Raw genomic sequence first — 72,089 nt, 5'->3', positions numbered from 1 at the left:
TTTCTTTAGTCTACAGAACCTTTATTTCACTACATAGAACCTTTTGCGTAACTAAGACATTTTGTTTTTTTGTTGCTGTAGAAGAACCATTTTTAGTTACCCAAAGAACCTTTCAATAAATGGTCCTCAAAAGAACCCCTTTTTTCTTAGTGTTATGAAGAACCTTTTCTTAGTCTAAAGAACCTTTATTTCGTTACATAGAATTTTTTTTGCACTGAAAACGTTCCATGGATGCTTTTTTATTAGTGCCATCAAGAACCTTTTTTTTTAGTCTAAAGAACCTTTATTTCACTACATAGAACCTTTTGCATAACTAAGACTTTTTGTTTGTTTGTTTGTTTTTTGCATTGATGCTGTAGAAGAACCATTTTTGGTTCCCCCAGAGAACCTTTTATTAAACGGTCCTCACAAGAACCCCTTTTTTCCTAGTGTCATGAAGAACCTTTTCTTTAGTCTACAGAACCTTTATTTCACTACATAGAACCTTTTGCATAACGAAAACGTTCCATGGATGTGAAGGTTCTTCATAGACCCGAACCCTGACAAAAAACCTTTTCTTTTTAAAAGTGTGTAGAAAAGTGGAAGCAATTTTTTTCTTTCTCTAAGGGTGCAGATATGAATATAACAAGTGTACAGATGATATAAAAGTTCCAAGAACCCTTTTAGCCAGCTGAGAACCTTTAGCTATCCAAAGAACCCATAAAGAACCACTGGAGTGTTGTGTTTATATATGTATATATTATATATAATGAAAGTACTTTGTAGAATTGCTAAAAAAAAAAAAAAAAAGCTATTTAAGAAAAATAGCAAAAATATTGAATATTAGAATTGTATTATCAAATTATTTTTTATTATTATTTATTTATTTTATTTATTTTTTTTATTTTTTTTATTTTTTTAATGGAAGGAGTCTCTAGTCTCAGTAGTAAAGCTGGAACTGATCATGAGAGAGAGACGGAAGGAGAAACTGGTGAAGGATTAAAGCGTCTTGTCTTCATGGACATTTTGTAACATGAACTGGATAAAATTCATGCTTGTGTTGTTTATAATAAAAATTAAAAATAAAGAAAAATAAAGTTAGTGTTGGAGGTCGGTGTAGTCATAGAGCAATAAAGCAGTTTTGAATATGAAATATAGGAAAAGAATCAACTTTAGGGTGGAATTAAAGCTGATATCACACACACACACACACACACACACGTTTTATGTTTTATTCTTTATTTATTCGTGTCCGTTCTTCAGTCTCTGGGTGGCAGAAAAATGACTTTATCCAAACTTCAGGTCGAGTCTGAGTGTGTGTGTGTGTGTGTGTGTGTGTGCACCCACTCCAGCTTGACAGCCTATTCATCATCACGCTTTAAGTGTCAGCGTTAAATTATCCCGGCTATTATGACAGGCGCATTATTCATCGGGATAAGAGCGGCCAAACAGGCATCTCCGACGTCTTATCGATCCTTTGTTCCCTCCATTACCAAAAAGAGGGGCTATCTGCATGACACCCAACACACCGTGCATGTTGATCACGCCCCTGTCTGTCTGAGAGAGAGAGAGAGAGAGAGAGAGAGAGAGAGAGAACAAGAGCGAGAGAGAGTGAGAGAGAGAGTGAAGGAGTGATTGAGAGAGAGAGGGATGGAGGGAGAGAGAGAGAAAAAGAGAGAGAGAGACAGAGAGAGAGTGAGAGAGAGAGTGAAGGAGTGATTGAGAGAGAGAGGGATGGAGGGAGAGAGAGAGAAAAAGAGAGAGAGAGACAGAGAGAGAGTGAGAGAGAGAGTGAAGGAGTGATTGAGAGAGAGAGGGACGGAGGGAGACAGAGAGAGAGTGAAGGAGTGTGAAAGAGAAAGTGGGAGAGACAGCAAGTGAGAGACAGAGAGCAAGAGAGAGAGAGAGAGCAAGAAAGAGTGAGAGAGAGACAGAGAGCAAGAGAGAGAGATAGAATGTGTGGAGAGTGAGAGAGAGAGAGAAAGAGTGAGAACGCGTGAGCAAGAGAACAAGGGACAGGGGGGTGACAGAAAGAGAGAGAGAGAGAGAGAGAGAGAGAGAGAGAGAAGGAGAGAGAGAAGGAAAGTGAGAAAGCGTGAACAAGAGAGAGAGAGAGAGAGAGAGAGAGAGAGAGCAAGAAAGAGTGAGAGAGACAGAGAGCAAGAGAGATAGAATATGTGGCAAGTGAGAGAGAGAAAGAGAAAGAAAGTGTGAGAATGCACGAGCAAGAGAGAGAGGGACAGGGGGGTGACAGAAAGAGAGGGAGAGAGAGAGAGAGAGAGAGAGGTGGAGAGAGAGAAGGAGAGTGAGAATGCATGAGCAAGAGAGAGAGGGACAGGGGGGTGACAGAAAGAGAGGGAGAGAGAGAGAGCGAGAGAGGGAGAGGGAGAAAGCGTGAACAAGAGAGAGAGAGAGAGAGAGAGTGTGTGGCGAAAGAGAGAGAGAGAGAAGGAGAGTGAGAAAGCGTGAACAAGAGGGAGAGAGAGAGAGAGAGTGTGGCGAAAGAGAGAGAGAGAGAGAGAGAGAGAGAGAGAGATAAAGTAGCAGACTGTACTGACTTTCCTCAGAAAGCAGAACACTTGATCACATTACTACGTCCAGCAGCCAGGGCCTTTCAGTGTGATGAATATATATATAAAGATGTTATCAGATGGCGCTGCTCCTCGATAAGGGGACGTTGAGGTCCTCAGGGGTTCTGGGGTTTGATTCAGTTGTTATTTCAGTGAATATCCAGATAGCTGGAATAAATGCTTTGTATTATAATCCGAATCAACTTGTTTTTGTTGCAGCCTCGTTGTTTTTTTCCCCTCAACCCGAAGGATGAAGGACGAGAGACGTGATAAACCGACGTGAACGGAAAAGCCGAAATCCTTCACGTTTCACATTCCGGGTCTCGTCCATGCGTCAAACGTGCCAGAAGACATTACTGGAACGCCGCCTGAAGATGCCACACCACCGTTAGTGTCCCTCTCTCTTTTTCATTTGAAACGCATCAAATCCTCTCTAATTCCACATCTCCAGGCTTTAAATTGCCCTGCGCTCTGAAACGGAACCGAAGCCGAGAACTTATTCTTCTCTCTTTTATTCAATTTTAATTTAAACTTTGGACTGTTTCACTCTTTGCCACACAAAAAGAAAAAAAAATTTCTCTCCTTCTCAGTGTTCACGAACCCTATATCTAGAACCCTATATCTAGAACCCTACTGTATATCTAGAACCTTAAGAGTGTTTAACTCATTTTTGTTTTTAGAAAGAGTTCCATGTTTACAGAACCCTTTAAAAGTAGAACAGAAATAAAGTGTTTTTCAGTCACACAAACAGAACCAAGAAATCAAGCTAGCATGTGCTACATGTTTGCATTCAGGACAAATCTAGAACCTCTAACATTTCAAATACACAGTGTGAGTGTAACACATGATCATACACATCTGCAAGGATTTAAAGGTTCTCTGTAGAACCCTGATAACCGAGAGTTTCTCTATAGAACCACATTTTTTAGGGCGTTGGGAACTCGTAAAGCCTTTATTTATTTTTTTGCTGATTTATTTTTTTTTATTTTTTTGGTGTAACACAACACTATAAAACCCTCTTTCAAAAAAAAAAAAAACGGTTCTATCTAGAACCCTGAAGTTTCTATATACAATCTTACAGCAGAAGGTTTCCCTGTTAGAATGGATTATCTATAACTAGTTTGGAAAGCTTAGAACCCTATATCTAGAATCTTTATCTAGAGTATCTTTAACTGGTTTTAGAAAGCGTTCCATGTTAGAAGAACCCTTTAAAAGTGGAACAGTAAAAAGAAAATTGTTTTACACTTGCAGAGAAAATCACAATCAGAACCAAGAAATCAAGCTAGCACATGCTACATGTTTGCATTCAGGACAAATCTAGAACCTTTAACATTTCAAATACACTGTTTACCGTCCATTTAAAGGTTCTGTGCAGAACCCGATAACCGAGAGTTTCTCTATATAAATGCATTTTTTAGGATGTTAGGAAATCGTAAATCCTATACATTGCTCTTTAGAAAGAAAAATGGGTTCTATCTTGCACCCTGAAGGTTCTCTATACAATCTTACAGCAGAAGGTTTTCCTGTTATTATTATAGGATTAAGCTTAGAACCCTTAAAACCATCCAAAGTTTCCTTATAGAACATATTTTCTAGGAGTGTATGTTACTCCTTTGGGTTCAAACAGGTTCTTTGACCCATGATGAGTATTATCATATTATCATAAACTAGAACTCTCTTTAAAAAATTGTTAAAAAAAGGAGGTGAAATCTAGCACCCTAAAAAAATTTCCACTATGGAAATGTTCCATGTAGAACCCGATAACAGAAGCTTTTCCAAAAGTAGCACTATTTTTACCCCAAATCCTCAACAAACATATACAAAGAACCACAGTGTGCATGAGCAAATATACGGTATTTGTGGAACCTTTATTTTTAGAATGAAATTCCCTGATAGAAAGAATACAGAGAACCCTTTTATCAAACTAAGAAGCTGTAAAGAACCATTGGAGGTTTTTTTACTTTTATTTTTTATGAGTGTTCTGAATGTAAATCTATCGTGTGCTTTAGATCCGATAGAAAAGCAGGTTGAATGTAGAAACATTTGGTTGCTGTTTTATGTGTTTATCTAGAACCCTTTTAAGAAACTGAGAACCTGAGAACTAAACAAAGACCTCAATAGAGAAGCGAAGCGAGAAGAGTGTAGGCTTGATTATAGCTAATTAATTTATTTTAAATAGCAAATTTCTCCAGTAGAACCCTTTGGTAGCATGATTAAGAGATTGTTTCTTCGTCTCTGGAACAGACCATTTCATGACAAACCCTTTGAGGAACCCTATAAGGAACCCTTAACTACACAGAACATAAGAAATATAGTACAAAAAGTTCCGGATTAATATTAGACTTATGTTTCAATTTATTTGTATTTATCCCTAATTAGCAAGCCTGAGGTGACTGTGGTGAGGAAAAAACTCCCAGAGGAAGAAACCTTGAGAGGAACCAGACTCAAAAGGGAACCTTGTCCTCATTTAGCTGACACCAGAGAGTGTGAATTATCATAATTTCTCTTCTCTTTTTAACGACAAACCCTGTAAGGAACCCTTAACTACTCCGAAGAAGAACCCAAAATATCTATGAGTGTTACACAAGTCTGTGCTAAACATCTTAATTAAAAAAGGGGACTATTAAGGGTTTGTAATTTCCAGGAGAACCTTAGAAAAGAGGGATCAGGGTGAATTACACCGAGATTGTATTTTGTCTCAAGCAAACCTTAGAAGGTGAAAGAAAAGCGAGATTAGAGAAGGGGCTGGAAATCATCTGGAGCTGGAGTCTATCTCGCTGGAGGACACCGGAGCCCACGGAGCGAGGGCTAATATCAGTGTCATCTAAGTGTTCAGCACACAGGCAGTGTGTAACAGTACACCGGGTCGATGTATGGATCCGGGAGCGTGAGGCCGTGCGAGGGTGTGATCCCTCATGAGACTCTAGCAAAGCTCAGGCTTCTTCTGTGAGTTCTCAGCGACCCACGAGAGAGACTCTGCAATCAAACACAATCCAAAGCAATCGTGAGCATGGCTCCGCGTTCCGTTTCAAAATACCGCTGACGGGGCTCCAGAAAGTTCCAGAAGGAACCTTTCAGTGAATTTCATCTAGTTCAGGTCATTAAGCATATGAAGGTGTGATCTTTATAGTCTAATCTCTAAAAAACGTACTCCGGAAAAATCCTGGAAAGTATCACGTTGACATTCATTTAATTACTTCCTGTTCTCGCTTACATTACAGCAGCTATAAAACACTCCTCTTTTGAAGGTTCCTCTGTTACTCAGGTTCCACCTTTGGTGCTACACTGACACTGGAGACTCCTTCCAACCTTAAATCAATTTAAATAAACATCTCGAGGCAGAAAACTTCACTGTATAATGCAGTGGAAAAGATTTCGCTGTTGAATTTTGGCCTGCATTTCGTTCAGATAGGTCACCTGCCCGGATAGCTAGCAATTTAGCAATTAACACTGCTTAAAGTTTAGGAATTAACACCACATTTATGAAATTATTAATCCCATAACACGAGAAAATATAGATTTAGGTGTAAATATAATGAAATACGTGTTTGTTTAAACTCTTTTCTCTTTGCGCGAGAGAGTAACGTATTACTAATTTACCGTCAAAACGTCGCACTGGTCAGAACAAAAATGTTTGAAAAATAGTGCAGATATCTAATTAGAAAACGACAGCTAGCTAAATTTTCTGCTTACTTAAAGTGACCAAGATTATTAGCAAGCATGATATATGAGCTAGTTCATTTATTACTACCTGGCTAGGAAGCTAATATATATTTAGAAACTCATATATGTTATTTCTGACTAGATACTGAAGACCTTTTTTACACATTAGCTTGATGGTTAGCTTAAACTAACGTACTTAACAAGAGCAAGATATCGTTAGCGTTCGAGTCGCCTGTGTGTGTTTGCATTAGCAAACATTGTCGCTTAAGCTGAATGTTGTACATGATCTCAGGTGCATGTGCTACATGCATGTGCTAAAAATACAGATCCAGAGAATATATATATATATATATATATATATATATATATACACTCTGTAGTAGTATTATCACAAAGGTTGTAGCAATTTGTTACTCTTCACCTCTGGCAAACAGGGATAACAATTTCTAACATGCCTCACTTACTTTTTCTGTCCCACAGCAACAAAAACGAATAAACAAATGACCTGAATCCTGTGGTGAGTTTATCTTGTGTGTCTTTATACCTTCTCTCTTCTTATCGCAGCCATACAAATCTCCCCGGCGCGGCCACCATCATTTTTCACCCGCGTAGCTATCAAGTGCCTTTGCTCCCTGCATATTGAAGTACCTTCTGGATCAATACGGTGGCTATGCCTATGGAAGGCAAAATAAACCATAACTCAGTAAACGGGCCCGAACCTGCCGTCTTCCGTTATACGGCGTGACATTATAACTATAACACTCATACTCTCCACATATCATTTTGAAACGTTCTTTAGGGCTTCGCTAGGAATTCAGTCCACACCAGAGAGGCATTCGTTCACCGTCTCTCGCTCTCGCCATACGTCCTTCTCGGTTTTTCAAACATAAACCCAAACAGCTTTAAGTCAAACATTTCACTTTTCTTCATGTCAGGTCTCCTAATAGATTTGGCTCAGCTCAAGGTGCCTTTAAAGTACACAGCGAGCACTCTAAGCTGCTTCACTAAGTTTCAAACAACGTGATCCGACACCTCGGAGAGGTGGGGGGAAAAAAAATCAATTTCAACCAATCAGCAGGAAAAGATGAATTATATTCCCCCCATAAGGAGCAAGGGACGAAATAATAGAATCCCCCCCTCTTCCCTTCCCGTTCGCACACACACAAGTCCCACAATCAAAAGGTTGAGGAAAGGATAACAAACAAGTGGTCAAGATTTGCTGCCTTTCACCATCCCTCTTAAGTGGTAATAGGATAACCCCGGACACGTCGTAGGCCCTATCAGGCCAGCCCTCACACTCGACCCCTGGGTGAGACAGGAAAGGGCCGCTTTGTTTGCCTCAATCGGGCTCGGCGTGCCTCTCCGTAATGAAGTGACCCGGAGTAATGGAAAGCCCTCGGCCCCCGCTCGGATGATTTTCACCCGGATAAGAGCAGTGGATCCTGATTCGGAGTCACAGTTCATTTCATTTTTCGCCTCTGATGAGATCTCGCGCACCATCTGATAAAATTGAACAGCCATTACCGGCGCAGGCTCTTGGCTCCTAACCGAAATCCTATACGCTCCACTTCGTCAGCAGTTTTTGAATTCCTCGTCACTAGGGGTCGAGCGGGATGATAGGAATAATCTGCCGCGACCGAGATTGACAGTCCATTTCAGAAATCAATATTTACAATTTACTCCTTTCAAAGTTCATTCTGGAGAGAAGATTCCATATTATCCCTCCCCAAATAAGCTGATCATATCGGGCCCCGGCCGCCGGAATGAGTTTTCCCAAAACGTGAATTTTTTGGTAAAAAAATCAATGTCGGCATTGTGCGCTTTAATCTGGCTCCTCTGATGACAGTAAATCTTTATCTTTTTATGGGCTAACAGCAGAGGGGGCCGCTGACACCATTTCCTCCCAGAACAAAAGCCCTCGGCCCGCTTTTTCGGACGCGGTGAGATACATGGAGGCCTAATGCGGCTGGACACGACTCCGACGGGTCATTAATCAGATACTGTGACAGCCACCTCTTTCCTCGGGGGTCCTCAGAAGCAGAGAGAGAGAGAGTGAGAGAGAGAGGATGAGGAGGATGAGGAGGATGTCTGGAGGTGTGTGAAGCCAAGAGCATTTTGAAAGGGAGGCTTGCTCGGGACTCCACCTCTCCTGACGCGCCATTAGAAGGCCCTCTCATTTTGTTTTAATTCCGGCTGATTGGCAACATCTAAAACTCATCTGTACAAATTGGCCCCGCTGGTTAAGTGGTACCCGGTTCTCTAGAGAGCGGTATCGTTTGTGTCCTCTCTGATTCCACTCTGTCATTCATGTTCGTTTGGACATAACACGAGCTGATTGTTCTCTAATTTGAATCGCTCTTGTTTAGCGATAGTACCTCACTCCCTGCTAAAGGGAGGCGTCTGATCCTGATTAATGCCTATTTAAAGCCATTACAGGAGAAGAGCAGTGTTCCCAATTTCCACCAATCAGCGCATTAAATCATGCAAAGGCAACTCGATTTAGATTAGAACATCTTCAAACTTCAGCAGAGTTTCTCCATCTTCTTTCATTTTACATCTCATGCCATCTATCTATCTATCTATCTATCTATCTATCTATCTATCTATCTATCTATCTTATTAGTCTTGATCACTTGTAAACATTAGCATCAATATGAAAAGATGAATTTTATTTAGTATTTTATTATATTTGACACATCATAAAGTACATTCGTAATTCTATCAGAAGTCTTCTGTCTTCTAAACGTAAATTTATACCTTTATCGCTGAATGTTACAAAGCCCTGATGATTGACCCACCTAAGAACGGCTTATGGTTCACTTTGCAGGCAACAAGTCACCTACAGCTACTTTAAAATCTTTACCTTTGACACAGATACAGAATATTTATGAGCTGGTGTTGATTTGTCATACCTTGTTAGATTTTCCTAACCATAGCACAAAATTTGCTATATCTATCTATCCATCCTACCTCATCCTACTGCGGGTTTCTGCTTCACATCTTTGACTACGTGAAATAATGGGGTGTAACTTCGCCAAACCTTCTAGGCAATGATAGCATGACAGTGTGGAATTCCTTGTCAGATTGTCCTACTAGCATAAAATAAACTTTTAGGATGATTTACGCTCTTTAATCTGTAGTTCCTGGACAGTTCCTGGATTACAAACTCACCCTAAAAACAGATTTGAAATAGGATTAGTCAGTTATAACCAATGCAGAACTATCTACAAATATTGATGTTAATACAAAATTATTTCAAAAGGTTCTCATTACTGCTAGCTGTCTTGGTATTATGAAAACCCACAATAAAAACTAACAGAAATAGGTATAAAATTACCTTATATGAAGAAATCCAAAATTATAGGCGTGGTGTTTGCCGTGACGAAAATGCCGCAAAACTGATGTGCGCATGCGCGGTAGGACAATCTGATAGGATAGGATAGGATAAAATGTCAGGACACCGGACCTTACAGCGAAGCAAAAGTTAAGCAGAATGTCATATGATTTCAGAGGGAACATGAAGAAGTAACGTTAGCTAGATTTTGTGTGCGATGTGTGAAATTTAATAATTAGCAATTAGCTTTTCTTCATCTTTAGCTTCATCCTCACCTTCAACTGTCGTGTTCTTCTGTGAGGTTAAGTTTATGTTACGAGACAAAAATAACAAAATGGACTTCAAACGTGAAGCTAGACGTTGATGTATTTTATCTCTTGAGCCTAAACTCATGACCCCTAACGAGTACATTTCAGCAAACGGGACCCGGCAACACCTTTGTTTTCCAGCGGAAATCTATTCAGAATTCTGTGAAAATTTCAATATTTCTCTTTAAAGATCTGCTTCACATCTGACGGAGATGATCCGAACGTGGATTAGCGCCGATCACAGCGCCGAAAAGCCCTTCCAGACCCAGTCTGATATCATTAGATAAGAAATAAGAAATTTGAGCCACTGCTCGAACATAAGCTTTAATCTGATTTGGAAGAAGTGTCTCTGGTTGGCGGGTGGAAACGAACGTTATCCAATTTCCAGTGTTCCCTGGAATTGAGGTGATGTTCCAAATCACCTTATAGGAACCAATAATTCAGTTTCGATTGATCAGCGTTTGAGGAAGAGGCTCACAGTTCGGGTCTGTCACATGCCTGAGGTTCAGTATGTAATGGTACAATAAGCGATGAGGTGATGAAGAAGCACTAGGGAGACAAAAAGAGTTAAACGATATGAATGCGGAAATTAAAGCGGTTTTATTTCAAAGTTCTTCCATTGTCGTAGAGGGTTTCAGAGTCTTCTCTGCGGTTCCTCTACTAGCCCCGGCGGAGAAAATAAAATACTGCACTTCTCCTTATTGACTGGGCGAAATGAAATAATCTATGATGCATGAACAAGCCCTAAATGAAATAATAATATCCTTAGCGGTGAAAAACGGATTGCTGGTACAGTAATTGAGCAGATTTATTTTACCTCCACTGAACGAGAGAGAGAGAGAGAGAGAGAGAGAGAGAGAGAGCAGCCTGCTGAAAACAGCCCCAGCTATTTTATTTAATCTCATATTGGTGGAATTATTGGCTGGTAATCCATTGTTAAACATCATTTAGAGTGATGGATGGGAAGCGTCAGGCTTTTCCCCACATAATCAATTCATATCTCATTAGCTCGTATTATTTATGATTCTCATAATGGTCCCTGCAGGGCTCGACGAGGGCGAGGAGGGAGGGAGGAGAGCGAGCGGAGGTCTCAGCTGCCGCTGAAATGAAATGAGACATACTGTAGCTTATGAGTTCATAACTGCCTATATAAAACCGCTTTCCCCAGCACTATTGATTTGTTTCAGCCCATTTCAGAGATGAATAGAGAGGCACGAGCCGTAATTGGACGAGCCGGTCTTCGCTCACACACGGAAGGGTAATGACCGTGTGTGTACGAGGGGAGCAGGATGGGGGGGGGGGAGGGGGTTGAAATACGATAAAGCAATATGGAGGAAAAAACATTCGATTACTCTGCAGAACAAGGGATCTGAGAATATGTAAAACTAGAGCTGGAGAAGATAAGGCTGGCTTTTAACACGCTAGCGTGCCGAAGAGTGGATGCATGGATTGGTCTGAAGCGCCGACAGGAAAGCGAAGAGGAAATGAGTTTAAAAGCAGACATCAATCATCATCTTCAGGCATTATTTTGCAGGTCTTAATGTCTTCTCTGGACCAGAAATATCTTTGTGACAGATATCACGGTTTTGAACGTAAAAAGACAATAGCCTGGGAATTGGGAGTGTTGCAGGATCAATAGACATGATGAGACACAGAGAGAGAGAGAGAGAGAGAGAGAGAGAGAGAGAGAGAGAAAGAAAGAAGATGGCTATACTATAAAGAGAAGAAGATCTATACTCACACAGCAGAATAAAAGCATCGTGATATTACATAAGAACTTTTCAGCTAATTCCTGTGTTTCTATTGGCTGACAGACTGAGACAGATTCTGCTTATTCAATCATCTTCATAATGTGAGATCTTTCCAAAGCTGTAGAAAGTTTGTAAAGACAGGAGGGGGAGGTTTACCGGGGTTAGCGTTTACAGATCTCTTTACACTCGTACATTTCTTTATTGGTACGAAAGTTGCCTGACAGAGACTCGCTTCCTGTGTAATTTTGTCAGCTGATTAGGTTTTACACGTCTCTGTGTGAATACCATGGCTACATAAACATTTCAATATCCAAACAGTCTAGAGTCCTGATACATGATTGTATATTTAGTATAGAATTTGTGTTATGTGTTGCATCATGGACCTGATGACAGGCTATTTCTGTTCAGTGTATTTGAGATATTGGGTAGGAATGACAGTCGACTTGTAAATATGAAGATAGAATAGGGGGAAAAAACAGTAAAAAGGGGGTAAAAATATAAGCAGATGTCTAGGGGTCTGACCTTCTTAAAAAAAAAAAAAAAAAAAAAAAAAAGGGAAAAATGGTAAAAATTTATTGTTCTGAATTTCTTTGAAAACATTTAAATAAAAAAAAATAAATAAATAAATAAAAAGGGAGTAAAAAAATAAATAGATGTTTAGGAGTCTGACTTTCTGAAAAAAATAATAAAAATAAAAAACAGTAAAAATGGAGTAAATAAATAAGTACATGTATATGGGTCTGAATTTCTTTGAAAACATTTAAATAAAAATTAAAAACAATAAAAAGGGAGTAAAAAATATAAGTAGATGTTTAGGAGTCTGAGTTTCTTAAAAAATAATAAAAATAAAATAAAACAGTAAAAATGGAGTAAAAAAAAAAATAAGTACATGTTTATGGCTCTGAATTTCTTTGAAAACGTTTAAATAAAAAAAAATTAAAAACACAATAAAAAGGGAGTAAAAAAAAAATAAGTAGATGTTTAGGAGTCTGAGTTTCTTAAAAAAAAAAAAAACACACACACACACATTTTAAATTATTTGGGATTTATGCATTTATTTCCATTCATATCTATTGTAAGATGTTAAACAGATAGAACACATTTATAAGCAAATAATAAGAAATGTATAAATTAAAACTTCGTAATAACGTAAAGATCCGAGTTTAAGATCTATCTAAACACGATCTAATTGATATTTACGTATAAGCCCACATCGACTGCAGTCAAGTAATAAATAAGTCAGTTATTGTAAGTGATGAATAAGATATAAATAAGTATGTAAATAGATAGAAATATGTAGATATAAATAGGTTATTGCACAATAAATTATTGCTCAAACATTTTGACATTTGGAGGGATTTGCATATAATGAGAGGGTGTAAAGATAAATAAAAAGATGAACCTGTGTTAATATTTAATAGACAAATGAAGAAAACCGTCGCTGAGAATTCCCGCTGATGTGTGACATTGTTAGTATTATTTAATTTTAAAGAATTTATTCCCCCAAAAAATTGAAACATCTTTACATTTCAATCTAAACTTACAAATAAACTTTCACCTAAATGCACAGTTACATTTCTGTAATTTTCAGTCACTGATCCATCAAGAATTAAGATTAAGATTTACATTATTTTTTTCTTTTTTTTTCAGTCTCAAGTTCAGTCTTCAGAATTTGCCAAACATGACACACAGCTGAACACACACAGTAAAAAAAAAAATCAGTAGAAATAGAAGGGAAAAAAAAATTAAGAAATAATTTTATTAATGCAAAAGTGTAATTTTTTTTGGGGGGGGGGATGTTGCAGAGGAATAAGAGCTGTAATGTTATTCTAATTTATTATTTTGTTATTATCTTATTAGTGATCTGTTCAAGTTTTGTTGAGAATTTTAATACTTTTATATTTTATATTACGTCTAATCTTTTAATGTTCCTCTTAATTTTGGAAACATGATCGATGAGTAAAAACAATTTGTAACAGTAGATAGATAGATAGATAGATAGATAGATAGATAGATAGATAGATAGATAGATAGATAGATAGATAGATAGATAGATAGATAGATAGTCTGTTACATGTTTTCCATACACCATTGTGATGCGAATGCTGTATAAACAGAATATTCAGAGAAATTTTAATTCTGTATGTTTAATATTTCACAAAATAATTAAAAAATATTGGTAAACTTGCATTATTTAGCATATCATATACAGGAAAAAATTCCCAGAAAACGTTCAGTAGTTATTAAAGCGAAGCATGTAACAGATCTATTGTATCTGAGATAACTCCTTGATGAGCCTAGCTTGATGAGGAGCTGCTCACTGAAGCTTGTTGTACTTGTATAACGGATATTTATTACACAGAAGGAACCAGAGAGGAACCTTGCCAGGTCTGAGAGAAGACACAGCTTTAACTTGGTAAAAAATGCCACCTGCTGGACACACGGTACACTGGAACTCAACCCTCATTCCATATTATTCCGAGTTAGCCGTGATGTCTGTGACAGAATCTCTCTTCGGTTCTTGTTTCCAGTCCGTTCTTCAGATTAGAGCCAACGACTAACCCTATCTGGAATGAATTTTCCCTCAGGGTCTGTAATGATTTGTGGATTGTTATATTTTCATAAAGTATTTCTACAGGTCCATAAGATCCGGGCTTCATCCAATCACAGCCCAGAATTTTGATCTTTGTCGGGTTTATACACGAGTCTACGTCTATAATAACACACCCTTCGTTCCTTTGAAGAAATGTACGCTGTCTGTGTAGTCGAATTTTTTTTCAAAAGGATGTTAACTACCCCACATTAGCTAACTAACACCAGACTAGCTAACTGCAGCCAGGTCGGTTAGTAAGCTAGCTAACTATCAAATGATATAAATCACTAACCAGTGTTGCTAGCTAGCTAATATTACGCTCAGACCGGCGTAACAGATCCTTTAGCGTCTGGATTTCTGTTTGCCTTTTGTTTAAATGCAAATCATTCGATATATTAATACCGGTGCTGGTTTCTGTCTCACAGGATATAAGGTTGTAAATGAACCCAGTGTATATAAGCAAGGGTTTTTATGCAACATAAAGCGATTAAATGTACATTATTGCACACAGTCACGTTATAGTTATATACAGCACGTCACACGCAGTGGAATGAAAACCCGGCCTGCTCCTCCCTCCTAGACCGTGCGTATAAATAATTTTAAGCAGATTTTAACTTTAAGGAGTTAAATAAAGTATGAATAGTAATAATAAGGAGTAAGAAAAGGTAATAGAACGTTCTGAGTATAGAAACGGTTCAGAATGTGTAGAATGGAGGTCATGAAATGGCGATGTGTCTGAGGATGTCATGTCAGGTGATATTTTTATAATTTTTTGTAAATGTATCATTTTTGTCAAATGTATAAAATAATGCAGATACTTCTAGGTGAGAATCTTTAATAAGAATAAATCTCACAACCCTGGAAACCTCTTCCTGTTCTGATGAAACTCTGCGTAAAGAGAAAGAGTTCTTCGTCTCAGACGTGCTTCCATTAGGCTAATGAGGCTAATGCGAGTGTGTCCGTGGTGTAAGGTGATCGCTGTGAGACGGAGAGAGAGAGAGAGAGAGAGAGAGAGAGCGCATCACAGACATATTCAAGAGAAACAACGTTCCTTTAATTACACTTCCTGTCTGTCTCATCCAGACAGGAAGCTGAGAGCGTGCTAGAACAACACGCAGAAACGTGAGGAATGATTTTAATTGGTTGATTTGATGCACTGTTCAGTCCGGTGGCTTTACTCTCTTCTTAGGTTTGTAGGATTTTGTGTCTATGGCTTCCTTTTCCTATTCCTTTTTAATAAAAGACACCTGCCTCTTTATCGCTGCTTATCGAGACAGGCTGAGACGCTCCGGTTGCTCATCTGTTCCACGTCATCTGCTTATCCGTCCTCCACCACCGTGTCATCCAACCTCCGATGTTAGACCTGACAAAGATCAATAAATAAATTAAATAAATACATGAATAAATAAAACAAAAATTTGGTATCAGCTGTAGATGACTCTCAAAATGACAGACATAAAATAACTATACTGTAAATTTGGTTTACAAAAAAAAAAAAAAAAAAACACAAATAAATAAATAAAAATTTGGTACCAGCTGTTGGTGACTCTCAAAATGACAGACATAAAATAACTATACTGTAAATTTGGTTTACAAAAAAAAAAAAAAAAAAACACAAATAAATAAATAAAAATTTGGTACCAGCTGTTGGTGACTCTCAAAATGACAGACATAAAATAACTATACTGTAAATTTGGTTTACAAAACAAAAAAATGAACAAACAAACAAACAAACAAACAAATAAATAAATAAAAATTTGGTACCAGCTGTTAGTGACCCTCAAAAATACAGACATAAAATAATGCCGCTATACATTTGATTTATAGACAAATAAATAAATAAACAAAAATAAATAAAAATTTGGTACCAGCTGTTGGTGACCCTCAAAATTACAGACATAAAATAATGCCACTATACATTTGATTTACAGACAAATAAACAAATGAATGAATGAATGAATAAATAAATAAATAAATAAATAAATAAATAAAATTTTGGTACCAGCTGTTAGTGACCCTCAAAATTACAGACATAAAATAATGCCACTATACATTTGATTTATAGACAAATAAATGAATGAATGAATGAATAAATTAATAAATAAATAAATAAATAAATAAATAAATAATAACTTCCACATGGTTTAAAAACAAGGCTGTTATCAGAAATGAGATCTAATCTTTTTGGAGTTTTACAGTTTTACCACTGGACCCCATGATGATGATGATGATGATGATGATGGAACATTTTAAGACATCCTCCATCCACAGTGCTGGATCCAGCCACTGCCAAAGGAGGTGTGTTTGTCTAAGTGTGTGTGTGTTTCTTCTCCTGCAAGGTCACAAGTGCGCCCCAGACTCTTCAGGGAATTTGAGCTCCAAGGCTCAATAGTGTGTGTAAAGATTTGCACTGTTTAAGACACACACACTTTTTTCTTTCGGCACTGATCCGGAGCACAAACGGAAAAATGAGAGAATTCCAAACAAAAAAAATGGGATAAAAATATTTGCTGGTTAAAAACAGAACAGTGATTTGTCTCCTAAAAACGGCTGAGCAAATGTAGCCATAGCAACAAATCTGCTAGCGTAGCTGTGACTTGAGGCTAGCTTATCGTTGCCTTGTGTAAGTCTGTTAGTCAGATAGAGATAACTGTTATATCATGTAAGCCACTAACAAGGGTTGCTAATAAGCTAGCTAACGTTAGGCTAGCTAACTGTTATAGATCATTCTGTTAGTAAGCTAGCTAACATGAGGCTAACTGTTATATTGTGTACATTACGAGACAAGTTTGTTATATTATTCTAGCTAACTGTTATATTTGTGGAAATCAGTAAAGAAATCTGTTAGTAAACTAGCTAGCATGATGCTAGCTAACTGTTATACTGTGTAGATGAGTGTCAAGCCTGTTAGTGAGCTCGATAGCATGAGGCTAGCTAACAGTTATTGTATAATTCAGTACGGAGGCCTGTTAGTAAGCTAACTAACTATTATATTGTGTAAACCACTAGCCAGGTAGCTAACCTGAGGCTAACTGTTATATTGTGTAAATCAGTAGACCAGCATGTTTGTATGCTAGCTAACGTGAAGCTAGCTAACTGTTATATTGTGTAAATCACTAAAAAATTGTGATAGCTAGCTAACATTAGGCTTGCTATCTGTTATATCATATAAATCAGAAGCAAGTCTGTTAGTCAGCTGGCGAACATACAGTTTGTTAGCTGTTATTTTACATAAATAACTAGACAAGTCTGTTAATAAGCTAGCTAGCATGAGGCTAAGTCACCGTTATATTGTGTATGTTACTAGACAAGTTTGTTAAATTAGACTAGCTGACTGTTATAACTGTGGAAATCAGTAAAGAGACCTGTTAGAAAACTAGCTAGCATAAAGCTACCTAACTGTTATATTATGTAAATCAGTATTTAGTAATAATATTAATACGCTACCTAGCATGAAGGTAGCTAACCGTTATAATGAGCGTGAATCACTAACAAGGCTTGCTAATAAATTAACTAACATAAGGCTAGCTGTTATATTTGTGTACATCAGCAGAGAAGTCTGTTAGTAAGCTAGTTAGCATGAGGCTAGCTAACTGTAAATCACTAACCGAGCCTGCTAGCTAGCTAATATTAGACTATAGACCTAACGGTGATATTTTAGCATCTGTTTTAGCGGGAACCTCTTAGTTGAAGCCCCACAGAGAAGTAAGCAGCTGTTATTTTGTTAGCAAGAGTAAACTTTCAGCCTCCTGCTAAAATGCACGCTTTGGGAAGCAGCAGCTAAAGGAAATGAAGCGAATGTGATGGAGATGAAGTCATCAGCTCTAATCTGCCCCATGAAGGCAGGAGTGTAGAGGAGACAAGGCGGGGCGAGGGAAACAGCCCTCAGACTGTGATATTGGTGTGCGACAGCGCGTGACACTGGCCAGCCTTCAGGGACAAACTCGGACGAGAGAGACGGCTCAGATGATGTCATCAAAACGAGTGTTTGATGAAAAAAATGAAGAAAAAAAAAGAGATGGTAAGCCAGAGGGACGGGCGATAAGAGGGGCAGCTGAGCGTGGACGCAGGTCTCGGGGCAAACAGAGGAATAATAATCAGTAGCTTCAGTTATAGGCGCAGGAAAAAGTGCAGGAACATCAGGGTGCTAAGAGAGGTTTATTTCCACTGGAAAGTGAAGCTACAGAAATCAAATATTTAAAAAATAAATAATAATGTCTTCAGGAACTGAAAGTGTTATATCTCAATTTTTTATATGACGTTAAATTTTAATTTAAATATAACACTTTAAATATTCTATTCTATTCTGTTCAATTACATTGTTATATTTCAATTTAAATATTTTTAATGCTAATTTATATATTTTTCTTTGTGAAATATTTCTTTCTTTATAGATAGATAGATAGATAGATAGATAGATAGATAGATAGATAGATAGATAAAAAAAGAAAAAAATAGAGCTGTAATAATTTTCTGGTCTCTGTCTTCACCATATGGCCAAACTGATTATTACTCATCAATCCTAAAAATCAAGCAGACACTGTATCATGAAAACACAGTAAAGACACATGAAAACACAGTAAAGAGACATGAAAACACAGTAAAGAGACATGAAAACACAGTAAAGACACATGAAAACACAGTAAAGAGACATGAAAACACAGTAAAGACACATGAAAACACAGTAAACACATGAAAACACAGTAAAGACACATGAAAACACAGTAAAGACACATGAAAACACAGTAAAGAGACGTGAAAACACAGTAAAGACACATGAAAACACAGTAAAGAGACATGAAAACACAGTAAAGAGACATGAAAACACAGTAAAGAGACATGAAAACACAGTAAAGAGACATGAAAACACAGTAAAGAGACATGAAAACACAGTAAAGACACATGAAAACACAGTAAAGAGACATGAAAACACAGTAAAGACACATGAAAACACAGTAAAGACACATGAAAACACAGTAAAGAGACATGAAAACACAGTAAAGAGACATGAAAACACAGTAAAGACACATGAAAACACAGTAAAGAGACATGAAAACACAGTAAAGACACATGAAAACACAGTAAACACATGAAAACACAGTAAAGAGACATGAAAACACAGTAAAGACACATGAAAACACAGTAAAGAGACATGAAAACACAGTAAAGAGACATGAAAACACAGTAAAGACACATGAAAACACAGTAAAGAGACATGAAAACACAGTAAAGACACATGAAAACACAGTAAAGAGACATGAAAACACAGTAAAGACACATGAAAACACAGTAAAGAGACATGAAAACACAGTAAAGACACATGAAAACACAGTAAAGAGACATGAAAACACAGTAAACACATGAAAACACAGTAAAGACACATGAAAACACAGTAAAGAGACATGAAAACACAGTAAAGACACATGAAAAGACAGTAAAGACACATGAAAACACAGTAAAGACACATGAAAACACAGTAAACACATGAAAACACAGTAAAGACACATGAAAACACAGTAAAGACACATGAAAACACAGTAAAGACACATGAAAACACAGTAAACACATGAAAACACAGTAAACACATGAAAACACAGTAAACACATGAAAACACAGTAAACACATGAAAACACAGTAAAGACACATGAAAACACAGTAAAGAGACATGAAAACACAGTAAACACATGAAAACACAGTAAACACATGAAAACACAGTAAAGACACATGAAAACACAGTAAAGACACATGAAAACACAGTAAAGAGACATGAAAACACAGTAAAGACACATGAAAACACAGTAAAGAGACATGAAAACACAGTAAAGACACATGAAAACACAGTAAAGAGACATGAAAACACAGTAAAGACACATGAAAACACAGTAAAGAGACATGAAAACACAGTAAACACATGAAAACACAGTAAAGACACATGAAAACACAGTAAAGAGACATGAAAACACAGTAAAGAGACATGAAAACACAGTAAACACATGAAAACACAGTAAACACATGAAAACACAGTAAAGACACATGAAAACACAGTAAAGAGACATGAAAACACAGTAAACACATGAAAACACAGTAAACACATGAAAACACAGTAAAGACACATGAAAACACAGTAAAGAGACATGAAAACACAGAAAAGACACATGAAAACACAGTAAAGACACATGAAAACACAGTAAAGAGACATGAAAACACAGTAAAGAGACATGAAAACACAGTAAAGACACATGAAAACACAGTAAAGAGACATGAAAACACAGTAAAGAGACATGAAAACACAGTAAAGAGACATGAAAACACAGTAAACACATGAAAACACAGTAAACACATGAAAACACAGTAAAGACACATGAAAACACAGTAAAGAGACATGAAAACACAGTAAAGAGACATGAAAACACAGTAAAGACACATGAAAACACAGTAAAGAGACATGAAAACACAGTAAAGAGACATGAAAACACAGTAAAGACACATGAAAACACAGTAAAAACACATGAAAACACAGTAAAGAGACATGAAAACACAGTAAAGAGACATGAAAACACAGTAAAGAGACATGAAAACACAGTAAAGAGACATGAAAACACAGTAAAGAGACATGAAAACACAGTAAAGAGACATGAAAACACAGTAAACACATGAAAACACAGTAAACACATGAAAACACAGTAAAGAGACATGAAAACACAGTAAACACATGAAAACACAGTAAACACATGAAAACACAGTAAAGAGACATGAAAACACAGTAAAGAGACATGAAAACACAGTAAAGAGACATGAAAACACAGTAAAGAGACATGAAAACACAGTAAACACATGAAAACACAGTAAAGACACATGAAAACACAGTAAAGAGACATGAAAACACAGTAAAGAGACATGAAAACACAGTAAACACATGAAAACACAGTAAAGACACATGAAAACACAGTAAAGAGACATGAAAACAAAGTAAACACATGAAAACACAGTAAAGACACATGAAAACACAGTAAAGAGACATGAAAACACAGTAAAGAGACATGAAAACACAGTAAACACATTAAAACACAGTAAAGACACATGAAAACACAGTAAAGAGACATGAAAACACAGTAAAGAGACATGAAAACACAGTAAACACATGAAAACACAGTAAAGACACATGAAAACACAGTAAAGAGACATGAAAACACAGTAAAGACACATGAAAACACAGTAAAGAGACATGAAAACAAAGTAAACACATGAAAACACAGTAAAGACACATGAAAACACAGTAAAGAGACATGAAAACACAGTAAAGACACATGAAAACACAGTAAAGAGACATGAAAACACAGTAAAGAGACATGAAAACACAGTAAAGACACATGAAAACACAGTAAAGAGACATGAAAACAAAGTAAACACATGAAAACACAGTAAAGAGACATGAAAACACAGTAAAGACACATGAAAACACAGTAAAGAGACATGAAAACACAGTAAAGAGACATGAAAACACAGTAAAGACACATGAAAACACAGTAAAGAGACATGAAAACAAAGTAAACACATGAAAACACAGTAAAGACACATGAAAACACAGTAAAGAGACATGAAAACACAGTAAAGACACATGAAAACACAGTAAAGAGACATGAAAACACAGTAAAGAGACATGAAAACACAGTAAAGAGACATGAAAACACAGTAAAGACACATGAAAACACAGTAAAGAGACATGAAAACACAGTAAACACATGAAAACACAGTAAAGAGACATGAAAACACAGTAAAGAGACATGGAAACACAGTAAAGAGACATGAAAACACAATAAACACATGAAAACACAGTAAAGAGACATGAAAACACAGTAAAGAGACATGAAAACACAGTAAAGAGACATGAAAACACAGTAAAGAGACATGAAAACACAATAAACACATGAAAACACAGTAAAGAGACATGAAAACACAGTAAACACACATGAAAATGCAGTAAAGACACATGAAAACACAGTAAAGACACATGAAAACACAGTAAAGACACATGAAAACACAGTAAACACACATGAAAACACAGTAAAGAGACATGAAAACGCAATAAACACACATGAAAAACATAAAAACGCAGTAAACACACATGAAAACGCAGTAAAGACGCATGAAAACGCAATAAACACACATGAAAACACAGTAAAGACACATGAAAACACAGTAAAGAGACATGAAAACACAGTAAAGAGACATGAAAACACAGTAAACACATGAAAACACAATAAACACATGAAAACACAGTAAAGAGACATGAAAACACAGTAAAGAGACATGAAAACACAGTAAACACATGAAAACACAGTAAAGAGACATGAAAACACAGTAAACACATGAAAACACAGTAAAGACACATGAAAACACAGTAAAGACATGAAAACACAGTAAACACACATGAAAACACAGTAAAGAGACATGAAAACGCAATAAACACACATGAAAAACATAAAAACGCAGTAAACACACATGAAAACGCAGTAAAGACGCATGAAAACGCAATAAACACACATGAAAACACAGTAAACACATGAAAACACAGTAAAGACACATGAAAACACAGTAAAGAGACATGAAAACACAGTAAACACATGAAAACACAGTAAAGACACATGAAAACACAGTAAAGACACATGAAAACACAGTAAAGAGACATGAAAACACAGTAAACACATGAAAACACAGTAAAGAGACATGAAAACACAGTAAAGAGACATGAAAACACAATAAACACATGAAAACACAGTAAAGACACATGAAAACACAGTAAAGAGACATGAAAACACAGTAAAGAGACATGAAAACACAGTAAAGAGACATGAAAACACAGTAAACACATGAAAACACAGTAAAGACACATGAAAACACAGTAAAGAGACATGAAAACACAGTAAAGAGACATGAAAACACAGTAAACACATGAAAACTCAGTAAAGACACATGAAAACACAGTAAACACATGAAAACACAGTAAAGACACATGAAAACACAGTAAAGAGACATGAAAACACAGTAAAGAGACATGAAAACACAGTAAAGAGACATGAAAACACAGTAAAGAGACATGAAAACACAATAAACACATGAAAACACAGTAAAGAGACATGAAAACACAGTAAAGAGACATGAAAACACAGTAAAGAGACATGAAAACACAGTAAACACATGAAAACTCAGTAAAGACACATGAAAACACAGTAAAGAGACATGAAAACACAGTAAAGAGACATGAAAACACAGTAAACACATGAAAACACAGTAAAGACACATGAAAACACAGTAAAGAGACATGAAAACACAGTAAAGAGACATGAAAACACAGTAAACACACATGAAAATGCAGTAAAGACACATGAAAACACAGTAAAGAGACATGAAAACACAGTAAAGAGACATGAAAACACAATAAACACATGAAAACACAGTAAAGAGACATGAAAACACAGTAAAGAGACATGAAAACACAGTAAAGAGACATGAAAACACAATAAACACATGAAAACACAGTAAAGAGACATGAAAACACAGTAAAGAGACATGAAAACACAGTAAACACATGAAAACACAGTAAAGAGACATGAAAACACAGTAAAGAGACATGAAAACACAGTAAAGACACATGAAAACACAGTAAAGAGACATGAAAACACAGTAAAGACACATGAAAACACAGTAAAGACACATGAAAACACAGTAAAGACACATGAAAACACAGTAAAGAGACATGAAAACACAGTAAAGAGACATGAAAACACAGTAAAGAGACATGAAAACACAGTAAAGACACATGAAAACACAGTAAAGAGACATGAAAACACAGTAAAGAGACATGAAAACACAGTAAAGAGACATGAAAACACAGTAAACACATGAAAACACAGTAAAGAGACATGAAAACACAGTAAAGAGACATGAAAACACAGTAAAGAGACATGAAAACACAGTAAACACATGAAAACACAGTAAAGACACATGAAAACACAGTAAAGAGACATGAAAACAAAGTAAACACATGAAAACACAGTAAAGACACATGAAAACACAGTAAAGAGACATGAAAACACAGTAAAGACACATGAAAACACAGTAAAGAGACATGAAAACACAGTAAAGACACATGAAAACACAGTAAAGAGACATGAAAACACAGTAAAGACACATGAAAACACAGTAAAGACACATGAAAACACAGTAAAGAGACATGAAAACACAGTAAAGAGACATGAAAACACAGTAAAGAGACATGAAAACACAGTAAAGAGACATGAAAACACAGTAAAGACACATGAAAACACAGTAAAGAGACATGAAAACACAGTAAAGAGACATGAAAACACAGTAAAGAGACATGAAAACACAATAAACACATGAAAACACAGTAAAGAGACATGAAAACACAGTAAAGAGACATGAAAACACAGTAAAGAGACATGAAAACACAATAAACACATGAAAACACAGTAAAGACACATGAAAACACAGTAAAGAGACATGAAAACAAAGTAAACACATGAAAACACAGTAAAGACACATGAAAACACAGTAAAGAGACATGAAAACACAGTAAAGAGACATGAAAACACAGTAAACACATGAAAACACAGTAAAGACACATGAAAACACAGTAAAGAGACATGAAAACACAGTAAACACATGAAAACACAGTAAAGACACATGAAAACACAGTAAAGAGACATGAAAACACAGTAAAGAGACATGAAAACACAGTAAACACATTAAAACACAGTAAAGACACATGAAAACACAGTAAAGAGACATGAAAACACAGTAAAGAGACATGAAAACACAGTAAACACATGAAAACACAGTAAAGACACATGAAAACACAGTAAAGAGACATGAAAACAAAGTAAACACATGAAAACACAGTAAAGACACATGAAAACACAGTAAAGAGACATGAAAACACAGTAAAGACACATGAAAACACAGTAAAGAGACATGAAAACACAGTAAAGAGACATGAAAACACAGTAAAGACACATGAAAACACAGTAAAGAGACATGAAAACAAAGTAAACACATGAAAACACAGTAAAGAGACATGAAAACACAGTAAAGACACATGAAAACACAGTAAAGAGACATGAAAACACAGTAAAGACACATGAAAACACAGTAAAGAGACATGAAAACAAAGTAAACACATGAAAACACAGTAAAGACACATGAAAACACAGTAAAGAGACATGAAAACACAGTAAAGACACATGAAAACACAGTAAAGAGACATGAAAACACAGTAAAGAGACATGAAAACACAGTAAAGACACATGAAAACACAGTAAAGAGACATGAAAACACAGTAAAGACACATGAAAACACATTAAAGACACATGAAAACACAGTAAAGACACATGAAAACACAGTAAACACATGAAAACACAGTAAAGACACATGAAAACACAGTAAAGAGACATGAAAACACAGTAAAGACACATGAAAACACAGTAAACACATGAAAACACAGTAAAGAGACATGAAAACACAGTAAAGAGACATGAAAACACAGTAAACACATGAAAACACAGTAAAGAGACATGAAAACACAGTAAACACACATGAAAATGCAGTAAAGACACATGAAAACACAGTAAAGACACATGAAAACACAGTAAAGACACATGAAAACACAGTAAACACACATGAAAACACAGTAAAGAGACATGAAAACGCAATAAACACACATGAAAAACATAAAAACGCAGTAAACACACATGAAAACGCAGTAAAGACGCATGAAAACGCAATAAACACACATGAAAACACAGTAAAGACACATGAAAACACAGTAAAGACACATGAAAACACAGTAAAGAGACATGAAAACACAGTAAAGAGACATGAAAACACAGTAAAGACACATGAAAACACAGTAAAGAGACATGAAAACACAGTAAAGACACATGAAAACACAGTAAAGAGACATGAAAACACAGTAAAGAGACATGAAAACACAGTAAAGACACATGAAAACACAGTAAAGAGACATGAAAACACAGTAAAGACACATGAAAACACAGTAAAGACACATGAAAACACAGTAAAGACACATGAAAACACAGTAAAGAGACATGAAAACACAGTAAAGAGACATGAAAACACAGTAAAGAGACATGAAAACACAGTAAAGACACATGAAAACACAGTAAAGAGACATGAAAACACAGTAAAGAGACATGAAAACACAGTAAAGACACATGAAAACAGTAAAGACACATGAAAACACAGTAAAGAGACATGAAAACACAGTAAAGACACATGAAAACAGTAAAGAGACATGAAAACACAGTAAAGACATGAAAACACAGTAAAGACACATGAAAACACAGTAAAGAGACATGAAAACACAGTAAAGACACATGAAAACACAGTAAAGACATATGAAAACACAGTAAAGAGACATGAAAACACAGTAAACACATGAAAACACAGTAAAGACACATGAAAACACAGTAAAGAGACATGAAAACACAGTAAAGAGACATGAAAACACAGTAAACACATGAAAACTCAGTAAAGACACATGAAAACACAGTAAACACATGAAAACACAGTAAAGACACATGAAAACACAGTAAAGAGACATGAAAACACAGTAAAGAGACATGAAAACACAGTAAACACACATGAAAACACAGTAAAGAGACATGAAAACACAGTAAAGACACATGAAAACACAGTAAAGACACATGAAAACACAGTAAACACATGAAAACACAGTAAAGACACATGAAAACACAGTAAAGAGACATGAAAACACAGTAAAGAGACATGAAAACACAGTAAACACATGAAAACTCAGTAAAGACACATGAAAACACAGTAAACACATGAAAACACAGTAAAGACACATGAAAACACAGTAAAGAGACATGAAAACACAGTAAAGAGACATGAAAACACAGTAAAGAGACATGAAAACACAGTAAAGACACATGAAAACACAGTAAAGACACATGAAAACACAGTAAACACATGAAAACACAGTAAAGACACATGAAAACACAGTAAAGAGACATGAAAACACAGTAAAGACACATGAAAACACAGTAAACACATGAAAACACAGTAAAGACACATGAAAACACAGTAAAGAGACATGAAAACACAGTAAAGAGACATGAAAACACAGTAAAGAGACATGAAAACACAGTAAACACATGAAAACACAGTAAAGAGACATGAAAACACAGTAAACACACATGAAAATGCAGTAAAGACACATGAAAACACAGTAAAGACACATGAAAACACAGTAAAGAGACATGAAAACGCAATAAACACACATGAAAACACAGTAAAGACACATGAAAACACAGTAAAGACACATGAAAACACAGTAAACACATGAAAACACAGTAAAGAGACATGAAAACACAGTAAAGAGACATGAAAACACAGTAAAGAGACATGAAAACACAATAAACACATGAAAACACAGTAAAGAGACATGAAAACACAGTAAAGAGACATGAAAACACAGTAAAGAGACATGAAAACACAGTAAACACATGAAAACACAGTAAAGAGACATGAAAACACAGTAAACACATGAAAACACAGTAAAGACACATGAAAACACAGTAAAGAGACATGAAAACACAGTAAAGAGACATGAAAACACAGTAAAGACACATGAAAACACAGTAAAGAGACATGAAAACACAGTAAAGACACATGAAAACACAGTAAAGACACATGAAAACACAGTAAACACATGAAAACACAGTAAAGACACATGAAAACACAGTAAAGAGACATGAAAACACAGTAAAGAGACATGAAAACACAGTAAAGAGACATGAAAACACAGTAAAGAGACATGAAAACACAGTAAACACATGAAAACACAGTAAAGACACATGAAAACACAGTAAACACATGAAAACACAGTAAAGACACATGAAAACACAGTAAACACATGAAAACACAGTAAAGACACATGAAAACACAGTAAAGAGACATGAAAACACAGTAAAGAGACATGAAAACACAGTAAACACATGAAAACACAGTAAAGACACATGAAAACACAGTAAAGAGACATGAAAACACAGTAAAGAGACATGAAAACACAGTAAAGAGACATGAAAACACAGTAAACACATGAAAACACAGTAAAGAGACATGAAAACACAGTAAACACACATGAAAATGCAGTAAAGACACATGAAAACACAGTAAAGACACATGAAAACACAGTAAAGAGACATGAAAACACAGTAAACACACATGAAAACACAGTAAAGACACATGAAAACACAGTAAAGACACATGAAAACACAGTAAACACATGAAAACACAGTAAAGAGACATGAAAACACAGTAAAGAGACATGAAAACACAGTAAAGAGACATGAAAACACAATAAACACATGAAAACACAGTAAAGAGACATGAAAACACAGTAAAGAGACATGAAAACACAGTAAAGAGACATGAAAACACAGTAAACACATGAAAACTCAGTAAAGACACATGAAAACACAGTAAACACATGAAAACACAGTAAAGACACATGAAAACACAGTAAAGAGACATGAAAACACAGTAAAGAGACATGAAAACACAGTAAAGACACATGAAAACACAGTAAAGAGACATGAAAACACAGTAAAGTCACATGAAAACACAGTAAAGACACATGAAAACACAGTAAACACATGAAAACACAGTAAAGACACATGAAAACACAGTAAAGAGACATGAAAACACAGTAAAGAGACATGAAAACACAGTAAACACATGAAAACACAGTAAAGACACATGAAAACACAGTAAAGAGACATGAAAACACAGTAAAGTCACATGAAAACACAGTAAAGACACATGAAAACACAGTAAACACATGAAAACACAGTAAAGACACATGAAAACACAGTAAAGAGACATGAAAACTCAGTAAAGACACATGAAAACACAGTAAACACATGAAAACACAGTAAAGACACATGAAAACACAGTAAAGACATGAAAACACAGTAAAGAGACATGAAAACGCAATAAACACACATGAAAAACATAAAAACGCAGTAAACACACATGAAAACGCAGTAAAGACGCATGAAAACGCAATAAACACACATGAAAACACAGTAAAGAGACATGAAAACACAGTAAAGAGACATGAAAACACAGTAAAGACACATGAAAACACAGTAAAGACACATGAAAACACAGTAAAGAGACATGAAAACACAGTAAAGACACATGAAAACACAGTAAAGAGACATGAAAACACAGTAAACACATGAAAACACAGTAAAGAGACATGAAAACACAGTAAAGACATGAAAACACAGTAAAGACACATGAAAACATAGTAAAGAGACATGAAAACACAGTAAAGACACATGAAAACACAGTAAACACATGAAAACACAGTAAAGACACATGAAAACACAGTAAAGAGACATGAAAACACAGTAAAGAGACATGAAAACACAGTAAAGAGACATGAAAACACAGTAAAGAGACATGAAAACACAGTAAAGAGACATGAAAACACAGTAAAGAGACATGAAAACACAGTAAAGACACATGAAAACACAGTAAAGAGACATGAAAACACAGTAAAGACACATGAAAACACAGTAAAGAGACATGAAAACACAGTAAAGACACATGAAAACACAGTAAAGAGACATGAAAACACAGTAAAGAGACATGAAAACACAGTAAAGACACATGAAAACACAGTAAAGAGACATGAAAACACAGTAAAGACACATGAAAACACAGTAAAGACACATGAAAACACAGTAAAGAGACATGAAAACACAGTAAAGAGACATGAAAACACAGTAAAGACACATGAAAACACAGTAAAGAGACATGAAAACACAGTAAAGAGACATGAAAACACAGTAAAGACACATGAAAACAGTAAAGACACATGAAAACACAGTAAAGAGACATGAAAACACAGTAAAGACACATGAAAACAGTAAAGAGACATGAAAACACAGTAAAGAGACATGAAAACACAGTAAAGACACATGAAAACACAGTAAAGACATATGAAAACACAGTAAAGAGACATGAAAACACAGTAAACACATGAAAACACAGTAAAGAGACATGAAAACACAGTAAACACACATGAAAACGCAGTAAAGACACATGAAAACACAGTAAAGACACATGAAAACACAGTAAACACACATGAAAACACAGTAAAGAGACATGAAAACGCAATAAACACACATGAAAACACAGTAAACACATGAAAACACAGTAAACACACATGAAAATGCAGTAAAGACACATGAAAACGCAATAAACACACATGAAAAACATAAAAACGCAGTAAACACACATGAAAACGCAGTAAAGACGCATGAAAACGCAATAAAGACACATGAAAACACAGTAAACACATGAAAACACAGTAAACACACATGAAAATGCAGTAAAGACACATGAAAACGCAATAAACACACATGAAAAACATAAAAACGCAGTAAACACACATGAAAACGCAGTAAAGACGCATGAAAACGCAATAAACACACATGAAAACACAGTAAACACACATGAAAATGCAGTAAAGACACATGAAAACACAGTAAACACATGAAAACACAGTAAACACACATGAAAACACAGTAAAGACATATGAAAACACAGTAAAGACATATGAAAACACAGTAAACACACATGAAAACACAGTAAAGACATATGAAAACACAGTAACGAGACATGAAAACACAGTAAACACATGAAAACACAGTAAAGACACATGAAAACACAGTAAAGAGACATGAAAACACAGTAAAGACACATGAAAACACAGTAAAGACATATGAAAACACAGTAAAGAGACATGAAAACACAGTAAACACATGAAAACACAGTAAAGAGACATGAAAACACAGTAAAGACACATGAAAACACAGTAAAGAGACATGAAAACACAGTAAAGACACATGAAAACACAGTAAAGAGACATGAAAACACAGTAAAGACACATGAAAACACAGTAAAGACATATGAAAACACAGTAAAGAGACATGAAAACACAGTAAACACATGAAAACACAGTAAAGAGACATGAAAACACAGTAAACACACATGAAAACGCAGTAAAGACACATGAAAACACAGTAAAGACACATGAAAACACAGTAAACACACATGAAAACACAGTAAAGAGACATGAAAACGCAATAAACACACATGAAAACACAGTAAACACATGAAAACACAGTAAACACATGAAAATGCAGTAAAGACACATGAAAACGCAATAAACACACATGAAAAACATAAAAACGCAGTAAACACACATGAAAACGCAGTAAAGACGCATGAAAACGCAATAAAGACACATGAAAACACAGTAAACACATGAAAACACAGTAAACACACATGAAAATGCAGTAAAGACACATGAAAACGCAATAAACACACATGAAAAACATAAAAACGCAGTAAACACACATGAAAACGCAGTAAAGACGCATGAAAACGCAATAAACACACATGAAAACACAGTAAACACACATGAAAATGCAGTAAAGACACATGAAAACACAGTAAACACATGAAAACACAGTAAACACACATGAAAACACAGTAAAGACATATGAAAACACAGTAAAGACATATGAAAACACAGTAAACACACATGAAAACGCAGTAAAGACGCATGAAAACGCAATAAAGACACATGAAAACACAGTAAACACATGAAAACACAGTAAACACACATGAAAATGCAGTAAAGACACATGAAAACGCAATAAACACACATGAAAAACATAAAAACGCAGTAAACACACATGAAAACGCAGTAAAGACGCATGAAAACGCAATAAACACACATGAAAACACAGTAAACACATGAAAACACAGTAAACACGCATGAAAATGCAGTAAAGACACATGAAAACACAGTAAACACACATGAAAACACAGTAAAGACACATGAAAACACAGTAAACACACATGAAAACGCAGTAAAGACACATGAAAACACAGTAAACACACATGAAAACGCAGTAAAGACACATGAAAACACAGTAAACACACATGAAAACGCAGTAAAGACACATGAAAACACAGTAAACACACATGAAAACACAGTAAACACACATGAAAACACAGTAAAGACACATGAAAACACAGTAAACACACATGAAAACACAGTAAACACACATGAAAACACAGTAAAGACACATGAAAACACAGTAAACACACATGAAAACACAGTAAACACACATGAAAATGCAGTAAAGACACATGAAAACACAGTAAAGACACATGAAAACACAGTAAAGACACATGAAAACACAGTAAACACACATGAAAACACAGTAAAGACACATGAAAACACAGTAAACACACATGAAAACACAGTAAAGACACATGAAAACACAGTAAACACACATGAAAATGCAATAAACACACATGAAAACACATGAAAAACACATGAAAACACAGTAAAGACGCATGAAAACGCAATAAACACACATGAAAACACATGAAAAACACATGAAAACACAGTAAAGACACATGAAAACACAGTAAAGACACATGAAAACGCAATAAACACACATGAAAAGTAAAAAGCCGTTATAAATTCAGTCCTATATTCCCCGAATCAGAGAACAACTATTCTGATCAAAAACTAACCAGAAGGAGGCGCTATAATGCAGAAAAGAAAAGTGTCACCAGCCAAATCTGCTAATAAATCTAATGTGCAAGTCCCTAACAAGAGTTGCTAATGAGTTAGCTAACATTAGGCTATCTAACTGTTAAAATGTACAACATAATGCCAACTGTTATACTGGGTAGACATGTCAGTTGGTGAGCTAACAACAAAAGTGGCCCACCAACAGATTCTGCCTCATGGCGTCTCAGTTAAAGTCATTTTCTATCCAGATGACATCATTCACATAATAATAATCATAATCATAATAATAACACAAATAAACTAATGAGTAAGTTAAAATGCCAGGTCAGGATTTGGGGTTTTATATGGGAGATGAACTGCAGCTTGTGGTGTTTGCTGTACAGATGAAATACAGTTTTTATTAATGTTAATAAAACTATTAATTTTTATTAATATTTGTAGCTGTACTGAGTTCACTTTATTGTTGGACTGGAAGCTTGTGCTTAATGACCTCTGACCTCAGGTTTGAAAAAAAAAAAACAGGTTTAGAATGCAGTGACTCAGTGACCCATAGAAACAGAATTCTAGGTTCTATGACAGCTATGTTACAGTTCAGTTACCTAGGAAACGCGTTCACTTACTCAGACCATCGATAGATAGCGAAAGAGCAACACCTTTTACAGCGTTTTGTAGCGAAATTTGTTGATATTAGCAGTGTTTAGCAGCGTTTAACAGTTTTATCAGCATTTTCCCAGTGTTTCACAGCATTTTAACAGCATTTTGCAGTGTTTTAGCAGCATTTTAGCAGCATTTCACAGTGTTTTAACAGCATTTTAACAGAGTTTTAGCAGCATTTTAACAGCTTTTTGTGTGAAACCAAAATGGCTGCACTGTATGTTAGAGATCTTGACCCAGCAGTGACAGAGGAGATGCTTGCGTGGAGATTCAGTCCTGCAGGACAAATTCACTCCATCCGTCTCTGCAGGGACAGATATACCGGCTCCTCACTCGGCTGTGCCTACGTTAACTTCTGGCATCGAGGCGACGGTAAGGCAGACCAGACACCAGACACACTGTTTTCTACACTACTTCTTCACTCTTTACACACTTTATTATCAGTTTATACCTCACTTAAGGCAACATGTGTAATTGATCTAGTATTTTACTGCTTTATTTCTTGGATGTGGTCAAGTTCTGTGCCTCTAAAAAGTACAAAGATATTGTTTTATATAAGAGTTATTTAGTGTTTTAGAAGAAATACTTCACTTAAAGCTTCAGTACATTTTTTCATAGTGTTTTTCACTAATCTGTACAAAGGGTGCCAATAATTCTGGGTAATTTTGAATATGTATACTGTAGTTTTTTATTGAAATGAATGATCTTTCACTTATTTTTCTTCTCTCAGCTGAGCGAGCCATCGATATGTTTCATTTCGAGCTCCTTCTGGAGAGGCCCATGCAGGTGATGTGGTCTCAGTGGGAAACGACCTGGAGAAACCAGGAAGTAGGAAAAATCATCCTGAAGAACCTGGACAAGTCCATCGACAACCTGGCCCTTTACGACACCTTCTCATACTGCGGGAGGATCCTGTCGTGCAAGGTTCGGATCTGAATAGCTGAATATCTGTGGAGCACGATTAGCGTGTGTGTCTTAGCTGAGTCTGATTGTAAACTGTGTGATGACATGCTGCCGTGTTTTTCCTGAAGGTTGTGAACAACGAGTCTGGGTCCAATGGCTGTGGCTACATTCAGTTTGAGACTGCAGAGGCAGCGGAATTGGTCATTGAGCGTTTCAACGGCAAACTGTTGAATGGCACCCAAGTGTAAGTGTAAATGTCAGGATTTTTTTAACACTGTGCTTTAACTAACTGTATCTGATGTTTATTAAACTCTTTATATTGTTGTGTTTGGTCTTGCGAGCGTGTTTCAGTCAGCATCAGGTTGTAATTTTTTCTGGCGAAGACGAAATGTCTAACAGCAGGGTTTAGATAAAGAGTCTAAGAGCAGTGTCTCTGTTGTGTTACAGGACCATTGAACACTTCAAGACTCCTGAGCAGCGTGAGGCTGAGAAGAAGGAGAAGAAGGAGAAGAAGGAGAAGGAGAGAGACCAGGCTAATGTAGAGAGACAGACTCAGCTCAGGAAGAAGACTGAGCAGGTAAACACACGTAACACACACACACACACACACACACACACACACACACACACACACATACACACACACACACAGACACACACACACACACGAGATACTAACTCTTCTTTCTCTGCTCCAGAATCTGAATCTCTACGTAAAGAACCTAGATTGCAGCGTGGATGATGAGCGTCTGTACGCGGCCTTCTCTCCGTTCGGCACCATCAAGAGTGCAAAGGTCACTTACAGCTAATAATCCCTCCATTTTATCCCTTTCCCAATAATCTCTATCCACTTCCCCTGACTCTAGAGTGTAAAAAACTTCATCTGTGCTCATTATTTTATTCATGGTGCTGCCTCCTACAGGTCATGATGAAAAACGGCCGCTCCACGGGGTTTGGCTTCGTGTGCTTCGAGTCATCCAAGGAAGCCATGATCGCCATTCAGGAGATGAATGGCAGGTTGTTGTGCGGGAAACCTTTGTACGTCGGCGTGGCTCAAAGGAAAGAGGAACGCCAGGCTTACCTCACCCACCTGCACAACATCCCTGCACTGGTTCATCAGCAGACCAGAAGCACCGAAAGTCCATCAAGCAGTCAGGTGCCATGTGCCAGTGACGACTGCACTAAAGTGTCTACACCAACATCTGTAGACACTGCTCCAGTAGCATCTGTGGAGCAACATCCAGCTGTGGACAGTGTCCCAGCTGTTGAAACCATTCAGTCTGTGGACAGTGTCTCAGCTGTTGAAACCGTTCAGTCTATGGACAGTGTCCCAGCTGTTGAGGAGCTTCCATCAGAGGACAGTGTCCCAGTTGTTGAGACAGCTCAACCAGTGGACACTGTCCCAGTCCTCGAGAACTCGCCATCAGAGGAGAGTGTTCCAGTCCTCGAGACACCACCAGCTGTAGTTACAACTCCAGCAGAAGTTCCAGCTGCACAAGACGTCCCAGAGACAACTCCAGCACCTTCTACGTCTGAGGCATCAGTGGACAAAGTCCAGCCGGACACAAAAGTAAGAATAAAGCACACACACACACACACATACACATACACATACACATACACACACACACACACACACACACACATGAGATACTAACTCTTCTTTCTCTGCTCCAGAATCTGAATCTCTACGTAAAGAACCTAGATTGCAGCGTGGATGATGAGCGTCTGTACGCGGCCTTCTCTCCGTTCGGCACCATCAAGAGTGCAAAGGTCACTTACAGCTAATAATCCCTCCATTTTATCCCTTTCCCAATAATCTCTATCCACTTCTCCTGACTCTAGAGTGTAAAAAACTTCATCTGTGCTCATTATTTTATTCATGGTGCTGCCTCCTACAGGTCATGATGAAAAACGGCCGCTCCAGGAGGTTTGGCTTCGTGTGCTTCGAGTCATCCGAGGAAGCCATGATCGCCATTCAGGAGATGAATGGCAGGTTGTTGTGCGGGAAACCTTTGTACGTCGGCGTGGCTCAAAGGAAAGAGGAACGCCAGGCTTACCTCGCCCGCCTGCACAACATCCCTGCACTGGTTCATCAGCAGACCAGAAGCACCGAAAGTCCATCTGTGGAGCAACATCCAGCTGTGGACAGAGTCCCAGCTGTTGAAACCATTCAGTCTGTGGACAGTGTCCCAGCTGTTGAAACTGTTCAGTCTGTGGACAGTGTCCCAGCTGTTGAGGAGCTTCCATCAGAGGACAGTGCCCCAGTTGTTGAGACAGCTCAACCAGTGGACACTGTCCCAGTCCTTGAGAACTCGCCATCAGAGGAGAGTGTTCCAGTCCTCGAGACACCACCAGCTGTAGTTACAACTCCAGCAGAAGTTCCAGCTGCACAAGACGTCCCAGAGACAACTCCAGCAGAAGTTCCAGCTGCACAAGACGTCCCAGAGACAACTCCAGCAGATGTTCCAGCTGCACAAGACGTCCCAGAGACAACTCCAGCAGATGTTCCAGCTGCACAAGATGTCCCAGAGACAACTCCGGCACCTTCTACATCTGAGGCATCAGTGGACAAAGTCCAGCCGGACACAAAAGTAAGAATAAACCAAACACACACACACACACACACACACACACATACACACACACACATACACCAATATCACAATATATTGTATGGTAGACTTTGGTACTAATTGTGTGACAATAATAATAATAATAATGTTTTGTGTTTCCAGGATGAATCCACACCTGAACCTACCAGGAACAGGCTCACGATTTACATGCTGGAGTCTTCACCACTTGAAGACCAGATTCAGTTGGCCTGTGAGTTTTATACACACACACACACACACACTCCTGCTCTGCACTTCAGCTTTTTTTATTCACTTTTTTCTGACCCTCTATGTTACACGATGGCTGGGATCATCCCTTTCACTCATCCCTCCCTCTCTCTCTCTCTCTCTCTCTCTCTCGCTCTCTCTCTCTGTAGATGACTACATGCTGCCCCTCGTTGAAGAAATTCACCCAGTGCAAGCCAGGAAGATCACATGGTTGCTAGTGGAGAGAGAAAACAATTTTGAAATAATGAACATGATTGGGGATCCTGATCTCCTGCATGTCAAGGTGAGCGCACACACACACACGCACACTCTCTCTCTCTCTCTCTCTCTCTCTCTCTCTCTCTCTCAAGTTACATACACAAGTTACATCATTCAGCATTCCCTGACTGTGTGTGTGTTGGTAGGTGAATGAAATGGACGCTCTCCTGAAGGCGAGAGAAGCTGGTTACAAGCCGGTGAGGATCTTTAATCAAAACTCCTACTGATTCCTATTTAAAAGGATCTTCTCATCACAGTATACATGTTTAAAAAAAAACCAAAGTAATTTTCTTCTGCATTTCTCTTTCAGGAAGTTCTAAAGAGAACCTTTAACACCAAGAACAACAAGAACAAGAAGAAGAGAAAGAACAAGAATAGAAATGTTACACTGATAAATTAAATTAGTTTCATTAATTAATTAATTAAACATTTGGAAAAATAAATGGTTTGCATTTATTTATTTCCAACTCAAATCTAATCATCTCATAAATCTTATAAATGAATAAGTTTAGTTATAAAAATAAAAGAAAAAATAATTTAATAAAAGTATGAACTGAAAAGAATAGTAATAAGAGGAATAAATGGTGGTTTAAATGCATGAAAGAAGGAAATATAAAAGTCAGTGAGGAAAATTTTCCTGAACACAACAACAACAATAAATTAACAGTACAGAGTGAAAACCTGTCTGTGTGAAGAAGATGAAGATGAAGATGAGTAAACGGCTGAGTTGGATACAGAAGGAAGGTTCAGCTGATGCAGGGACTTTAGCATTAACTGCTCCACTTCATCCAGACACAATCTCACTGGCATTGTTCCACTCATCTGCTGCTCAGGATCGCTGAGGCTTCGGGGAAAACTCTGAGAATAATGTCTTGACAAATCTGAGAATAATTTCTCCAACAGACCAGGAGCATGGACTTATCTCCAAAATCTGAAAGAAGCTCAGATCTTTAATTCCTTTCCTGAACTCGTTACCTGGACAGATGAAATGAATAGTTTGAAATGAAATACCTGAAATAACACGTCTTTTTAAGTCAGGGCTGTTCGAAATCTGAACACAGGGTGAAATGTGTCCTTTTTACAGATGTTAACTCACATGTGGCTTCTCTATTCTATACTGAATGCTTGATTTTGTGGCTTTATTTTAAACTTTAGACTTTTTTGTGCTTTTCTTGCAGTAATTTTGAAACATGGGAAGGAATATCATGTAGTTTTATTCATTTAGTTAGTTAGTTAGTTAGTTAGTTCGATCGATTATATCCTGAAGAGACTGACTATTACAACTTTAGTCGCCGACTAACACGCTGCAGTTCCGTCTTTCACCTGACGGTGGCAGCAAACTGAAGGAACATAACTAAAGGACAAGAATCTCTTTTACTCCTCTTGACTTCACCTGCAAATGAATTTACTGAAAGATATTTAATTGCGGCTACAGACTTTTTAAAAACATATAGCAGTGAGAAAGGGTGTGAATTCCTTCATGAATACTTGAAAAAGTCCTCAAAGTAAAATGGATTTCAGAGCAAGTATTAAAAATGACCGTTTGTGAAACTTTTATTATTATATTCATTCATTCAGTGGCTTCTGGGCCCTAAAAGCTCATCCATTAATAATGTGTAATATTTATGTCTATATACACGAGCTTGGGTATTTCCATGACGTCTAATCCATCCTACTGCAAAAGTTTGTACACCCCTGATATAAAGAAATAGGAAATTCTTCCAAATTCATCCTGGGTACATTTCTCCTGGGAATTGTAGAGCATTGTGTAACCAACAGATGGCAGCAGATGGTGCCTGGGATTGATGTTTATACAGATCACTTCAATCTTTTAAAGTTTATACTGTCCTATTATGATAATTATATTAAGACAATTCCAGAAGGGAGAGAGAGAGAGAGAGAGAGAGAGAGAGAGAGAGAGAGAAAGACAGCGAGAGAGAGAGAGAGAGAGAGAGAGTGGTGCTAGATGTACTTCTATTTAAGAATTCTGATGCCGACTGTTATAACAGCGATGATGATAATAATGATGATGAGCATATCCGCATGACTTCGTTCTCACATCAGTGCGTTCTTCTTGTCCGAAGGGAAATCTGGGAATCCCAGGAGTGCGGCTCATGGCCTACTTCGGCAGATGGTCTTAATGTCATAATCGTAATCATCAGATGCAGAACCATCACTGGATACTGTAGCCTGGACCACAATTTAAGAAATAATCTGTCTTATTTTTACGTTTGGTCACACACATTGGCCCCTATAACTATTAATTCCACTGCCATAATTATTTATACAGATTGGTCATGCTATGCTGCACCTAAAGCAGGTTCTGGAGGATAAACGACGATGGACAGAGGACAAACTCACTGGTCATACAGTGTCTCATCTTCCTGTGTAAACCTGCACACACATATTCAGCTGCAGTATATCTCCCATCTCTCACAGCTTTCAAAGAAAAACCACAATGACGGCTGCTCATGTCAAAGCCACAATACATGGCGAGGGTTTCTGAAGCGAGCAGTCGTGTCTAAACTTCATTCTGCGGCGCAGACAGGCCAAGGCCGAGTGTCAGCTCTGTAAAGCAGATACAGACTGATAGAAATGTCTGAGTATTTTATTTTTTTAATTCTGTAAAACTTGCATTCCAGCACGTGGTCCTTGAACCCGATCGGCGTGTGAAACAAATACAGAGATGTCTGGGTCACTGTCAATTTCCGCTTTAAGCGACTTTAAAGCTCCCACCTGGTTCCTTCATCTTCATTCTGTTTCTACAAAGAGTTCGAGATTTGTGTCTTTAAAGCTCTTTTTGTTTAAAACTGATCCAAGTGAAGACTTCACAAGCAAAGACTCAAATATCTCATATCTCCCAGACAAACAGGGAGGAAAATATAAAAGAGCGAGAGAGGATTAGTCCTCTCTCTCTCTTTCGTTCTCGCTCTCTCTCTCTCTGAAGAAAATGTAAAACAAGAGGCTTAGTCTCTCTCTCTCTCCCCCTCTCTCTCTTTCTCTCTCTCTCTCTGAAGAAAATGTAAAACAAGATGCTTAGTCTCTCTCTCTCTCTCTCTCTCTCTCTCTCTCTCTCTGAAGAAAATTTAAAACAAAAGGCTTAGTCTTTCTCTCTCTCTCTCTCTCTCTCTCTCTCTCTCTGGAAAATAATCAATAATACTCTGGTGTGATGAAGATAAATGATTTTTTCACCCTTTATCATTTTCCATCCACAGAACGATTAAAGAATGACACAAACATTTTATCCGTTTCTAGTTGCATTTAATGGAAAGCAAAGCAAACTCATTTATCGCGAACATTAGAGCATCTCTTTGTTTTCTCTCTCTGATCGTTAGGAAGTGAAAATAATGAACCAAGAAACCCGAAAGAGGAAGAATTGGACACTGGAGACTCCTTTCCAAAAACTCTTACATCAATCGTTATACATTTTTCTTTATCTTTAGAAGTGAAGCGTTCGCCTTACTAAGTTCTGGTATAAGTTGTTGCTATACAAACAATAGCATATACGAACTGGATACTAACATATCTTATAAAAAAAAAAAAAAAAAGAATCATCACCTTCTAACCAATCAGATTGAAGAATTCAGCGCTTCGGGACGATCAAAATCAACTGAACTTTGTATAAAAAGGTAGATTTAAACGCAAAATTCTTCCTGAGTATTTTTATAATAATGCGTAGCCCTTATCCTAATTCTAACCCGAATCATATCACAGAAAGCGAAACACGTCGAAAGGACATCTCGATGTTTATGATTACGATTTATGATACGCTTTTTTTTTTTTAAAATAAAAACGTCTTCGCTTCATATTAAATGCTTTCGAAATTTTGACATATATGGCTTGAGTTTAACAGTGCTAAAGAATGATGTCATCATCATCCATTGTCTTACGATCCGCTTCTCATCTCGTTTGTCATCGCGAAACGAATCTCATCATCATTTCACTCCACAATCAGCCACATCACCAGTTTGGAGAGAGTCATGGCCCAGACTATGAGTCCCATCCCAAAACCGAGTCCTGCTCCTCCGTTATCCTTTGAGCACAGTTCAAACAGACTTCCCCTGTAGTTCAGATTCCCGGCTGGGATTTTGAGCCTTTCCCAAAGCTCCACTGCTTCGTCTTGGCAATCGGCGACGGCGGCAGAGGTGCAGGAGAGGAAATCGCTCCAGTATCTGGGTAATGGAAAACGCATAACGATCTTAAATAATTACCACAACGAATCGTTTGTATTTATTCTACACATGAGTTGTTTGAGATATTGTATCAGGTTCTATTTCTGCAGATTTGGAGATCACACGGCCTTACAAAATTATTCAACGCTCCTCGTTTTGTAGTGTTACAACCTGAAACTGAAATTCCTTGAACGTTAATGAGAGAAATTGTTATCAGGTGGTACAGAATTCCTACTCCATGATGCTACCACCACCACGCTTCATGGTGGGCATGGTCTCTGAGGCTGTTGGGAACTGGTGGGTTTATGCCAGATGTGGCACATTGTGCAAAGATGATGACATTCAACTTTGGTCTGATTGGAGCACAGAACTTTTTCTGACATCTTTGCTCAGAGACTTTTACAAGAATGGGTTAAAGTGTAAAAGGCTCTGGGTTGTTGATCAGAAGATCAGGGTTCAAGCCCCAGCACCGCCAGCTGCCACTGTTGGGCCTTTGGGCAAGGCCCCCAACCCACCCTGCCTCAGTGGCACTGTACCATGGCTGACCCTGCGCTCTGTCCCCCAACCCCCAAGGATGGGATATATGAAGAAAGAATTTTACTGCGCAGTAATGTACACCAATCAGGCATAACATTATGACCACCTGCCTAATATTGGTGTTGGTCCCCCCTTTCGCTGCCAGAACGGCCCTTGACCCGGAGGGTTCTCTCCATCTCCTTCAAGTGCTCCGTTTGGTGGAAACCCAACACTATTCATCACCCTGAAAACACCATCTTTGCTCTGAAGCATGATATTGGTAGCATCATGTTATTAGAGATACTTCTGGGAGCTTTCTTCTCAGCTGGTGATGAGAAACTGTTGGGGGTTGAGAGGCAGATACTGTAGATGACCCCAAATCCATGGCATTCTGAAAAGAAAGCTTATTATAGTCTGCAAACTTGAGACTTGGAGGCAGTGGAGGCATCTTAAAACAGGTCAGACATTACAATTACTAGATTGGTTTAGATGAAGAATCTGAAGAGTGTTAGAGCGGCTTAGTCAAGTTTTGACCTCAGTCTGATGAAATACAAATTTCTCTGCCTTTTTTGGGAGTTTACTCTTGACTAGAGCTGAAGAAAGAAATTCTTTTAACGTATTCAAACATTTCTAAAGTAGTAAAATAACATAAGGTGAGCTTGAGCTTACGAGCAGACAGTGTGCAGGTTTTCCAAGTCGTCCAGATCCTGAGGATAGTTCATCATGTTTTCTCCGAGGCTGAGCAAGCAGTCAGAGAAACCCTTAAACACGCTCTCACATGCCCCTGTAGAGCTCGCTGCTGGAAGCAAAGACACTGAAATAAAATAAATATAAAAATAAATTATTTCTAAGTGAATGAGTGTGTGTGTGTGTGTGTGTGCCCTGTGATGGGTTGGCACTCCATCCAGGGTGTATCCTGCCTTGATGCCCGATGACGCCTGAGACGCTCCCCGTGACCCGAGTATAGATCAGATACAGACAATGAAAATTATTTCTAACGATCCTTTATTTAGAATCGTATTTGAACGAATTGTATACCCTGGAAAAAATATATGTACACAATTATATGGAATATTTCTTATAAGGGGATGATGATCATTAAAAATAAATAGACATAAGCTTATTTGTAGACTTTTATGTGATTTCAAGCTCCATTTGAAATAAAGTGAAGATATCTGGCAAGAAATACATATAATGATCTCATATTGAGGAATTTTACACAGACTTATCCATTTATAAAGTATTTTTATTTATTAATATATCATGTAATGCAGTGTCGACCATACCATGCTCTTTTAAACATTATATTTTAGTTATAGACTGAATATGTTTAGTCAGATAAGACGTTCTTTACATTTTGTGGCTATGAAAATCTGTTATGAAGGATGAGATAGAATTATGTCACATAGAAAAGTTAGAAAAGGAATTAAATCAATGCAACGTTAATCCACTGCATGTAAACTCTCCACACTGACAAAAGGATAAACTGTAAAGTCAGCTGTTATCATTTTTGTTCAGATGAAATGAAGAGAATTTCGGCGTCCTTACCTAACTGCATTAAACAAAGAAGCCAGCTGTGTCTGTCAGTTAAAACCAATCCCATCTTACGCTGTGTGAAACCATCAGAATGAAGAGCTTCATCCACTCAGAGCTCCTGAAAGAAATGCTGCGATCAGAAGCTTCCCTTTTTTCCATGAACTGTACCGGAGGTGGGTTGCCAGATTGGAGAGAGTTCCTGACAGGAAGGGCAAGTGGTGTTAAAAATAATCCTGCTTATAGTGCAGGAATTTTTTTGGGTTCTGATTGTTGACTCATTTTCAGCAATCAGCTCTGATAACATAGTTGATAGCTTTAAAGCAAATTACAGTAAATTATACCGATCAAGCATAACATTATGACCAGTGCCAGATGAAGTGAATAAGACTGATGATCTCCTCATCATGGCACCTGTTAGTGGGTGGGATATATTAGGCAGCAAGTCAACATTTTGTCCTCAAAGTTGATGTTAGAAGCAGGAAAAATGGACAAGCGTAAGGATTTGAGCGAGTTTGACGAAGGGCCAGATTGTGATGGCTAGACCACTGGATCAGAGCATCTCCAAAACTGCAGCTCTTGTGGGGTGTTCCCAGTCTGCAGTGGTCAGTATCTATCAAAACTGGTCCAAAGAAGGAACAGCGGTGAACCGGCGACAGGGTCGCGAGCGAAAGCGAAAGCTGGTCCGTGTGATCCGATCCAACAGACGAGCTACTGTTGATGAAATTGCTGAAGAAGTTAATGCTGGTTCTGATAGAAAGGGGTCAGAATACACAGTGCATGGCAGTTTGTTGCGTATGGGGCCGCATAGCCGCAGACCAGTCAGGGTGCCCATGCTGACCCCTGTGCAGTGGCAAAAGTGCCAACAATGAGCACATGAGCATCAAGACTGGACCACGGAGCAATGGAAGAAGGTGACCTGGTCTGATGAATCACGTTTTCTTTTACATCACGTGGATGGCTGGGTGCGTGTGCGTCACATACCTGGGGAACACATGGCACCAGGATGCACTATGGGAAGAAGGCGAGCCGGCGGAGGCAGTGTCATGCTTTGGGCAATGTTCTGCTGGGAAACCTCGGGTCCTGTCATCCATGTGGATGTAACTTTGACACGTACCACCTACCTAAGCATTGTTGCAGACCATATACACCCTTTCATGAAAACTGTATTTCCTGATGGCTTTCAGCAAGATAATGCACCATGCCACAAAGCAGAAATGGTTCAGGAATGGTTTGATGATCACTACAACGAGTCTGAGGTGTTGACATGGCCTCAAAGTCCCCTAAATATCAATCCAATCCAGCATCTGTGGGATGTGCTGAACAAACATGTCCGATCCATGGAGGCCCCACCTCGCAACTTACAGGACTTAAAGGATCTGCTGCTAACATCTTGGTGCCAGATACCACAGCACACCTTCAGGGATCTATCTAGTGCCTCAACGGGTCAGGACGGTTTTGGTAGCAAAAATCATAATGTCATGGGTCATAATGTTATGCTGTATATGGTAGCACATCTGCCATTCAAATCCCTATAATTACAAGTATAATAATTGATGGTCATATTTTCTGTCAGGAAGATGTTTATTCAAAAATCATTTTTCATTTTGTCTAATTACCTTCCAGAGAGAAAAAAGAGAGAAGAACGACTGTTTATAGCTGCTATAACGCACGTGAGAACGTGTCTCATGACATCACACGTTATTAAATGCAACTATTAAAGGACAAAATGTGTGATTTGTGATTAATTCACAAATTGCTGTGTGTAACACTTCAGTATAATGTTGTTATTTGGATATACTGAATAGCTCAGCTCACTCCGTGCTTGATTATTTAACAGCACGCCATCCATCCATCCATCCATCCATCCATTTTCTATACCCGCTTATACCTAATTAGGGTCCCGGGGATCTGCTGGAGCCTATCCCAACACACATTGGGCGAAAGGCAGGGGTACACCCTGGACAGGTCACCAGTCCATCACAGGGTCACACATATAGACAAGCAACCACACACACTCACACTCACTCCTATGGACAATTTAGAATTACCAGTCAACCTAATGTTTTTGGACTGTGGGAAGAAACCAGAGTACCCGGAGTAAACCCACACAGGCACGGGGAGAACATGCAAACTCCACACAGAAAGGCCCCCGTCTGTTCGAACCCGGGATTCGAGGCAACAGTACAGCACGCCATAGAGTGTTTTATTCCTTTACACCCCAGGACAGGATACAAAATGCGGCTGTTTAACCAGCAGATGTCGCTGTAGTGTAACTATTTAACCTCTACACTGCTGAATCATTGTCTCGCTGCACATCCTGAACTTATACATATTTTAAATAAAGGGTATCACCGTGCTCGAGCTCAGCTTGAATTTCGCCTGGAGAACATTGCAGTATGATTACCAGCATCCACCACGTGCTTGTCAGAAGTTCATCCATGCAGATATGTGTTTGTGAAAAGTGTGTGTGTGTGTGTGTGTGTGTGTGTGTGTTTGCGCCTGGTGCTGTAAATGAAGCACTGACCGTTTGATGATTTGGAGGTTTGGAGGCTGGATGAGAAACATTTTGTAGGCCAGAGGCAGTTATTCAGGTCACTGTAGGTCAGAGGCATTACTTAGTGTACAAATACAAGGTCGTGGTTATGTAAGGCAGCTGGTGGAGAGAGAAAGAGAGAGAGGAGAGAGCGCTCTCTAGTGGACGCCTGCTGCTGTAGGCTCATTGTTTCCATTATTTATTTATTTATTCTTCATTATTTACAAGGAATGCCTGTACATTTAAGAGTCTTTGTTAGTGACTGCAAATTTGTGTGAAAGCAGATAAATGTTGGGCTGTGTATCCAGCCCTGGGTGTGTGTGTGTGTGTGTGTGTGTGTGTGTGTTAGGCTTTGCATTATGCATTGTGTGCATTCACTTCTCAGAAAATGATCAGTGTGAGTGTTTACACAATATATTTAGAGGCATATTTAAGCCTGGTGATCATTTTCAATTCCATCACTTCAACAGAAATCCTGTGGAGAGCTGAGAAGTTCATAACAGTGTGTGAAAATGTCTACTTTACTTCGTACAAATACGAAAAACTGCCCCCGAAGTGTGACAGAAGTTGTGAAAGGCGAATGTAGCTAAGAACTAACTGAAAATGTAGAGCTTTTAGAAGTTGTGCATTGCCTAAATCACCACACCCTCCTGTTACACGCCTCATTTAGCTTACAGTCACATGACCCTGTTGCCAAAAATTGCAGATTTATCTTAAAAGTAACCCTTCTTTTTTTTATGGATCAAACATGACCCATCTCATCATCTGGACCACGTCTCTCCGTTTTAAACCCTGATTGATTTCTGAAGGAAGAAATTCAGATTCAAATCAGTTAATCAGATTCAAATCTGACATCCTTTTATTCTATTTTTACACAGAGCAGTGTTTCATGCTACATCAGAAACCACATCAGCAAGTCTGTGTGAAATACCCAGCAGCTCCACATGGTTGGAGGTGAGTGTGTGCTGATTTAGTCATGCAGTTTGTACAATACAACTTTTTTGTTTCTATAGTTGTTAGCAACTGGACCATCATTACCAGCTGGTAAATTATCTCCAGTGTCCTAATCATCTAACTAGATCAATTTGAGATTTTCTGAGAGCCTTCAGATTCAGAAAATGGTTCTTTCTACCAGCTGGGAAAGATTAGTTGGCCTACCAGTTTGATTATCCTGTCTGTATTTTTTGGTAGCTGGTTAGAGTAAGCTGGATTGTTCTGAAGGTAAGACAAAGCCAATAAACTGCATCAGTTCCTTTTGTTTTGGCTGAACTGTTCCTTTAAAGGAAGAATTCTCGGGTTTGTGCTTTGACCTAGTCTTAAGCACTGGTGCAGACAAATGGCTTACTTTTAATCTCATCAGATCACATTAACAAATAATGGCAAGGTAAATGAGTCGCAGGGACGGCTGGTACGAATGAGCTGGCGATGCTAATCCTGCCGTCTTTCAGAGATAAAATGTCTTTATTTAGAATATTATTGGCTGCCGATAAGTAAGGAAATATTGTCGATTATTTGGGATTTTTTCTGGAAGCAGCAGGATTCCTGGCAGGAAATACACACATAATAGTACATGAGAAGCGAGACTTCAGGATTAATAAAGTGCGATCTTATTTTAGCTTCTCTTAGCATTTCTTTCAAGCCCAGATTGTAGATTCATGCAGAACGTCACGCCTCGATCTCCGATCTCCATTTCGCTTTATACTTTTCAATATAAGCAGCGATTGATGTGCAATACAGTCATGGAAGGATTATTTATCACCTTAGGTACACTGAGCACACTGTTAAAGTAGAAATGACACAAAAGGAAAGACCGCACTGTAAGTTAATTGTTTTTTTGGTTTGAACAAACAGGTTTCTGTTTACTGTTTGGTATTCGGATGGAAAGACAGCATGAAGTCAGGAAATCACCAAAGCAGGTATGTCTGTGTTTATTATTCCTTAGCTATCCAAAGAATCCATGAAGAACCCTAGGAAGAACCCCTTCCTCTTCCTTGGAACTCGAAAGTGGCAGCAAAAACTCTTGTTTCATGATGCCTTGAATAAGCTACACTCTACCGTTCATACATTTTTTTGGGTCACTTAATGTCCTTGATAAGTTATTGAGTCTGGATTTTTGGAGCTTGCCTTAAAAACACTGGGTATAAAGCAGGACGATTGGGATGGAATGGGATGGGATGTGGTGTGATGGGGTGTGACAGGGTGCCAGTCCACTGCGAGGCATCACAGGCTCTGAGTCGCACCTATTTAGAGCCGCAGTTTAGTGTTATATCTTCAGGAAGTGACAGGAGTCCCCAGAGACATGGACGTGATCACAGGGAGACTGTGGATGCATCCGTTCAGATGCGACGCACCAACATTTCCATTCCCTACACATACAACCTATTTACATGGACCCTGGATAATGGGTTGTTGATTTTTTAATATTTTTTTTAAAGAAATGCTCTTGTTGTGAGTTTTGAGCTGCCTCAGTTCTGAACTTGTTTTACTTTGTGTTCTATCAGGAGTCTGCTCATTTTATTACGCCTGACATTGTAGCAGCTAATAATATTGTTGTGGGTAAATCCTGTAACTGTGGACTCGGTTATGTCCACCGGGGCTGCTAGTGTGATTATACAAATATGATTCTCTCACCATAATCCCATGATGCAATAATATTATGGTATTTTGGTATCTGAAGTTGGGTTTGGAGATGATATGGTGTTCCTGGAGCAGAGAAGGTTAAGGGCCTAGCTTTCTTCATTACGACAAGCAGCTACACTTATTTTCTAGACATTTGCTGTTGTTGTTGTTGTTTTTGATTAGTTGATTTTGTTCTACAGCCAAGAAATTTGTTTACAATTCATGATTTTGTCTTTGATAGATTTCTTTGTGTAGCAGCCTTTATTTCTGTATTTGTTGGTTGAACAGTTTGCTTCGTACAGTTCTTTATCATTAACTAAAAGTTCAGTAAAGTGCATGTTGTGTACTGTTAGCTGTATGTTGTGTGTCTTTGTGCCGATTATCTTTCCATTCTGTACGATTGGTGAATAAAGATTCAGAACAACATGGCATGGTGGTGCAGTGTACCACAGGGTATCACTGTTTTACAGCTCCAGGGTCCAAGCTGTCCAATCAGGTTACTGTTCGTACGGAATTGCACGTGTTCTCTCTCCGTGTCCGTGTGGGTTTCCTCCGATTTCTGCCCAAACATACCAGTAGGTGGATCAAAGACCCTATTTTCCCTTCGGTGTGAGCAAATGCCTGAGTGGAGTCCTGTGATATAGACGCGCATCCTATCCAGAGTGTATTCACATCTAGTGCCCACACAGATACTGACCAGCTGACCAGGATAAAGCGGAATTTTAAGATGAACAAATCTTGTAAAGTAATCTGAAATAAATTAGGAGGAGATTGGTATGTAGGGCACTCAGTGTTTACTGAAAACGAATCAATCAATCAATCAATCAATCAATATTTATCAGTTGAAAATTGATGGCGTCTGAGATTGTAAGACACATTTTACATTTTAGGAATATCTTGTACAATAAAACAGGCAAATGCCCCAGGATTGGAACAAACAAACAAACAAAACAAAACCTCCTAAACAATATTATATTATTATAACTATATATATATATATATATATATATATATATATATATATATATATATATATATATATATATATATATATATATATACACCTAAAAAGTGATTCTAAACCAGGAGTAGTGACACAGGCTGTTCCTGTCTGACTGAGGACTTTTTCAGGAAGACTGAAACAACACCGCCTCTGTGTGAAAGTTGGCTAAGTTTAAAAAATAAATAAATAATAAAGAAATAAAGAAATAAAATATGGTTGTGATAAAGGGGGTTTAACTTTTGCATACCCCACCCCACCCCACCCCTTCCGTAGAGATGCTCGCAGCCTCCCCAGCACCGTCCCCTTGGAGACTGCACGAGCAACACGTGATGCAGCCGCTTATCAGCTTTAGGGAGCAGCGCTGCTTCGGAACGCGTGTGGAAGACGGACCAAACAAGAAAAGAGCCACAAAGTGACTTTTCTACTCCGTGTTCGCGAGGAACGTCGACGGATTTCTTTCTTTTGAGCGTTTGAGGAGGAAAACAATGCGCCGGGGTTAGTCGACGAACTTTGAACATCCTCTAAAAACGCCATTTTGGGCGCTCCTCTCCGGAACGAGGTTGCAGTGGGAGGTTTTTTTTTTTTCTCCCCCCTTTCGTTCTCTCCAAAGTCCATCATCTGCTTTTCACCATCATCACGGAGCGCAGCAGGCTGGCCGGCCCGGACCTACTCCACCGTGAGTCTTTTACAACTTTAACAAACTTTTTTCTCTCTCCCTCCTCTCTATCTATCTCTCTTTCTGTCTTTGCTTCGCATCTCGACGCCTCGTGCTTGCGTTTGCTCGATGTGAACTTCTTTATCCTGCGTAAAGTAGATTTAAAAAAAAAAAAGAGAGAGAGAGAAAGAAGAAAAAGACTCAGTGTTTGTTGGGGGGGGGGAGAAAAAGAGAGAGAGAGCGAGAGAGAGATCGCCAGGATGATGTTCGGAGTGTGTGTGGGGTTTTTTTTTTTCTTTCCTCTCTTCCTTCTCTTCCTGCTTTCACTCTCTCTCCTCCGAAAGCGTGCAGGAATGCGACCGTGCGTTTAGAGCAACTTTACCTGCGTGTAAAACTCGCCTACCTGGGCGACCGGGAACGGAAACACACCTCACGGAGGGTCGTGTGAGAGTCTTTCTGGGGTGTTTTTTTTGTTGTTGTTGCTCGTGCTTTATTCGACGTTAAAAGTTAATGATCCGTCGAGCATCTGAGTTACATCTCCGGACTTTGGTCGGAGCGGACGCGGTGGGGGGGGGGGGATCTACACGTTTCCCTACACGGTTTGACCTTGCCAGGACGTTTGCTCGCGCGTATTAGTTCTTTATTTTTTTGCGCAATTTATTTATTTATTTATTTCCGCTTTTGGATTTGTCGCGTGGATATCTGAACACATCATGAGTTATATTTGTACACACACTCACTCCACTCCTAGGCTGATGTTGCTAGTTTTCTGGACTGGGAACGTGTTCAGCTTGAAAGAGGAAGTTGCTCTTTCTGTTCAGAGAAGAAGTTTAGAAAAGCGCGTTAGGAAATAGTTTCAGCTCGCACCACGTCGGAAACATAGTTTCCAAGTTTTGTTTTATTTATTCGTTTTTGTTTTTTTTGGTTGTTTTCTCCACACTCGTCCCTGTCGTGTGCATGGCTTCTCCTTGATGTTCCCTTGATGGGTGTCCTGTGCGCCCTCCTCCTCCTCCTCCTCCTCCTCGTCATCCGCCTATCATGGTTCCTCTTTGGAGAGGCAGAAAAGTGCACATCCGCATGAGCCGCCGTTCACACGTTCACATTCCGTCACGAAATTCTACACTAGAGGAGGCCTGCAGATGCAAAGCTATCCACCACCACCACTGATTCACACCCTTAACTCTTCAGCTTACTTTACCACCACCACCACCACCACACACGGGTAACATAGCAACCCATCAAATCTAATCTCTCTAAATGACTCCATCCTTAAACTCATGAAACATTTACATATGGTCATGTTGTGTATTTTCTGGTGCTAATTCGCTTGGCTGCTTTTGAAGTGATCAGTCCTGAAGTAGAAATTGTCTTGCAGTGATGTCACACGAGTTTTACAGGAGGAAACATAGGGAGGTTTTAATGTCGGTGCACTCCCAGAATGCAACGGAGCTCTAGGGCGAGTTATGGAGCTTTGCTAGTTAGCGTGTTGGTGTTGGTATTAGCAAGATGCAGCGTCACTTTAGTCTTTCACCTCCTCATCACTTTCTTTAAAGATAAAGCCTGGGTGAAGACTATCAACAGGTAGAACAGCATTGTAGGAAACTTTAAATAATCCTAATATAAGTGGATTGATGGATTCTTTAGTTTCCGTGACTCGTATAAATGACCACAGCGGTTGTTTCCATGCTCGAAAGGACAATTTTCATACTTTCATATTAAAAAGTTTGTTTGTGTAAGTTTTAGACATGCTAATGAGTTCGCATTTGAAGCTTCCTAATATTAGTTCCAACTTTCTGTCTGCGCTATGAAAGCTTCGTGATGCCATTAACACCCTGCTATTCTTTTAATTAAAAAGCCTGTGCTTTGCAGCTTTAATAATTTGGTTTTCAAATGTATTTAACTCATTTAAGGTCACCTTGTGTCTGACATAAGCCTCCACCACCACCACTACCTTATTCCCTGTGAATGACATCCTGCATTATGTGGATTCGGTCCTCGGGTTTATTGTTCGGACCTGTTTGCATTGTTGGCATTTCTTGCTTTCAGACAAAACTTGCAGGATATAGTGTATAGGATGTAGTTTTGGAAAAGATCCCAGGCTTGCAGGCTTGTTAAGCCCTGATGGAGGAGGTCAGATGGATAAAGAATCGTGTTTTGCATAATTACAAGTCTGACAGGCGAAACCAGTGGATGGAGGCGCCTAGAAAATCTAGTTTACTGTGCAGTTGAGCAGACAGCTAAAGATGGAGCGCACGGAAAGCTCTTGTCTAAATGATTTAGAGTTGTTAGAGAGGAAAAATAGGTTGGTTGAAGAAACAACGTTTTATAGGGGTAAGCGATAACAGGAATAAACTCACAGGCATTCCACAAAGTTACAGGTGTCTCTGTTTAAAAGGATGATGTGTCATTCTTTAATGAATAATTCTTGAGAAATCGGTGTGGTTTGTGAGAAATAAGACACGCGCTGTATTGGAAACACCTCTTTACATCACCCTGTCGTTGATTCATTTCCTGTAACAGAACTTCATCAGATGCTGATATCAGACTGAATTCAGTATTGTGATGATGTGAATGTGGAATAGTTAGTTCTATTGGGAATGCTAGTTATACATGCACTATATTGCCAAAAGTTTTGGGACTTCTGCCTTCACATGCACATGAATGTAATATGGAGTTGGCCCACTCTAACAGCTTCAATTCCTCTGGGAAGAAGACACTCTTAGGAGTGTGTTTATAGGAATTTTTGACCATTCTTTAGAAGTGCATTTGTGAGGTACTGGCAATGATGGACAAGAAGGCCTGGTTCGCAATCTCCGCTCTAATTCATCCCAAAGATGCTCTATCAGGTTGAGGTCAGGCCAGTCAAGTTCCTCCACACCAAACTCACTCATCCATGTCTTTATGGACCTTGCTTTGTGCACTGGTGTGCAGTCATGATGGGGTCATCCCCAATCTTTTCCCACAAAGTTGGGAGCATGAAATTGTCCAAAATGTCTTGGTATGAAGCTGAAGCATTAAGCGTTCCTTTCACTGGAACTAAGGGGCCAATTCAATGATTTAGTTGGGTGTCCCAAAACTTTTGGCAATGTAGTGTACATACATAAACGATGGAACAAATTTATAGGCTTCAAGCGGGTAATGTCAGGGCTGCTTCAGTATTCTAAATATGTAAGACTAAAAAAAGATGCTGTGATACAATTAAAAATAAATAAATAAAAAGATTTATTTTTCTCAAGGTGCAGGAGAGGAATCTTGGCAGTTTAAAGTGCTGTGCTTTTCACGATGCAGGGCCTGCTTCAGCATCTCAAAGCAACAGTGTTAAAAATTGCCAGTGTATTCTGGGGTTTGTTTCAGCCTCAATTTTGCGTCATTGTCGAGAACATTTCCCACTTCCTTCAGCTCTGGCAGGTCGTCTATAGTCGTCATGCCCAAGCCTTTCACCAGCTTCGTGTAGCAGCACAACGAGGTTCAGTGTGGAGTTTATTAATCACAGGAACGGAATTTTTACACGAACAGATAAAGAACGGCGCAAAATAAAGTTATTGCTAAGTTTCAAGAGTTCCTAGGCTTGCTCAGGATGAAGCTGAATCGGAATCAATTACTTTCTGTGTTCTAATTATAATTCGGACCATTATTCTGAATTTAGTTGGGAAATCTTTCAGTTCTGGAAAGTTGGACTGCCATTATACCAATCCCCATTGTACAAAATGCAACACAAAAGAGTTCACCAAAAAAAAAAGAAAAAAAAGAATGCTGCGGTCATGTGAATGACGGTAAAATTGCAGAACTGGCTTAGATGTATGGCATTAGTCTCTCTCTCTCTCTGTCTTTTTACTCTCTCTGACTGATACCAACCAATCGGAGGTGGTCGCATTTCCTGCGTGTCTGACGGAGCATGAGCAGCAGTCTGAAAAGATGCAGCAGCGTGTTTTATATAGAGCATATACAAGACATGAGAAAGAGAACAAGCTATTGTTTGGAATTCAAGAATGAAAAGTCTGATGGAAAAGCGTCCATGTGAATTTGTATGGAAATAAAAAAAATACTCGTAGTCATGCAGAACAGGCATTAAAAATTAAAAAAAAAAAAGTCCAGCATCTTTTCTAAAACAAATGGAAAAAGTGCAGTAATAAGAGACCCATGGGGGTGATTTATTGGTAGAGGGTGTGAATATTTTTTTCAACACAAGTGTGTCAGCTGTCCTCTTCAATATAAACCTGCTTTTGTTTTTCCGATTTATTTACTACTCCTTCCTTATTCTGGTATATTTCACACCCACACATATAGTCCTGCTTTGTGTTTAGGATTGATATTAATCCTTTAAACAAAACAACACTTTAGTCAAAAACTAAACTCTCTCAATCTGATCTGGTTTTAAAAAAAATTGGCCTTTTTTGTTGGTGTATTTTCTCTTCTTCTTCTTTTTTTTTTTTGGAAGAACAGAACGATTTGTACTTCTTGGATGTCCATGAAGGCTGTGAACCATCCAAAAAATCCTGAAACAGTCAAATTCCAGCTTGCAATAAAATATTTAGAGCTTTTTGAATTAAAAAAAGAGAGAGTTTATTTTCATTGCACAGTTCTCCACCGAGATGGACGACAGAAATATCATATCTTAAGACATTTCTACTAGTTGTACGGATTTTTATGGTATTGTATTCAACATATTGATCATTTAAGACATTATCCATGTTTTATCAGTGTATCCTCCTCAACCGAAGCAATATAAGCGGGTGATCAGTAAGATTACGAACATCTACACAGATTATTTCCTGCTAGACGAGAAGTTTAGACACAGGAGCGGATGGAGAGGTGAAGATCGCTCGGTTCGGCTGGTTATGTCCGTGCCTTTCCTGCTAGTGATGTTTGATTACTGGTTCAGAGGAGAGGTGGGCATCCTGTTTCACTCCTGTGCTATTTTTAACCCGTCTATTTTAGATAAGATTATGTTCCCTTGGCCTCGGACAGCATTGGAGAGCTGGGTAGGTGCCGGGGGTGTAGACTGATTTACTCTACCTGTGTTTGTAGGAGATGAAGCAGGTCACGTCTTCACCATGATACGGATTGCTAACCGTTCGAGTGCGTTGAAGATAAAACTGAAACTGAATTGGGAGAAGAAATCGTGTGTGTGTGGGGTGGGGGGATGCAGGAAAGCAGAATGAGTTGTCAGACTCTGTAAGATGGGAGAAGGATAACAGGAAATGAAGCAGCGTGCGTAAATGAAGGAAGTAAAAAAGACGGTGGTTACAGTAAGCCATTGCTGAAACCGTAGTCCCTCTGTAAGCATCGAGGGGGACGCTGCAAGCTGTAATTCCCAAACAACAAACCACTAAAAGTTCAATTCTTCTCAGCAGACTGATGACGAATCAACATGGCCGCTCACACTGAAGAAATCAATAACTTTTAGATCAGTCATTCAGCTCATGTGCAGGCTTAGTACTCGGTGTCTCTCATCAACTGCGGTTCACTTTAGTAGAACAGAACCAGTAGCCACTCAGGCCTGAAACTGAAAAAGTGTGGTTAAAAGTAGGTTTTACAGTTTCTTTATCTTTATATCGTTTTTTTTTTTCTTCTTTTGTTGTTGATGTTGATGGTTCAGCTCTATTCAGAGTTCCGGCTATGATGCATTTCACAGGTTAATGTTAACGCTCTTGGTTGTTTCCACAATAACATCTCCTCTTAATATACCTTGCTCTGGTCAAGTTCTCTGTAATATTTAATTTTTTTGTTATTTATGAGAAGACATCATCTAGTGTTGGTGTTTTGTAACCGTCAGATGTAAAGCTGTTCCTTGGACTCTGCTATACCATAAGTGTTAAGAGGAACAAACTGGTTTGGGGGATGTTTCAACACCTTAATGTAACTATAAATGGATATGGTTTATAATACTTTTATGTAATTTTTTACACTTGGCTGATGAACCAAAAAAAAAAAAGTATTATTTCCGTTGAAGCTATTTGTGGTGATGCCAGAATACAAATCTCCAGTTCATTGAAGGACCGTCACCGTTTCAGACGATGAGCTTCATTCATTGAACATTTCAGTACCGTATGAAGTTTTCCAGAGCTGCTAATGTTTCAGTAAAGCTAATTTCTTTTTTCCATGTGACAAAATGACGACTAAGCGGTAAAAGCACTTCCTGGACGTGACGTGAAATCATCCTTTCCAAATCAGCTACGCTATTGCAGCTACACGTCAGCTAGCAAACACAACCACTGACCCGTCCTCCCATTTGCAGGGTGTTCCGTTTACTTTTGTTTCAAAGACATCAACATGCTTGCGAGCTAGACTGAAAAGTTCTTCTTCTCTGGTATTGTGTTTGGAGTTTGTCATAACAAGAAGGGAGGGAGGGTCTATTTGGGAAGATTACGATTGCTCCAGGATGAATAAAATTGCTCTCCAGGACAATTTTCAGGAAGTTCCTAAAAACAGTTGTTTTCCTGTGAGCTTTGCACAGTCTCCCTAGTGCTCTCTCTCTCTCGCTCTTGCTCTCTCTCGCACTTCTCCTCCTCCCTCTTTCTCTCCCGAGCTCAGCTGCTGACTAAACGGTTTTGTAGCAGCTGGCAGCGACTCTCCATGTGTGGATCTGTCATGGTTTTTAGGTCTCGAGCACAGACAAAGATGCTGCAGACTCGTGTATCGCACAGCTACCTCATGGTAGTTTATTAAATCGTCAGTCAGTAGTGGAATTTCCATCAGACTGGATTTTCTGACGTGATCTTGTATATTGGAATGCATCATTAGTTTCGGTTGCCTTTGCTCACTTTTTAAGACATTTTCCTTAACAAGCATGCGATTTTAAAAATAAAATAAAAAACAAAAACTCTGCTAGGAATTAAGGCTGGGCTGTTTCCTTACTTTTTAGAAAGAATTTATTGGATTGATTTTTTTTTTTAGTAATTTAAGTTCAAAACATTGCAGTTTTATAAGCAGTGTTCTTACGGTATTCAGTTTACATTTAGGTCATTATTTGCATATTTCCTCCTTCTCTTTATGCCGTCTTTTTATTTGTTGAGTCCTTAAACGAGCGCTCAAAAGTTTTGTGTTGTGTGAGTATCTTGTGGGCGTTCACAAGTGCTAGCCCTGACCTGATAAATCACAGGTGTTTTCCACCTGAAAGTACGTGGTTGTGTTAATAATAATTAGTCATCAGCCACGCATTTTGCCGATTGTTTAAGCCTGCTTCTAGGATTAGTGAGGAGTAGAGCGAGTGGAAGAGAAAAATGGGAGAGACTGAGGGGGAGGATAGCAGGCCTGCGGCAACACCGCGAAACCTGTTCCTCCTGAAGCGGCAGTCTGCGTGCTCGAGCCGTCCGACTAGCTCTCTTGAGGAAAAAAAAATGAATTATGAAAACACATTCTTCATCAGGTCACCCGCTGGTCAGTGTCGCGCTCTTTTGAGGTGGAGGAAACCAAAAAATATAAGCAGATGACCTAGCGTTAGCGTCAGGCTCGTTCCCTCATGATTGCAGGATGAGACAGTGATGTCCGTCATGTCAATGGGCGTGGAAGAGGCGTTTTCAGTGTAGAGTCATGCGTGTGGAAATAGTAATTCCGTATTCCAGGGTTAAGCAGAGTTCCTCCTCTAGACGATTAAATGTCCAGAAGTTTGTGTCGTTGTATCATCCATATTGGGCAATGATTTATGCATGTATTTTTTTTTTTTTTTTTTTTTTTTGGTGAGGAGGAATATAAGAGAGAAGAGAAGCTTGGCTAGATCCTCCTCTGAGTCTCTGAGTGAGATGGGCAATGGGAAACAGATGTTTCTCTGCCTCAGCTCTCAGCCTCTAGCGAAGAGTCTGCCATCCTCCATTTCAATGGTGCAATTAGAAAAGCTTCAGACTTTCATTATAAGATTGTCATCATTTTTTCATATTTCTTAAAGGCTTAAATTTAGCCTGTACTGCTTGTGTGCTAATGTAAAGTTAAGAATGTTTGTTTAACACCAGACCTTACACCATGAACATGTTAATTGTACATTAAGCACTAATAGTATTGAATTGGTGGATAATGTCCGTTTTCTTTGACGACTTTCCCGTGGTGTTTAAAAGTAGCTGGCCGCAAAAACCTAATTTTTTGCACAGCTAACATGCTTGGAAGCTAGTCTCTGTTTATTCTCATATAGTTTGGTCTGATTTGTTACTATACAATGTGTTTAATTCACCTTTCTTTCATTTAAAATGACATTTACCTCAGTAGATCTGAAAACAAAACCTAATTAGCTTGGAACTATATGTCTGAAAAATGTCATTAAACCATATTTGCTAATCTACATTATTATTTAAAATAGTATTTATGTATTATTAGTTTGGCTAGGTAATTTAGCTAGTTCATTTGGCTAGCTAATTTATCTAGTGTTAGCAAAGAACACAAAGGTTATTACACTTTATATTTGACCGGTATTATGACATCAATCCCTCAAAAAACATGACGAGGCAAAAATCAAAATTCAGCAAAATACCATCCATGGTAAATGTGAGCTAGTTTACTAGAGGTTAGCTAGTCAGAAAGCTAATTTAGCTGACATGACAAGAAAACACCACCATGGTGGTTATTGTGCAACATTTTGATCTGTTTGGCTGCTGTGAAAATGAATGTCTTTGAATATGAAAAAGCTAATCAAAACACACACAGACGGGTAGTGGGGAGGGAAACAAGCTAGTTTTTAGCACCAGACTAGCCTGCTAGTTAACAAAGCTAATTTTAATGACAAATTTGAATGATATGGTTTGTTTTTGAAAGGTTTAGGAAATAATAAATATAGTCTTTAGAGTAAGAAATCCAGTGTCTAGAAGTGACGAGGCTAATTTTGTAGCAGCTAAGTAGCCAGCTAGCTACACTTGAGGGGGGCTTTTCATATTTACAGTCATGTAAATTCATAGATTCTGGCTTTTTTAATGAGGGTAAAAGTCTAGAGATGTTTCTTATAGGTGTAAGAGATGTAATGGAAAAAATATGGCCATGTTTAAAGAATTTATTATGATACATAAGATGTAGCAGGATGTGTAGCTTTGCTAACAAGCTCCCAGCAAAACAGTTGTTTTGCAGCTAAAAGAAAAAGAACATTTCAAAATACAAGTTGAAAACTTTTATATTGTTATGGCCTCGTATATAACAAGGGGATTTTTTTAAAATATAATTTTGTTTGGAGTTACCTCAGATAAATATCTAATATAATTTTTGATGATTTTCTCAGTATTGTGGTATCATGCAGCCCTGGTTTCTTCGTCCCGGTTTGTTCATTTAAGCATAATAGATTTTTAAAAATAATTATATAGGTCAAATTTACAAAAGGTTTAGCGCATACTCCAATTCCAGTAATTAATTTGCATATTGTCATTTATCCCGCAGTGTCTCCGCCTGCCTCTGTTCCTCATATTCCTTTCGCTTTATTTTTGTGTGATAATATGAAAAGCATGTCGTTCCACCTGTATTTAGGTATTTGTTGATGCGTCCGCTTCACAGAAGGCCTGTTTGCACTACCGCATGTGCCTTTTCTCCAAATCGTAACGCTAATGAACACGGAGCTGACATATGCAATCTGACAGGTTTAGCTCAAAGCAGCGTATTCCTTTAACCTTATACCTTCTTTGCAAGGAGGTTAATTTAATTAGAGATAATGAACGAGCATGCTAGCCAAAGAATGCTAATGCACAGCCCTCGTCCCCAGGGGTTCATCTGAGCTCAGCATCTCTTTTAGCAGGCTTTTTTTTTTCTAAATGCCCCGTGGCAACGAAGACAATGGACCAAAAACAGCGAGGTGAAAAGCAGATCGCTTCCGTCGCTAGCAACACGATACAGGAGAGTCAGCGTGCAGCTGGAGAACGGGATGTTGAATGTATCACTGTCCAAAGCTAAAGATAGGAAAAGTTTTTTGTACTGTTAAGTTTTTACCTGTTCTTGTTTGAGAAGTTGATGTGTAAAAGAACTGGATGATGAAAAGAGCAGTGGTGTGAGACGTTCAGTCACATGTTGACCACTCAGAGCAACACATTGAGCCATTTTGTTGTCCTGCATTTCTCTTTACCTTCACAGCATCTGAGCAGAAAGGATGACATTCGATCTAATAATTAGAGTGGCTCTGATGACACCTACGCCCACATGTGATTTAGCAGTTCATCTGCACTCACTGTTTATCTCCTGTGCTTTAAATACAGCTTAACTCCACTTCTTTGTCTCTTCTTTTTTTTATTTGGTTGTTGTTTTAAACGTAAAACATCTTGTAAAAGAAGCGAACGATCGTGATGCAGGAGGAGAAAACATAGAAACGAGGCAAAGTTCACCGCTGCCTTCTCTCTGGCCCAGTTCAGCTCAGGGTTGCAGTAAATATTAACTCTCTTATCACAGGGCATAGGACATGCTCAGCTAGTCTGCATGGCAAGAGCAACCCTCTCACTGTTCTCGTTTGTATTTCACCTAAATTAGCTCTGATTTGGTGTCATTCTGCAATCTAAAATACACCTCCACAGACTGAGCGTTTTATTTGCCTTTTATTATAGGATAGTAAACGTTGTTGTTGTTGTTGTTGTTGTTGTTATTATTACACTTCATTGATTCGTATCTATTAATAGTTTTCAGTAGTATTGTGGAATGTGGGCTAATCACGAAGTTTAGTTTAATACGTGTTTCTCAACCCGCCGATTCAAAAGAGCCGCGATGTTACTCGATCTCGATCTTAAATAGAACAACGCACAATTCCTTAACACATCTCCTAAAAGTGACATTACATATGGCTATGTCTGTTTAAGAAATTTCACAACGTGTATGGTCGAATCTCGACTTATTTTTCCAGAAGTACATGTACACTATATCTATGTAGCCTATAGTAATCTATAGCCACTGTATATGATGGCGTTATAATCACTTATGTAGTGTGCATATAAAGTAAATAGAAAGCATTTCTATGTACAATATTAGGTATCTGGATGACTTTGTGATTCCTTGGTTGCACTAAAAGTGTAAAATCAGGTCGAATACCACAGAAAAAGGATGGAATTAGAAAAGTCTAAATTTTGCTCTCATTAGTATTCATAATTTCACCACAGGATGAAAAAGTATTGCTGCCCGCATTTAAATATAAACACTGGTGGGGTTGGTTGGTGCAAAAAGTAGCATCGGAGTCCGTTACTGCAAATATCCTCCTCACCTTTCGACCTGTTGTGGCCTGGTAGAGCCGAGTAAACCATGCACATGCGTCGGAGGTCAAGCACTTCCATATTTCCACACACACACACAATAATCAACACTAAAGCTATGAGAGTGAGAAGTTCTTCTCATATCGAGAGTTTAAACAACTCGTGTATCTTGATATAAAGATAAATTTATTTTTTAAATGAGCTATAGTGACATTTTCTAATAGGATGTAAAGGTTTTCTTCCATAAAGCTGTTAGGCTAGCACTTAGCACTCCTACTGCATCGTCAAAGTAATCACAATCACAATCCAGCACTTTGTGAACTGGCTGAAGCTGTGTGTGTCGAATAAATTGCTCTAAATCTCATCAGCACGTCCGACAGGCCAAAGTGCACAAGATTAGGATTGTTTGAAACTCTAAAGATTTCCTACGGACTCTGGTCTCACAGAACGGCCGTGGAAAGCTGCTGCCATCTATCAGCGCTCCGACCTGCCGTGATATGAGTGTCTGTAATAGATTTCACATGTTAGAATGTGGGAGAATGATGGGAATTAATTAAACTACTCCTAATACAAGCCAGAGAAGCTACAGACTGATGTTGTGAAGAACCCATTTTTTTACAGCGCACACTTTATTAGAAAGCTGACTGGATGAAAGCTGTGGGTTTTTATACAGCATGTGTGAGAAGGCTAAAGATCTCGCACTCATTCCAGGCTTTAGCTGGTCACACACACACACACACACACACTACTATAGGCCAGGAAGAGTCACCTGATCACACTCACACAGCGTCTCCCGTACTGGCCGGTGGGCGGAGCTTCTTTGTATTCATTGAATTGGACTGTTTGGTTCTGTGTTAGTTTCTGATCAGCGACGTGGCTTGTACTTTGATCGAAAGCCGCCTCTGCTGCTGAGCTGAGCCGAGAGGAAAAAGTCTTTTCTTCACACTGTATTGCGTGTTTAAGGTTTGTTAAAGTGAATGTTACAACAATAAATATTAAAGTTTACAAAGCCAAAAGCCTGGGAAAATCTTTCCCAAAAACATCTATGAATATGCATGACATGCAAATGAGAAATGCTACAATCCCAAGCGTGGTAGCTAGCTGGCTAGTCAACCGCACATACACGAGTTTTCACATCTAAAGATACTTTTTTTTTTAGCCCTCTTCACATTTAGCCTTGATTTGTATATGCTTATATATTTTGTTCATCGTAAACGCTAACTTGGTTAGCTAGAATGCTAGCAAACTCCCTTAGCTTTTGTTATCTGTTTTCTAGTTTTCATTTCTATTTAGTCTTCTGAGCAGTTTGTTTGAGTAGACAGACAGAATTCAGCACAATAATTTGGTTAGCTAGCAAGCTTAGCACCTAACTTCTGTGGCTAAATGTTTGGATTTTTTAAAAAACATTCTTTAGCAATGATTAGCATGTTGCTGATGTGATCGATCCCAGGGCATGGAAACATTTAATCATTAGCTCATTTTTAGTAAGATCCTAGTCAAGGTTGTAGTGGATCTGTCACAGGAACGCTGAGTGGTGTGAGGTAGCGAATACACCCAGGATGAGACACCACCGGTTCATCTCACACACACACATTTTCACACACTCATTCACACTTGGGGGCAATTTGGAGTCACTGTTTCTCCTGCAAACAAGAACCCGAAGGACATCAACAATAGTATTTAGTTAAAGTTAGTTCAGGAATCTCCAAGCAGTTAGTAGTCTCTCCCTCTCCAATGTAGACGCTCGACATGATGTACTGCAGACGCCCTTATTTAGTTTGTAATTGTCTTCATCTGGTAGCTCATTTGATTTACAGGACAGTTTAACAAGTTACTATCGCCCTTGAAAATGCCTTTGTTTCCCCTCAAGCAAAGCTAACACTTTCAGTCACGATGCCATGGTCTCTGTCTGTCTGTCTGTCTGTACTTTATTTGTACACAAGAGAGTCAGAACTGTTGTATCAATGCTGTATGTATGTGAAAGAGAGAGAGAGAGAGACAGCAGCTAAATGGGACTGACAGAAGGTTTACCTCAGGAGATAAAGATAAAACGGTGAGATCGAGGGGCGGGGGAAGGGAGCAAGAAGTGAAATAAGAGCGACTGACAGAGATACAGACTGTGAGAGGTGTGTGTGTGTGTGTGTGGGGGAGACTGAGAGATCTACTGTAGAGACTCAGCAGAAACGCACACACACACTCGCCACTGCCAGACACACTTTCTGACCTACTTCAGTTCTGAAGTATTGTCTGGACCTGAGACAGTAGCTGTCTGTGATGCTGTACCTCAGCTTTACCCTGCGTTCACGCTAGCGAGCAACAAATCTCTCCTCTCGCTTGTACTTCGTCTCTCATGGGCTCGTAGAGAGTGAAACTCTTGTCACTTGTGGGTGTGTGGTGTTTTTGTTTTTGATGAGCAGAATTATAAAGAACAGTACAGTTGAATTTATCGCCTTTTCTATGATTGATGCACTTTTTTTTTTTGTTGTTGTCATCCAATTTCCTACTAGTTATATGTTATGCTAGTTTTTAGATTAGCAAAGAGAGCTAAGTGTGTGGTGAGTGCTGTGTACACTCACCACAGGCACCAATGATCTGCTACTTCCTGCCAAGCTTTATTTTTAATTTTGTTCCCACCATGTCTCTATACATGTTTATATGACTATAAGTTCATTTTGGGGCAAACAGGGGCTAATTAGACTGGTTGAGAGGAAGAAACCGAAGACACGTCAGCCCACGTGCGCTCCAGACAGGATTGGTCCGAGGAAACGTTTGTATTAGTCACGTTAACTCGTAGGTTCAGTGAAATCGTGGCTCTGTGTCAAACACATGCTCCGAAAACGAGCGGTCACCTGTCACTATTTGTCGCTTCCTGGCCAAGGGTCAAAATGTCTGTAACTGGATCTGTGTTTATGAAGAGAGAGAGATCCAGGGGTAATAACGATAAAATAATGATCAGGAGTGTAGGCTGGGGAAAGTGTGCACCGGGCCTGGGTTTTTAAATAGCCTGGAATGCGCAGTGCTGGAAATGGGTAGGAGTTCAGCAGGGGTTATGGTGCAACGTGAGGTTCTGCTTCGGACGGCAGCTGCGAGAAAGTCGTCCCACAAGCGTCTGTGCGAGTGTGTGGAGTGTGTACGTGTGTGTGCAAGAGCGAGATTCAGGTGTGTGCTTCTCAGTCGCGTCTCCGCTTTGCGTTTTAAGCCGATTATAAGACACTTATCCTCCTGCTAGGCCTGTACTCAAAAGATGAAGGATGCTGATTGTCAGTCTCAGCGACACTAAACCCCACCTTCCCATCCATCCATCTATCTTTCCATCCATCCTTCCATCCATCCACCCCCTTCCCTTTAACCTGGAGCTCCCGGCAGTACTGCCTGAACCAACATGTATGCCGTATGCAAAAGAAAGCCAAAGGTCGCGTCAAGGCCACCTGTTAGAAATGACAGCTGAGTGCCGCTTCTCTATGCTCTGCTCCCCCTCCTCTCTTTCTCTCTCTCTCTCTCTCTCTCTCGTTCTCTCTCTCGTTGTCTCACTCCTCCTCCTCCTCTCCCCTGCTGTTCTCTGTTAACCCCTTAGGGATGGTCCACCCAGTATGCAAACACTCTTGCTCGTATTCATTCGCTCTCTTGCTTCTCGCTTCTCTATTTGGGTTTGTTTCCTTCTCTCTTTTTTTCTGCTTCTCTTTCTCCCTACCCTTGCAGTTCTGTCTATTCAGTCCTAAATGAGTTCGGTGTATTCCCATGAACCATGGGGTTTATGTATCCACACACACTGATTAATGCAACAGAGCGGCCGGCCCACTGCGTGTTTGTGTAGTCGAGGGGTTCAGAACACTGACTCACACATTTTACTCAATGAGGGGTTCAGTGCCGCTCGGGAGGCTGCGAAGTGCAGGAAATGAGAGGAAGACTACTTAGAGTGATGAAGCACAAGATGCAAGAGAAGGATGAAGCAGAACGGAGAACCGGGGATGCGTTATATTCTTGAGCCTGGTTTTTCCCCAGTGTACTGCATATTAAAGGTGCAGTTTGTCTTTTTTTCTTTTTTTTTTCCTTGAGGAGAAAAAATTGACAAGGCCAGCAACTCTTCTGAAACTTGCCTTGTGTGTTACTTTCCAGGAAAAATGGGGCAGATTGCAGCGTGGGTGTGTGCAGCTATGTTTTATGTTTTTGGTTGGGTTAAAGCCTATTTCAGGGCCAGAAATGTAAACAAAAGGCTAACACAAAGAAAGTGCTGCACGTAGTATTCCAAAAAGTGTTTGTTCTACATTGTTTAGAAACGATGTTTATTATAGAGCTTCTTTTTTTTGCCTCATTTGCATCTTATGAAAACTATATTTTTAGAGTAGGAACGTGAGGAATGATTATGCTCTAGACGAAAAGCCACTATTAAGCTACCAGCATCTACCGTTTTACTTATGAATGAAGCAACAGTTGTGTCAGTTTCTACAGAATAAACGCGTCCTATCGCTTAACGAGGACGTACCAAAAGCAGGAGGAGGGGGGAGATGGAATTAAATGGAAGGAGAGATAAGGTGAGGAGATTAGAGGGATGAGCTGTCAAACCAGTTCAGCCTGAATCCCCTTCCAAGGTTCTCCTTTCTGTGAATCCTTCCCTTCGCATGTGCTGCAGCAGCCCCCACCTTTAGCAAACCTCCACCTCCCACACTCCCCACCCCGCCTTCCTCATCTCCACTGCTCTGAAACCGATCCAGGAGCCGCACGGCCTGTGGAGCCAGCAGAACGTGATAGCCGGTCGTGCCAACACTTGCCCGTGCCACTCACTCTTGGATGCAGGAGCAGGTGATCCTGAGGCTTCTTGCAAGAACGTGGTTTCATCCAGAAGTGTGTAAACAAGTTGTGAAATTGTGTGAGGTTATTTTTTCCCCTCCTGAAAATGTGTTTATTATAATGTGTCGGCGCTTGTTAACCAGAAGGGAAACATTTATTCCTCTGGCAGGTATGAAATCGGGATTGACATCTTTTGCTCATTCCTAATCCCCTAATCCTGTCCATCTGCTTTGGTGCACGGGGCTCTTCCCATCCGGCCATCCTTTCTTTATCCCTTTATCCCTCCGTATCACTTTGCGCTCATGTAAATGGTGTAAATGACCAGTGTGATTCGGTTGTACGTCGAGTCATAGAGGTCCATCTGGGTGCTGGTGCTGGTGCTGGAAACCCACCCGGCCTTGATGTGGCAGGAAGTGTCAGTTTACCAGCTTTAGCGAGCAGAATAAGAGCACGCTCGTTCTCCTGTTACCGTCAAACAAAACCCTGGTGCTCAGAGATGATGTCACTCTCCGTCTTGTAGCCTTCTCAGACGACCCCTCGACCTCGTCATCGCAAGAGAGGACAAGATACCAAATTCCTTTTCCTTGTTGCTTGAATGGAACCAACAAGACCCATCTGTCATGTTTTAAGTGCGGTGTAGCACGTTCTTATGGTCTTTATTATCCAACAGAAATTATTTTAAAGAGGTTTGTTTCCAGGTGAAAAGGGAAATACAAAAGATGTACCCTTGACTGGTCTAGATGTACCCTTGAAAGGTCTAGCCTTTATTAACTTCATTCACTCAGAAAATGCATTTATTACCAAATGATTAGGTGATAATTTTAATATTATGTTATGAGAGATGTCTTGTTCCAGTAGAGTGTTGCAGTATTTTTGTAGGCCAACAAGGAAGCTTTTTTGGATCATTGCAGAAAATAATTAAAGCTCTGTGACCAATAAAAGGTTGCTTTTTACACAATTTTTACATCATTTTATGAGTTCGTTCATCAAGAAATGAATACAGCACTGTATATGATTTTTTTTTTTTTTTTTGAAGCCTGAACGCAATCCCCAGGAGAAAAAAGCGAAGGTTAACACGGTCCTACCTTTTTCGAGACACGTAAAAGTTTAAAAGTGGGGTGTTACCGATATTACTGTATTTTGATGTAGACTAAAATATCTTGAACCCGTGCCAGTCACAGACCTGATTGCAGATTTCAAGCATTGTAATCAAAAACTCATTCAACAAGGCCAATGGAACAGGAAGCGCTAACATTTTAAACCATTTTATCGCTCTCGACTCTGGATTTTCCGGGTGATCCCGTAAGTTTTCCACCGATGCTATGTGGGCTTTTTCTGTCTGTGTAAAGTTCTGAATCTTTTCTCCCGCACCTTCATGGATGATCCAGGGTTTTTCAACCCTCTAAAAGCACACTGATGGGCAGATTAGCTGCTCTAAATTGTCCCTCTGTAATGGACTTGTTGGACTTGTCTGTAATGGATGGTTTTCCAGTTCAGGGTGTATTCCTATCTTGCACACAGGATGGGCTCCAGATTCAGTCAGCTGCTGATTAGGATAAAGATAAACGAATTAGTTTTCAGCTTTCGTTATTGTTAGTAGTGCTGGTTGAACTCGTGGGTGCATTTTATTTCATAGGCGATGTTGCATGGCTGGTTGAGAGTGTTTTCATTATTGAATATAATGATGAGGATAATGAGTGTGTGTGTGTGTGTGTGTCTGTGTGTGTGTGTGGTTCTGACGTGTCTGGCCCTGATCTCAGAATAGAAGCTTGCCAGAAACATCTGACACTACTGCTTGAAATGATCCTTGGGTTTAAATAAAATATATCGCATGCACTGCTTTGGATCTGCTGTCATCGAAAATTGCAAAGGTACAGGGGATGATGTTGAAGAGGTGTTGCTCAATCTGCTGGTGATCTGTGTGTGTGTGTGTGTGTGTGTGCATGTGTGTGTGCATACTTTGGCAGCTATGCATTCCAGACCACTCCCAGCTCTCAGCACTGCAAGCAAAGCTTCAGGCCTTTTGAATGGCATTCAGTTCTTCTGATGAAGGATAAAACGAACAAGTAGCACGATCAGATGAGTCTGTGCGAGTTTGCAGCGCTCAAACATCACCCCTTCATGTCGTCTTAGAGAGAGACCGTATGGAGGCATCGGGGTGTGAACGGTGTGGCGTGTGAGAAGGAGGCCGATATCACAACAGCAGTGATGGAGGGGGGTTTAGAGGAAAGGAAGGAGGAGAATGGCTCAGGCATTCCGCAGGCCTTCCCAGCCACCACACCAAACAGGAAATGCATGAGTTCCCTACTCTACCAGGGCAGAGAGAGAGAGAGAGAGAGAGAGGCTTTCCATTCCTTTGTGTTGCTCAAAAACATTTAGTAGAAAATAAAAGAGGTTGGGAAGGAACGATGCAGGTATTGTGTGTGATATGCACAGGTTATTTTTTTTCCAGCTCCAAGGGAAGTTTTAAGAATTCCTCTTTCCTCGCCTTTCTGACTCACAGATGTGGGTGTGTAGAGCAGCGTGCATTTACAACACTACAGCCATCCTTTCTGAAACATGTAGCATATCCTTCCGAACCTTTATCCGCCCTCCTTTTTCATCTTTTCATCACGCAAAAAAAAAAAAAAAAAAAAGGAGCCCGGTTCCTCCCTCATTGTCTCTCTCCAGTGCATCCTGGGTTGTCAGTTTTGCTGCTTCTCTGCATCTTTTGCCCTTTTCACGGTGCTAATTTAGCACATCGATGGCGGCTTTCATACTTGTCGTGCCAGGCAGGACAGTGAAAAATAGTAGTAGTTTAGAACTCAGTAAGGTGCTTCATCTCTTCCTCTGACCATTGCGACGCTTTCAACACCACCACCATGCATGAAACAGGAAATAGCATGACGAGACAAAACCCGATGACTTTACTCGGTATGCATCCCCCAGGAGTGCGTAGCTTCCATCACAGTTTAACAGGATAAGAGTTTTCTCACGTCAACAAACGTATCAAGGATTCAAGACAGGTGGCTCCAAGTTTGGGGGAGAAAAAAAAAATATACAAAAGATTCCTTGTGGATTTTCTATCGGTTAGCAGAAATTGGGCACAAGCCAGGTTTTGGGAAATGTTTTCATGAACGATTTGTTAGTTTGGTTGTCGAGTCACAGCCTTTTGTGTTAATGTGGAGTAATGGATAAGGGTGGGGCAACAGCAGCAGCACATGTTAAAAAAAAAATAGGCATGTAGTGTAGTGGCTTTGACTGTTTCTTTTCTTTTATTCTAAATCGAGGATGATGGTTGGTGGGGAGGGGACTCAGAGATAATCATAGCCTTCTGTAGCATGTGCACACAGGAGCAGAGAGAGAGAGAGAGAGCGAGAGAAGCAGCAGCAGTCTTCCCTCTACTGCTCTCTAAGCCACTTCCTGCTTTTGACTCTCAGCCCAACCCCCCTACTGTTCCTCTCTCCAGCCTGCGAGCCGATTTCACTCAGCGAGACGCAGACGGCCCGGCCCCTCCGCGTATTTGCGTCCATATCGTCCAGTCGTCTGTCCGCCGTCTCTCTCTTCCTCAGCCTCTGTTTTCTCTCTCTTTAACTCCGTCTCGTTCCTCTTAGGAGTGCTTCATCTCTCTAACGTCTCTCTTTCTCAGTGGCCCCACCCTCCTCTCTCTGGGATGGGCCCCCCTCTTTCCTCTCGCTCTGGCTGTTAGTATCAGTCTCCTGCAGCTGCTGCAGTCCTTTGCCTTTACTGTTTTTCGTTCTCGGCAACACGGCGCAGGCTGTCGATGTCTCGAGATGCTTCGACGCAACACGTTTTCTTTTTCTTTTTTTCTTTTCTGAGCTGAGCATTTTCTCAAGCAGACTTCCTCAAATCTCAGAAAAGAAACCACCAAGCTCAAGATGAAGGGCAGCGATGCAAAGAAGCAGATCTGACTAAATCAAAAGTTAGCATGTTGTTTCACTTATGATGATCGATCTGCAGCGCTTAAAGCCTCAAAGTTTTTTTTGTTTTTTTTTTTTCCAGTCACAGCCAGCTAGTGTGCAGTGGTTTCTCTGTGTGCTGCTTTGATTCCTGTGCTGCGATCAATCAAAATAAGTTTTGGCAGCACGACCCAAGAGACTAATCTCTTCTCCATAACAACATAATCTTGGGGAAATTGTGCATAAATAAGCGCCAGATACCCGTCTTAGCTGGTTAAAATGCTTCGGCTGAGAAGTTCGGTGATTGTGTAAGATAATAGAAAAAGTAAAGTGTCATCTTGTGTTGTGATTTTACAACTTAATTAGTTTAAAGAAAAGCTGTCGGGTGATGAATAAGATAAGTCATCAATCATTAATGATTTTGCCACCAGCAGCGATCTATGGGGCCCAAGCACTTGTTACATTTTCAGATATGGCCTCCCACAGTGGCTCCGAATTTTATTTCTATCTTCTTATGTATTCTTGCAAGATGATCGCATATCCGTTGTAGATAGATATTTCTAAACAAAAGTTTACATTTTTTATTTTTTTTTGCTAAAAATTCGGAAAAGTAACACAGATGGTTGACACGTGTGTTTGGTGATTTGACCAGTGAACATGGCGGCTTAAGGATGTAATTTTATACAAGAAAAATAATAAATGTAGCAGACCGCCTGTAAAGTTACACCTGGGGGTGGGCGGGGATGGGGGCGGAGCAATGTATAACTGATTATTGTCAATGTTTAGAGGCTATATATTTATTTGTAGTTTTTTTTTTTTTTTTTTTTTTAATTATTCTTTATATATGAACGTATTCATTTCATTCCAGATGTTTAAAAAATTACTATTGGATAGTTTAAAAAACCTGTTGTTGTTTACTACAAAAAGACAAACTCCAATTTTTTTGGTTTTAATTTTACTTCTAACATTTTTGTTGTTTTTTTTTTTTTTAAATGACTTTTTTTTCCTCACATAAAGCCATAAATCATATCACTCATGTGTATCGCTGCTCTGCTACTTTAGCGAGTCTGTTATGGACGCTTTTTACGCCTCCAGGGTTTTTTTTCTGCCACTGTTCCGTCTCAAAACCAGTAACCCGTAAGTTGAGGAGCAGGTTCTGCGTTCTCGCTGAAATCCATACTGTCTTCTTTCACTCTGTTATAGATGCTCGATCTGCTAGCTCCGGTGCTATTTGGCAGCGTGAACACTAACACACACACACACACTCTCTCGTGTGGCATGTGCTATAAGAGGAAGTTGAGAGATAAAAACTCTTTCCTGAGGTGCTCGGCTGCTGAGTTGAGCAAGTGCCTGTTAGGGGATCTCCTGATGCTTCTGTCTTTCAGACCATCACCCTGGAGCATATGGAGACGCAAATGATTAACAAAACAGCTCAGTTCTATATAAAGATAAACCTCGACACAGTTCGACTTTAAGTCATAAATCTCGCCAAGATCAACACGGCCCTAACCGTCAGAAAGACGAGTTCTGCAGAAATACGCAGCAGAAGCGTGTCAGACTCGACTCATTTGTCACAACAGGGTTTGTGCTGGATTCTCCCAGCAGATGAAGATTCTCATGTATCTTTACGTTGCTCTCATTCGTACTCCTCTTCCTTTCATCAAATGTTCGAGGAAGGAGAAG

The 72,089-nt window shown here is 38.9% G+C and overlaps 3 protein-coding genes across 5 annotated transcripts in view; 2 read left to right on the top strand and 1 right to left on the bottom strand.

Annotated features, from left to right (window-relative positions):
* The first annotated feature begins 33,490 nt into the window (after positions 1-33,490).
* On the top strand, positions 33,491-37,950 carry LOC131341986 (polyadenylate-binding protein 1-like). The gene is made up of 13 exons (XM_058372692.1): positions 33,491-33,918; positions 34,277-34,470; positions 34,578-34,693; positions 34,897-35,026; positions 35,136-35,243; positions 35,372-35,524; positions 35,916-35,971; positions 36,123-36,222; positions 36,351-37,043; positions 37,188-37,275; positions 37,442-37,575; positions 37,697-37,747; positions 37,861-37,950. The coding sequence occupies exons 1-13, from the start codon at positions 33,753-33,755 to the stop codon at positions 37,948-37,950; spliced, it is 2,079 nt and encodes a 692-aa protein (XP_058228675.1). The 5' UTR covers positions 33,491-33,752.
* Positions 37,951-41,082: 3,132 nt separating this feature from the next.
* Positions 41,083-46,434, bottom strand: nrn1b (neuritin 1b). Of its 2 annotated transcripts, none has more exons than XM_058418768.1 (3): positions 46,299-46,434; positions 42,908-43,052; positions 41,083-41,722 (listed from the first exon to the last, which is right to left on the bottom strand). In XM_058418768.1, the coding sequence occupies exons 1-3, from the start codon at positions 46,384-46,386 to the stop codon at positions 41,491-41,493; spliced, it is 465 nt and encodes a 154-aa protein (XP_058274751.1). In that variant the 5' UTR covers positions 46,387-46,434; the 3' UTR covers positions 41,083-41,490. The 2 variants fall into 2 exon arrangements, with proteins under 2 accessions (XP_058274751.1, XP_058274752.1); XM_058418769.1 differs by lacking the exon at positions 46,299-46,434 and adding an exon at positions 43,787-43,918.
* A 3,811-nt stretch (positions 46,435-50,245) lies between these two features.
* The window catches only part of rreb1b (ras responsive element binding protein 1b), a 37,220-nt gene continuing 15,376 nt past the window's right edge, over positions 50,246-72,089 (top strand). The window contains exon 1 of one of the 2 annotated variants that reach the window (XM_058418436.1): positions 50,246-50,605. The gene's annotated coding sequence lies outside the window, so the exon portion shown is untranslated. The remainder of the gene's footprint in view (positions 50,606-72,089) is intronic. The other variant, XM_058418437.1, reaches the window with a different exon arrangement.

This window comes from Hemibagrus wyckioides, linkage group LG20 (assembly GCF_019097595.1).
Source record: "Hemibagrus wyckioides isolate EC202008001 linkage group LG20, SWU_Hwy_1.0, whole genome shotgun sequence".
Classification (NCBI taxonomy): domain Eukaryota; kingdom Metazoa; phylum Chordata; class Actinopteri; order Siluriformes; family Bagridae; genus Hemibagrus; species Hemibagrus wyckioides.
This window is presented reverse-complemented; position numbering and strand designations above follow the sequence as displayed.

Bases quoted from the DNA above. Each gene is read 5' to 3' on its own strand.
- LOC131341986 (XM_058372692.1), top strand. From the start codon at position 33,753: ATGGCTGCACTGTATGTTAGAGATCTTGACCCAGCAGTGACAGAGGAG. The intron at 35,525-35,915 runs GCTTACCTCACC...CACCAGCTGTAG, and splicing joins AAAGGAAAGAGGAACGCCAG to TTACAACTCCAGCAGAAGTT. The intron at 37,276-37,441 runs GTGAGTTTTATA...CTCTCTCTGTAG, and splicing joins AGACCAGATTCAGTTGGCCT to ATGACTACATGCTGCCCCTC.
- nrn1b (XM_058418768.1), bottom strand. From the start codon at position 46,386: ATGCCTCTGACCTACAGTGACCTGAATAACTGCCTCTGGCCTACAAAA. The intron at 43,053-46,298 runs GTCAGTGCTTCA...ATTTTATTTCAG, and splicing joins AACCTCCAAATCATCAAACG to TGTCTTTGCTTCCAGCAGCG. The intron at 41,723-42,907 runs GTAAGCTCAAGC...TCCATTACCCAG, and splicing joins AACCTGCACACTGTCTGCTC to ATACTGGAGCGATTTCCTCT.